The sequence below is a fragment of the Hylobates moloch genome, unplaced genomic scaffold (assembly GCF_009828535.3).
Source record: "Hylobates moloch isolate HMO894 unplaced genomic scaffold, HMol_V3 SCAFFOLD_3, whole genome shotgun sequence".
Lineage (NCBI taxonomy): Eukaryota > Metazoa > Chordata > Mammalia > Primates > Hylobatidae > Hylobates > Hylobates moloch.
Genome location: NW_026652278.1, coordinates 88,197,416 through 88,269,338, shown reverse-complemented (window position 1 = coordinate 88,269,338; position 71,923 = coordinate 88,197,416). Strand labels below are relative to the sequence as shown.

At 42.6% G+C, this 71,923-nt stretch overlaps 2 protein-coding genes and 1 long non-coding RNA gene across 9 annotated transcripts in view; 1 reads left to right on the top strand and 2 right to left on the bottom strand.

The window, feature by feature from the left end:
• LOC116461506 (zinc finger protein 33A) overlaps positions 1 to 558 on the bottom strand; it is a 61,786-nt gene extending 61,228 nt beyond the window's left edge. For both annotated transcript variants that reach the window (XM_058436527.1, XM_058436528.1), the window contains exon 1: positions 429 to 558. In XM_058436527.1, coding sequence (XP_058292510.1) covers positions 429 to 558 — 130 coding nt within the window. The remainder of the gene's footprint in view (positions 1 to 428) is intronic.
• A 6,027-nt stretch (positions 559 to 6,585) lies between these two features.
• On the bottom strand, positions 6,586 to 21,521 carry LOC131383098 (uncharacterized). The gene is made up of 3 exons (XR_009212857.1): positions 21,391 to 21,521; positions 7,365 to 7,428; positions 6,586 to 6,982 (listed from the first exon to the last, which is right to left on the bottom strand). It is a non-coding gene; the product is annotated as an uncharacterized LOC131383098 (long non-coding RNA).
• A 17,421-nt stretch (positions 21,522 to 38,942) lies between these two features.
• LOC116461479 (zinc finger protein 25) lies at positions 38,943 to 66,942 on the top strand. Of its 6 annotated transcripts, none has more exons than XM_032143256.2 (7): positions 38,943 to 39,086; positions 43,545 to 43,651; positions 43,759 to 43,858; positions 58,334 to 58,460; positions 58,765 to 58,860; positions 62,120 to 62,183; positions 62,680 to 66,942. In XM_032143256.2, exons 3-7 carry the CDS (start codon positions 43,844 to 43,846, stop codon positions 63,746 to 63,748), a joined length of 1,371 nt encoding a protein of 456 aa, XP_031999147.1. In that variant the 5' UTR covers positions 38,943 to 39,086; positions 43,545 to 43,651; positions 43,759 to 43,843; the 3' UTR covers positions 63,749 to 66,942. The 6 variants fall into 6 exon arrangements, with proteins under 6 accessions (XP_031999147.1, XP_031999138.1, XP_058292515.1 ...); XM_032143247.2 differs by having other exon boundaries at positions 38,943 to 39,498; XM_032754871.2 differs by lacking the exon at positions 38,943 to 39,086 and adding an exon at positions 39,107 to 39,498 and having other exon boundaries at positions 58,309 to 58,460.
• Positions 66,943 to 71,923: the final 4,981 nt, after the last annotated feature.

Sequence of the window (71,923 nt, the reverse complement as noted above, 5' to 3'; positions counted from 1 at the left end):
GTTCGGAACCTAAAGAGGATGAATGCAGAACGTGGAACGGAGTCTGTCGGTCTGGCGGGCGACTGCACCCGCCCTTCCCCGCCCAGGTACCGCGGCGCCCTAGCACACGCGCACATGCGCACACGCTAGACCAGAGAACTGCCCCTCCCGCAAGGCTCAGCGCGCGAACCGCGCAAGCGCACAAGCCCTCCTCCGCGACCCCCCCACAAACGGGGCGACACACGCGGCGTAGCCCGCTCCGTACAGAGGCTGCGCCTTTGAGGAACCGGCCTAGCGTTGTGGCCGACACGGTGCAGCCCCGCCGTCCCCGGCTTCCCCTGTGAGGTCCCGGGGCCTCCTCCCCACCACCTGGCACCGGCCCCCTGCCGCCCGCCCCAGGAGTCGCGCGGGGCTCCCTCTCCGTCCCTGCCCAACCCACCGGGGCTTACCGCATTCCCTTATCTGGTTGCATTCGCCATAGAAGAGCGCGTAGACCCTTGAAATCCCGGGATCGCCTCCCACGCAAAACCTGAGAAAAACGAAAGGGGGAAACGCAGAGGTAGCCGGCGGACGGGGCATGCGTAGAGCCCACGCGCACAGCCTGATGCTGTTGGCGCCCAACCTGAAAACTACCTTTCCCGTGAGGCCGCGGGAGCAGCCCTTCGGGATTGGCAGAGAGGTGCCCCGCTAGGCAGTGGGCAGATGCTGTCTGAGTTGGTGCCGGAACTGCCTGCAGCCCTGGCTCTCCTGGGGCGCCCCAAAGGGATATACTGCAGGGGAGGTCTGTGCGCAGCCAGTGTGCAGTTTAGACACAGACGCTCAAGGAAAGGACAGCTGCATGTCAGTTTCACTTTAAATGTTAGGAAATAGATCTCATCGATACAGTTTAAAAGACTTTGACACTATCAGCGATTCTTTGGGAGCGGGCAAAAAGGGGGAGGTGCGGCAGGAAAGCTACTTCATCAAAATGGTTAAAGCAATAAATGGAAATTGTAGCTCAGTCAGAAAATAGACATAATCCGAAAGAAGAAAATAAGTATCACTTATGATTTCCTCTGTGACATTAAAATTGCTTGACTAAACGGAAATACTTTTAGTCTATCTGTACCTTTCTTAGGAAGCCAAAATTCCTAAAAGAATATCAACAAATTTTTGTATTTTTGTTTTTCTCTTTGATCTTTAGTGTATTGTGTACTTCACAAAAGCATTCTCAACTTTATCTGGAATAAGTAAAAACCCAAATGAACAGCCAGTATACATTTTAAAAGGCAGGAAAAAAATGCCTAAGGAATATCTGTATCTATATCTATCTATCTATATAATATTTATCTATTCAAAGTAGTTTGGTACCTGCTCCTTAGAAATAAGCATGATTAAGTGTATTCTTTAATGTGTAGTAAATACAGCATTTAAAAGCAGTGAGAGAAAGAATGGAGTGTTCCAAAGAGCATGTCATTCCGAGCAATTTGGAATATAGAGGTATACATAGATCACACATGATAAAATCTCACATGTATACAATACTTAAACATTTAAACCACTAAACGAGTATAAATTTTTGAAAATTGACAAGTGGACCAGGCACAGTGGCCCACACCTGTAATCCCAGCACTTTGGGAGGTGGAGGCGGGAGGACCACTTGATCCTTGGAGTTCAAGACCAGTCTGGGCACTATGGTGGGACCCCCATCTCTACAAAAAATTAAAAATAACAATTAGCCGGTCATGTAGGCAGGCACCTGTGATCCCAGCTACTCAGGAGGCTGAGGTTGGAGGATCACTTGAGCCCCGGGCTGCAGTAAGCCATCATGGCACCACTGCACTCCAACCTGGGTGACAAAGTGAGACCTTGTCTCAAAAAAAACAGATGTGATGCCAAAGACAGAAACTATAAATTTAATATCAGTTACATTTTATAATAGAGTAAAATACGCAACTCCATTCCAGCAAAACTTTTTAAGTCCATTATGAGAATTGAAAGTAATGCAAATATGGCCAGGCGTGGTGGCTCACGCCTGTAATCCCAGCACTTTGGGAGGCTGAGGCGGGCAGATCATGAGGTCAAGAGATCGAGACTATCCTGCCCAACATGGTGAAACCCTTTCTGTACTAAAAATACAAAAATTAGGTGGGGCATTGTGGTGAGCACCTGTAGTCTCGGCTACTCCGGAGGCTGAGGCAGGAGAATCACTTGAACCCAGGACGGGGAGGTTGCAGTGAGCCAAGATTGCGCTACTGCACTCCAGCCTGGTGACAGAGTGAGACTGCGTCTCAAAAAAAAAAAGAAAGAAAGAAATGCAAATATTTGAGTAAAAATATGTGAACCATTTATTGAAATTTACATTTTTAAATTTACGCTTTATATACTGAAAAGTTCTTTATTTGGTGCATAATTTTATGAGTTTTAAAAAATGCATAGATTTGTGTAACCACCACCACAAGCAAGATACAAAATTGTTTCATCTCTGTCAATAAAATTCCTCCATGCTACCTTTTTAAAGTGAGATTCTCTCACCACTCTCAGCCTCTTGCAACCACTATCTATTCTTTGGGCCTATATGTTTGCCTTTTTTAGAATATTATATAAATGGAATCATACAGTATGTAGTCATTGAATCTGGTATCTCTTAACACGATGCAATTGAGATCCTTCTGTGTTGTTTTGTGTACCAATACCTCTGTTTGCTTTTCCTGCTGTTAGAAACGAGTGCCCGGTGCCACAGAGAAAACCAACGCATAGGCAGAAAATTCCTCAGCAAGACAAATTTACTTCTGCAGAAGGGTGTAGCTTGTGCCAGTCACAATCGCAAGAGTACACTGAGAGGGGTAGGGCAGGGGATTTTATCCCTGATACAGTTCCTAGCATTTCTGTGTCCCTTCCCCATTGGCTGGGGTTGGACCTCACGATCTAAGCTAACTTTATTGGCTAAGGTTTAAAATTGAATAGGGTCTATTAGGTGGGAAGGAAGGAGGACTGTCCATTACTAGGCGGGAAGGCATATCTGGACTTGTTTAGGCACAGCAAAGGTGGGAAGGTTGTTTACAGAACAGGTAGCTAGGAGACAAGGAAGTACAAGGAAGTTGGTCTTAACCAACAAAGAACAGGGAACTTAAGCTTTTTGCAGAGGAGTTTATCATCTCTGACATTGCTGACTCCTATTTCTTGGTATGGATTTACCAGTTTCCTTATCCATTCCCCAGTCCAGGGATATGCTGGTTGTTTCCAATTGGGGGAAATCACAAATAAATAAAATATTTTTAAGTTTAAGATTTGAAAAGATTGAAGAAAACACTAATATACACCTATGGTATGGGCTTGGGGAAATGTTTATTCCCAGTGTTATTAGTCATGATTCTCAAGAGAAACAGAACCAGTAGGAGGGAGTAAGGGAGAAAGAGACATTGGTGGTGAGAAATTGGTTCACATGATTATGGAGGCTAAGAAGTCCCACAATCTGTGATTTGCAAGCTAGAGATCCAGGAATACTGGTGGTATAATTCTGGTATGAGTCCAAAGGCCTGAGAACCAGGGAAGCCAATGGTGTAAATCCCAGTCCAAGGACAGGAGAGGATGAGACGAAATGTCCCAACTCAACGAGGCAGAAAATATGGGTGAATTCCTCCTTCCTCTGCCTTGTGTTCTATCCAGGCCCTCAGTGGATTGAATGATGTCCATACACATGAGGAGGGCAATCTGCTTTACTGAGTCCACTGATTCAAATGCTAATCTAATCTGTAAACATCCTCATAGACGCACCCATAATTAATGTTTAATCTGGACACCCTGTGACCAAGTCAAGTTTACCATCACAGCTATTCTTTTTTTTTTTTTTTTTTTTTTTGACAGAGTTTCACTCTTGTTGCCCAGGCTGGAGTGCAACGGCATGGTCTTGGCTCACTGCAACCTCTGCCTCCCGGGTTCAAGTGAGTCTCCAGCCTCCACCTCCTGAGTAGCTGGGATTACAGGCATGCACTACCATGCCCAGCTGATTTTTTTGTATTTTTACTAGAGATGGGGTTTCTCCATGTTGTTCATGCTGGTCTCGAACTCCCGACCTCAGGTGACCCACCAGCCTCTGCTTCCCAAAGTGCTGGGATTACAGGCATGAGCCACCACACCCGGCCACAGCTATTCATTTTTACTGTGAATTTGATTAACTCTGTCTGATTTTTTGCCTCTCATTTTTTCTGTTTTTGTACCTTTTTCCTTTTATATTTAGTTGACACCTAATAATTGTGCATATTTAGGGGATATAGACTGATATTACAGCCAATCATGTTTACTCTACAGGGCTGTGGAACAACAGAGCTCATTTCTTCTATCTAGCTGTAATTTTGTGTTCATATACCAAACTTTCCCCATCCTTCCCTCCCCACTACCCCCTCACCCTCTAATGCCCATAATTCTACTCACTACTTCTATGAGCCCCAATTTTTTAGCTCCCAAATATAAGTGAAAATGTGCAGTAATTATCTTTCTGTGTCTGACTTATTTCACTTAATGACTTCCAGGCCCATCCATGTTGTTGCAAATGACAGGATTTCATTTTATAGCAAAATAATATTCCACTGTGTTTATATACCAGATTTTCTTTTTCCATTCATCTGTTGGTGGACATTTAGGTTGATATTATATCTTGGCTATTGTGAATAGTGCTGCTATAAACACAGGAGTGCAGGTATCCCTTTGAAATATGGATTTCCCTTCCTTTGCATATGTGCCCAGCAGACTGATTGTTGGATTGTATGGTAGTTCTATTTTATTTTTTGAGAAACCTCCACACTGTTTTCTATAATCGTTGTACTAATTTACATTCCCACCAATAGTGTCTAAGAGTTCCCTTGTCTATGCATCCTTACCAGCACTTATTTTTTGTATTTTTTATGGTAGACATTCTAACAAGGGTGAGATGATGCCTCATTGTGATTTTGATTGGCATTTCCCTGATGATTAGTGATGTTGGACATTTTTCATATATTTGTTAGCCATTTGTATATGTTCTTTTAAGAAATATCTATTCAGATCCTTTGCTCACATTTTAATCAGATTACTTGTTTTTGTTTTTGTTTTTGCTGTTGAGTTTTTTGAGTTGTTTGTATATTCTGGATATTAGTCCCTTTTGGATAAATAGTTTGCAAGTATTCTCTACTGTTCTACAGGTTGTCTCTTCACTCTCATAATTGTTTCATTTGTTGTGCAGCTTTTTAGTTTAATACAGTCACATTTCTTTTTGTTGTTGTTGTCTGTGCTTTTATTTATTTGTTTGTTTATTTATTTTGAGACATGCTCTCACCTTGTTGCACAGGCTGGAGTGCAGTGGTGTGATTATAGCTCACTAAAGCCTCTACCTTCTGGGCTCAAGTGATCCTCCTGCCTCAGCCTCCCGAGCAGCTGGGATTACAGGTGCCCACCACCATGCCTGGCTAAACTTTGTATTTTTAGTAGAGATGGGGTTTCACCATGTTGCCCCAGCTGGTCTCGAACTCCTGTGCTCAAGAATCTGCCCACCTCACCCTCCCAAAGTGCTAGGATTACAGGTGTATGCCACTGTGCCGGGCCTTTCTGTGCTTTTTTTTTTTTTTTTTTTTTTTTGAGAGATGGAATTTTGCTCTGTTGCCAGGCTGGAGTGCATTGGCACAAACTTGGCTCACTGCAATCTCCACCTCCCAGGTTCAAGCAATTCTCCTGCCTCAGCCTCCCGAGTAGCTGGAATTACAGGTGTGTACCACCACACCCAGCTAATTTGTGTGTGTGTGTGTGTGTGTGTATTTTTAGTAGAGATGGGGTTTCACCATGTTGGCCTCAATCTCCTGACCTCGTGATCCACCCACCTCAGCCTCCCAAAGTGCTGGGAGTGAGTCACCATGCCTGGCCCTGTCTGTGCTTTTTTTTTTTTTTTTTTTTTTTGAGATGGAGTCTCGCTCAGCTGCCCAGGCTGAGTACAGTGGCCCAGTCTCAGCTCACTGCAAGCTCCACCTCCTGGGTTCATGTCATTCTCCTGCATCAGCCTCCCAAGTAGCGGGGAATACAGGCACCCACCACTACGCCCAGCTGATTTTTTTGTATTTTTAGTAGAGACAGGGTTTCACCATGTCAGCCAGGATGGTCTCGATCTCTTGACCTTGTGATCCACCCGTCTCAGCCTCCCAAAGTGCTGGGATTACGGGCATGAGCCACCGCGCCTGGCCCCTGTCTGTGCTTTTTAAGTCTTAGTCATAAAATTTTTGCCTAGACCAATGCCCTGAAGAGTTTTCTGTAGGTTTTCTTCTAGTATTTTTACAATTTTGGTCTTATGTTTAAGTCTTTAATCCATTTTGAGTTGATTTTTGTACATGGTGATAGGTAGGGATCAAGTTTTGTTTTTCTGCATATGGATATGCAGTTTTCCCAACACAATTTATTGAACAGGGGGCCCTTTACACAATGTATGTTCTTGTCAAGAACCTCATTTTAATTAAACTTTAAAGGACTTATAATATTGTAATTCCACTTATATGACTTTATAATAATAAAATAAATTATGGTTGATATATGTGCAAGTATATTTACATCAATCAGGGTTCAAATGGTAAAAGAGAGATCACTCAAGTATTACAACTGAGAGAATTTGATGAAGATTATTTAAAACAGGTGTTTTAATGGTAAAAATGAACACTGAGCTAACACGGGATGACAACATCAGGTAGCAGCTACCTGTCTAGGGCTGGGAAACAATGGAAAAGATTAAGGTCCTCAGAACCTAGAAACTCACAAGAGTGGCCCCAGAGAGCTAGAATTAGACAGACAGCAGAGGGAGGGGCAGTGCCAGGATCATGCTGGTACCTCAGGTATTCAGAGAAGAGCTTTGCAGAACTGGAATTCAGGTGCTGACCAGTTCCTATCTGAACTTCCAGAAAGGTGTGTTGAGGCATATTGTGTTCACCTCTGAGAGTCATTACTGTCCAGCTAGTGCTGGTAGCCAGAGTGGGATCAATGTGGAGAGTTCTGGGAGAGCTAAAAGAAGCTGGAGGGTGATCAAAATGTTCTGGAATTAGATAGTGGTGATGGTTGTGCAACTTTGTGACTATAATTATTATTGAATTACACACTTTTAAGGGAGTAAATTTTGTACGTAAATTGTATCCCAAATTTACAAATACTTTTTTTTTTTTTTTGAGACGGAGTCTAGCTCTGTCACCAGGCTGGAGTATAGTAGCATGATCTCGACTCACTGCAACCTCCACTGAAGAAGGAATTCATGAATTTTACAAGTATAATCAAAGACCACCAAGAAATTTTTACTTTTTCCTTCAAAAGCTAAGTGTAGTATAGCCCCCACCCCCATAGTCTAAGTTAGAGAAGAATACTAACTGCCTGGTTTTCCTTCTGTGCTCAGCAAGCCTTACCTGTACTCACCAGTTTCACATTCCTTGAGGCTCAGTGAATTCCTGCTTCACCTCCCTAGTGCAGCTGTAAAGTTACAAGGTTGATAAGTATATGTTACAGAAACATAGTTTCCCAAGGATGTGGAACATGTAGTACGGATAAATGTAAAAGAATGATCAACTGCCTTTGTTCTCACTTCTGTAAGTACACTTCCTGCATCACATAGCTCCTGGCCACTGGAAGCTTAAAAGGAGGCTGCATTCTTTGTCCAGGGCTCAGACTTTCCTGGACGCTAGTCCTACTGAGCCAGGTGGTCACCTTAATAAAGGCTTTCCTGAACTCTGTTCGGTCTCTCCCATCTCTGATTGCCCTGTAATGTATCTGGGGTCCTGTCTGGGATTGGAGATGGCAGGTTTCTGTCTCCTTTGCCTGTGGGCTAGAGCCACAGGATGCAGGAGATTTGGGACCCTTGGTGCCACTGGGTAAGACTTAGCCCAGAAGGAGAATGGCTCTCCCGTGTATTGGAGCCTTCCCCTGACAGCGCAAATGGAACCGACTCGGGAGTTGCAGGACAGTCACAGGAGCAGCACAGAGGCAGACTACTGAACCGCGGTGAGGTTGGGCCCTGGAAAAGCCTGTCCCATAAGGACGGAAGGGGAGCTTGATCACCTTCCCGGGAATGACCACTTATCCAACCCAGAGTGGCTGGGGGCGGCAGGAGTGGCCTACCAATTTGGATGAACCTTGTGTCCCCACTAACAAGTGAAAGTAGTTCACTGGATCTGGAGACAGAAACTGGGAGTGTGTGGGTGCATGTGAACCTACCTGGAACACGAGAAAGGCTCATTTCATCTGATGAGGAGTCTTGGGGTATGAGTGGTCTGTGTATGTCTGTGAATGTGGAAGCCTAACTAGGCTCACCACCCAGGTCACAAAAGAGGCTCATTTCATCCGATGAGGAGTCCTGGGGCAGGGGAGGTGTGTGAAAGTGTGTGAAAGAGATGGTCTCAGGAGAGGCCAATGTGAGGAGTGACATGGGGAGGTGCAGAACTCTTAGTGCAGAGTGTGTCCTCCGAGGTGAGTGTGGGACAAGCCAGACCTAGGTCACTGCATAAGACTGACAAGATTAGCTTCATAGCTTCACAGCAGTAGTTGGCTGTGACCTGGCCAAGCAGCATCCAAACCTCCCATAATAGGACCCTGTCTGGTGAATCAAAGAGTGAAAGTGAGAGTGAAAGTTCAACATGAGGGAGGAAATAAGAAGAAAAGTGTCGAAGCCAACTCCATAAGAATGTATATTGAAGAACTTTAAGAAAGGCTTTGATGGTGATTATGGAATGAAGATAACTGCAGAGGCTAAGAACCCTTTGTGAAATTGACTGCCCCTCCTTTAATGTAGGGTGGCCAGCTGAAGGAACCATATATAGGAAAATAATTGGCCGAGTGTTTCGGGTGGTCACTGGGGTCGGAGAACAGCCTGGGCGCTCTAATCAGTTCCCATTCATAGACTCCTAGCTGAAGGTGATTCAAACCCATCCAAAATGGCTACAGGCCGTTTTGAAAATTATTGTAAGACTCTACTGGCTTGTACAAAACAAGGAACCACAGAAAAGGCCCACAAAGCATAGGTCCAGGAGAAAAAGCAGCAAGGAAAACAGGAAAAACCTGTCCCACAGGCCCCATAAAAAGAGCTAGAGACTCCACCCACTTATCCAATTTACCAGCCTCTGGCAAAGCTTAGGCAGGAAGTCACTCCAGCAGCTGCCTCCAGAGGGTCAGACTTGGAGGAGAGTACCCCCCAAACTTCACCATGTAGGGAAGAGCCAGGGCTACTGCCCAATAAATCAAAGGAGGAACTCCAAGATGAGGTTGGCCATCTCTAGTCAGGACATGCCTGAGCCATGCAGATGCCCCGCAGAGAAACTAGGGGATAGATCTATCTAGATGCACAAAATGAGGCTCAAGGAGGAGAATGGCTTTATGTTTATCAGCCCTTCTCTACTACAGACATTTTCAACTGGAAACAGCATACTCCCTCCTATACAGAAAAACCCTGGGCTCTTATCGACCTGATGCAGTCCATCTTCTTAACTCACAACCCAACCTGGGCTGACTGCAAGCGGCTCCTTCTGTCACTGTTCAATACAGAAGAATGCCACAGACTAATACAAGCAGCTCATCAGTGGCTAGAAAGCAACACTCCAGTAGGCACAGGAGATGTCAGACAGTATGCTCAGCAGGCTTTGCCAATAGAAACTGACCCAGGCTGGGACCCAAATCAGGCCCAAGGGCTGCTGAACTTGCTGAGATACTGAGAGGCTCTGATACCAGGAATAAACGCTGGTGGGGAAAAAGGCAACAAACAATGGAAATGTTTCAGAGGTCCATCAGAAACCAGATGAAAGCCCCAGTGAGTTCTATGAGAAGCTTTGTGAGGCTTACCAGCTCTACATACCTTTTGACCCAGAAGTGGCAGGGAATCAGTGCATGGTTAATGTGGCATTCGTGAGTCAGGCACAAAATGACGTTAAGTGACATTTGCAGAAGCTGGAGGGGTTTGAAGGTATGAACATTTCCCAGCTTATCCAGGTGGCAACCAAAGTGTTTGTAAATCGAGATGAAGAAGCAAAGTGGGAGGCCAAGTGTAGAGCAAAGGAAAAGGCAGAGTTATTGGCTGCAGCCCTGGTTGAAAGAGAGGCTCAATTTGCAAGAGGACATGGACGTGGTCATGGATGTGGTCCCAGTAAAGGACAAGCTAGGCCAGGTCAGGAGACCAGGACAGGTCAGGAAGGTTGGTCTAGACTAGAGAGAAATCAATGTGTGAGACACAGGCAAAGAGGGCATTGGAAAGATGAATGTCCAGAGAAAGAAAAGGATAAAGGCAACAGCCAGGGACAGACTGGCTGGACAAGGCCTCCTTCCACCACTAGGCAAGACATAGTAGGATCTGATGTGAATCTTAATTGGGCTGGCAGAAGCCAGTGACCACCTTGAAGACTGAGACAGATTGGGCTTCATCTCATTAGGCTCCGAGGAGCCCACAGTCTCAATGGTAGTAGGGAGCCTAAAAATAGACTTTATGGTAGACACAGGTGCTGAACACTCGGTTGTGACTCAAACAATTGGGCTGTTATCAAAACTCTATCCTAATATTATCAGGGCCACAGGTATCACAGAAGAAACACCTTTTTTCAAATCAAAGAGATGTATGATTGGAAACCGAGAAGTCCAACACAAGTTCTTATACTTGCCAAACTGCCCAGTGCCCTTGCTGGGGAGAGACTTGTTGCAGAAGCTGCAGGCTCAAATCTCCTTCACACTGAGTGGAGATATGACCTTGAGCCTAGGGCAAAAGAAGGCTATGATACTAACTCTTACAGTACCCAAGGCAGAGGAGTGGAGACTTTATGAAAGTAGTTGCCAGCAGTGTGGAAAGGAGTACAGCACAGCAGAGAAAGAAAAACTGTTCACAGACTTACTCCTTAAGTTACCAGGAGTCTGGGCAGAGGACAATCCCCCAGGGTTAGCAGTAAATCAAGCATCTGTCATAGTAGAGCTACTACAAGGAACCTACCCAGTGTGGATCCATCGGTATCCCATTCTCATAGAGGCTCACCAAGGGATTGCAAAACACTTAAAACAGCTCCTTGAGTTTGGAATAATAGAGAGATATGTCTCCTCATGGAATACTCCCCTATTGCCAGTGTTAAACCCTTCCGGCAACTACCAGCCTGTACAAGATTTAAGGGCAGTCAACAAGGTAGCTGCTACACTGCATGCTATTGTGCCTAACCCATACACTATGCTTGGACATATACCTGCTATTGCTGCTTGGTTCATATGCTTGGACATTAAAAATGCATTCTTCTACATCCGATAAGCCCCTGTAAGTTGAGACTTTTTTGCCTTTGAGTGGGGCCCATCTCAGTATACCTGGACTAGACTTCCCCAAGGATTTAAAAACTCCCCAACTATCTTTGGAGAAGCACTAGCCTCAGACTTAAAGGCTTTCACACCAACAAGTGATCGCTGTGTCTTACTGCAATATATAGATGATCTGCTGTTAGCCACACCCATAAGAAAAGAATGTATCCAAGAAACAGAGAGTCTCCTTCGAGTGCTGTGGGAAGCTGGCTATAAAGTGTCTAAGGAAAAGGCACAGATCTGTGGCCAAGGAGTTCGGTATCCTGGCTTTTACATCTCCCAAGGGCGGCAGGAGCAAAAAGAGACTCTTTGTAGCATTCCTCAGCCAGACACAAGGCAGCAAGTGTGGGAATTCCTGGGGCAACTGGTTTTTGCCACATGTGGATTCCTGACCACTCGCTCCTAGGAAAGCCTTTATATGAGGCAACCAAAGGAGGGGAAAAAGAGCCCCTCCTTTGGCGAAAATAACAGGACATGGCTTTCAAGGAAATCAAGAAAGCTTTAACCCAGGCCCCAGCAGTAGGACTGCCAGACATGACAAAGCCCTTTTATCTGTATCTTCATGAAAGAAAAGCAATGGCTACAGGAATCTAAGTGCCAATGCTAGGGTCATAGTATCAGCCTGGAGCATATTTGTCCAAGCAACTAGACTTGGTGGCTATGGGATGACCACCCTGTTTCAAGGCGCCGGCTGCCACTGCCTTGTTAGCCGAAGATGCTAACAAGCTCGCATTTGGGCAGAAGCTGATAGTTTGGGTGCCCCACATAGTTGTCACCTTGATGGAACAGAGAGGACTTCATTGGCTCTCTAACCCTAGGATGCTAAGATGCCAAGGACTCCCATGTGAGAATCCATACATCACCTTAGAGACTGTGAATACCCTAAATCTGGCCACACTGTTACCAATAGAATGTGCAGAACAAGGAAAGCCCTGTTATGTGCCCCAGGGTACCACTGCTGTGTAGAAACAGTGGATGAAGTCTTTTCAAGCTGGAAAGACATAAAGGATCAACCCTTAAAAAACCCAGATGTTGAATATTTTACTGATGGAAGCAGCTTCATATCTGAGGGTATCAGAAAGGCCAGATATGCCATAGTCACATTAAGCTTGGTGGCCGAAGCCTGCCCCCTACAGGTAGGAACCTTAGCGCAGAAGGTAGAACTAATAGCTCTCACAAGAGCACTACTTCTAGAGAAGGGAAAGTCAGTGAATATCTATACTGACTCAAGATATGCTTTTGCCACTTTGCATGATCATGGAGCCATTTACAATGAAATAGGACTGTTAACTGCTGAAGGAAAAGAAATAAGGAACAAAAAGGAAATAGAGCAGCTCCTAGAGGCTCTGTGGGCTCCAAAGGAAGTAGCAGTCATCCACTGTAAAGGACATGAAACAGGAGGAAGTGATAAGGCTACAGGAAACAGAAAAGCAGGCAAGGAAGCAAAAAAGCCTGCAATGACAGAAAACACAAAGAAAGAAGAGAATTATGCCATTCCCTTTTTAGAGCCTCCCCTTGCAGACACTCCTAACTACTCATCCAATGAGAAGGCGTCATTTGCACAGGAAAATGGGAGTTGTTGGAAAGAAGGCTGGTGGAAGTTTTCAGATGGGAGGATGCCATTCCAGAAGACATTGCCCCCTGATTTTAAAGCAGTTTCACCAAGGAACACACATGAGGAAGACAGCTTTAGAGATTCTCATAGGGCAGTATTTCTATGTGCCACACCTAACTGCCATCACTCGAGTCGTCTGCAAGCAGTGTGCTACTTGCACCCAGAATAACCCATGGCAAGGGCCTATTGGCCTCCAGGAATTCAGGAAACAGGAGCAGTGCCATGTGAAAACCTACTTGTAGACTTTACCAAACTGCCTCAGGCCAGAGGCTATCGGTACATATTAGTGTTTGTCTGCACCTTTTCAGGGCGGGTCGAGGCATTCCCCACCAGAGCAGAAAAAGCACAAGAAGTAACCAAGATATTATTAAAAGACATTATTCCTAGATTTAGACTGCCTCTAACCTTAGGCTCGGACAATGGACCAGCTTTTGTGGCAGAAGTAGTACAGCAACTAACTCAGATGTTAAAAATTAAATGGAAACTGCATACAGCCTATCGCCTACAAAGTTCTGGAAAGTTTGAAAGGATGTACCAGACACTGAAACAACTGTTGAAGATGTTTTGCCAGGAGACTCATTTAAGGTGGGACCAGGTATTGCCCATGGTCTTTCTCTGAGTCAGGTGTACCCCTACTAAATTAACTGGGTATTCACCCTATGAGATACTGTACGGCCCACCACCCCCACTTACATCTCAAGTAAAAGGAGATTTAAAGGAAATTGGAGAACTGACCCTAAGAAGACAAATGCAAGCATTAGGTGAGGTGATGCAAGAAGTACAAGGGTAGGTAAGAGAAAGAATACCTGTTAGCCTTACAGATGCAATACATCCCTTTCAACCTGGGGACTCTGTATGGGTTAAATGCTGGAATCCTACCACCCTCAGGCCCTTATGGGATGGCCCCCATATTTTGATCATGTCTACCCCTACTGCTGTTAAAGTTGCAGGTATTACACCTTGGATCCATCACAGCTGACTGAAACCTGCAGCCTCAGTTCAAGACCAGTGGACGAGTCAGCAAGATCTAGATCATCCAACTCAACTGATCTTGCAGAGGAACCAAGGCGCAGCAGGAAAAGACGACAGCCCTGCTCCGACCACACCAGAAGCTGGTCTGTCAATGCATGGTTGAAGCTTAAAGAAATGTCAAGCCCTGCTCTACTCACACAACCGGAAGGTGACTAGTCTAGGCATGGCTGAAGCTTAAGGAAAAGTCAAGCCCTGCTCTAGTCACACAACCAGAAGCTGACTAGTCTATGCACTGCCAAAGCCTGAGGAAGCCAGCATTAGATAAGTAAATGTAGATTGAATTTGCAAGTGTAGTTATACTATTGCTTATACTGATTGTCTTGCTGTCACAGTATCTTTGCAATTGCTATCAAATTTGTTGCACAGGAGGATGCCCGTGCATAGTATAAACTTAACTGCACTAATGACAATAATGTTAACAGGCACGGGAGGAAACCAGGATAATTCTCATCATTGTATGATAGAAGGTTGGTCTGGTAAAGGTACAACTAAAACCCTGTTATATCAAACTTATTATGAGTGTACAGGAACTCCCCTGGGGACATGTGTTTATAATCAAACCAGCTACTCTGTCTGTAACCCAGGAAATAGGCAACCTCAAGTATGTTATAATCCAGGCCTCCTACCCTATGACTTCTAGTTTGAAATTCAAATAGGGAACCCTTTATTACCCTCATATGCCAGTCCTAAAGACATTAGAACTGGGATACTCATAAGCAAAACACAGGTATTCCCTTATTCACATAAAGGATCTGTTTCTATATATTTTGATGCCTGTCAGGCTACACACCTCAGCAACCTAAACAATCTAGGAGTAGTCTGCAAGAACTTAGGACAAGAAAGAGTCAGCAGCAAGGCTGCTAAGATCATTACAGGAAAACCAGAAGAAGAATGTCCTGATTGTAATATTCAGTGGACCACACATGAGTTCAGCCAATACCTTTATGCAGGGAGAGTAGCTCTGCTAACCAGCCAAGAAGCAAAGATAACTTTACCATACCGGAATTTGTTATAAGCTTCAATTCAAACCCAGGTGTCTGGCTATTAAAAACCCCTATCATTGGAAGATACTACACAGCACAACGGGGAAAAGACTTTCAAACTCAAGTGGGAGATATGACTTGTTTAGGTCAGCAATATTTTGAAGAGTCTAAGAACAAGACATTGGAGAAGCTTTATAGACAATTCCTCTGTACCATATTTTAACCCTCTCTCTCAGTTTCCAGCACTAAATCAATTGTGGTATCAACTAAATGCTCCAAATGTTTGGAAAGCACCGGCAGGACTATATTGGATCTGTGGGACAAAAGCCTATCAACTATTGCCCAAGAAGTGGACCGGAGTCTGTGTTTTAGGGACAATAAGGCCATCTTTCTTCTTGCTCCCACTGAAACAAGGGAAAGATTTTAGTTACCCGGTCTATAATGAAGAAAGAAAAAAGACCAGAATAAATGTCTTTACTCAGAAACTGTAGAAAAGATAAACAAAAACATAAAGAAGGACACTGAGATAGGTAGCTGGAAAGATAAAGAATGGCCTCCTGAAAGAATTATCAAATACTATGGGCCAGCTACATGGGCACAAGATGGATCATGGTGCTACCGCACCCCTATTTACATGTTAAACTGAATTATAAGATTGCAAGCAGTACTAGAAATTGTAGTCAATGAAACAGCCTGAGCCTTGGATGTGTTAGCCATACAGGCCACTCAAATGAGAGATGCTATATACCAAAATAGGCTAGCATTAGACTACCTCCTAGACTCAGAAGGAGGAGTTTGTGGCAAGCTTAATTTGACCAACTGTTGCTTACAAATCGATGATAATGGAAGAGCTGTTATGGAAATTACTGCTAGAATGTGGAAGTTAGCCCATGTCCCAGTCCAGACTTTGTCCGGGTGGAGCCCAAACTAACTTTTTAGAGGATGGTTCTCATGGTTTGGAGGCTTTAAAACCTTGATAATTGATTTCATAGCTACAGTAGAAGGATGTCTAATAATGCCTTGTCTGGATGCTCCTTATCAGAAGCATCCAGTCTACTATTGAAGCAATAGTGGACCAAACAACTACCACCAAAATAATGGCATTACAAAAATACCAATCAGTCCCCCAGGAAGAATATGAGCCTACACAGGAAGAGACAAACAATTGTGGTGCTCTTTATTAATCTATATTTATGGTGAGCACCAATGGTGGGGGATAAAGAAGGATTTCATGAATTTTACAAGTATAATCAAAGACCACCAAGAAATTTTTACTTTTTCCTTCAAAAGCTAAGTGTAGTGTAGACCCCACACCCCCGTAGTCTAAGTTAAAGAATACTAACTGCCTGTTTTCCCTTTTTGCTCTGCGAGCCTTATCTGTACTCAGCAGTTTCACATTGCTTGAGGCTCAGCGAGTTCCTGCTTCACCTCCCTAAGGCAGCTGCAAAGTTACAAGGTTGATAAGCATATGTTACAGAAACATAGTTTCCCAAGGATGTGGAACATGTAGTATAAACAAATGTAAAAGACTGATCAACTGCCTTTGTTCTCACTTCTGTAAGTACACTTCCTACATCACATAGCTCCCGGCCACTGATTGCTTAAAAGGTGGCTGCTTTGTCTGGGGCTCAGACTTTCCTTGACAGTAGTCCTACTGAGCCAGGTGATTACCTTAATAAAGGCTTTCCTGAACTTTATTCGGTCTCTCCCATCTCTGATTGTCCCACAACACCACCTCCCAGGTTCAAGTGATTCCCCTGCCTCAGCCTCCCCAGTAGCAGGGATTATGGGCACGCACTGCCACGCTCAGCTAATTTTTGTATTTTTAGTAGAGACGGGGTTTCACCATGTTGGCCAGGATGGCCTCGATTTCCTGACCTCGTGATCCGCCCACCTTGGCCTACCAAAGTGCTGGGATTACAGGCATGAGCCACTGCACCCGGCCCAAATACTTTATTAAAAGAAGAAGCTGGAGACTAGAACTAATGGATAAAGTAAAGGGCTATTCCTGGGGTGAGATTAAACAAAAGCATACTGCAAACAGGAAGGAGGGAATTCTTTAATCTGTTATCCTTCCTACAGTTATCATTATAAAATTTAAAAAATTAGGCCAGCTGCGGTGGCTCACACCTGTAATCTCAACACTGTGGCGGGCCAAGGTGGGCAGATCACTTGGGGTCAGATGTTTGAGATAAGCCTGGCCAACATGGTGAAACCCCATCTCTAATAAAAATTCAAAAATTAACCAGGCATGCTGGCAGGTGCCTCTAATCCCAGCTACTCAGGCAGCTTAAGTGGGATAATTGCTTGAACCTGGGAGGCAGAGGGTGCAGTGAGCAGAGATTGCACCATTGCCCTCTAACCTGGGTGACACAGCAAAACTCTGCTTCAAAAAAATAAAAATTAGGCTGGGCATTGTGGCTCACACCTGTAATCCCAGCACTTTGGGAGGCCGAGGTGGGTGGATCACCTGAGGTTGGGAGTTTGAGACCAGCCTGAACAACATGGAGAAACCCCACCTCTTCTAAAAATACAAAATTAGCCAGGTGTAGTGGTGCATGCCTGTAATCCCAGCTACTTGGGAGGCTGAGGTAGGAGAATCACTTGAACCTGGGAGGCAGAGGTTGCAGTGAGCCGAGATCGCACCATTGTACTCCAGCCTAGGCAACAAGAGTGAAACTCCATCTCAAAAAAAAAAAAATTAGAATGATATTCAATGTTAAAAACACAATGCTTCATTAGCCCACACAAAAAAGATTCCAAAGCACATAAGACAAGCCTATGCTTTATTTGCAGGCCCTTGACATAAATGCAGTTAAGGGCACCACCACTTAGCTTTCACATAAACATGGGTCTCAAGCCACTGTTCACACTGTGAAGTTCTGTAATTCCTAAGACTCTTTCAAAAATTTTGAGGGAATTGAACTATTTCAACTTTTGAGCATAACATGAGACTTTATTTATAAACATGATTTAGAATTCCCTTAAAGTATGAAAATTTAAATTCTTATATGAGAGAATATATGTTTTCTATAGGCTCATGTATAATGGATAAAATACAAGGGAAAGGTTGAAAAGAGCCTCATGAAACTGATAGCAGTCATTACCTTTGTGGAAGAGGCTACACTGGGGACGCTGGTCAAAGGAGCTTTTATACTTACATGAAAAGGCAATGCATTTTACTATTACTTATGACCATGTAAATTAATAATTTTAAAGAATAGACACACAAACCTGATACATACACTCACATTTGGGATGGCAGGAGGGGGAAAACCTAACATGGCTCTTTCTGTATGGCATGGGAACTTCCTCTCTCTGGTTTTCACTTTTGCCATCTTCAAACTGGGTCAATCTACTCTACCACCCAGGGTTCCGAAAATAAAATGTGGGAGCCCCTAGTCCAAGGCCTACCTGGAATATTGTAATTCCTCATTAAATGTGCTTTAAGTATTATATCAGGGTTCTCCAGAGAAACTAAGTGTGTGTGTGCATGTGTGTGTGTTTGTATACTTACATATATACGTGTGTGTATATTTACACATGTATATATAAATGAGAGAGATTTATCATAAGGAATTGGCTTATGCAATCATGCAATTATGGAGGTTGACAACTCTCAAGATCTGAAGGATGATGAGTCCATGTTTGGAGACCCAGGAGAGCCAGTTGTGTAGTTCCAGGCTGAAGGCCTGCAGGCGTGAGACCCAGGAAGAGCAGATGTTTCAATTCAAGTCCTAAGGCAGGAAAAAGCTAATGTGTCAGTAAGAAGGCTTGTTTTATTCAATTCTTCAACTGACCAGATGAGGCCCACTCACATCAGGAAGACAGTCTACTCAGCCTACCAGTTATGTTTTCTCTTGTTTTAGTGGGGGCTTTTGCTGTTTTTCTTTGAGGGGGGGAGTTATTTTTAGCATAATTAAACTTTTTGTGTTTTTAACTTTGTTTGATTTTAGATTCAGGAGTACATGTGCATGTTTGCTACATGGGCATATTGTGAACCAGTGGGGATTGGACTTCTAGTGTACCCATTACCTAAATAGTCAACATTATCCAAATAGTGAGCCCTCACCCCCTTTCCACCCTCCCCACTTTTGGAGTCCACAGTTGTCTATTATTTCCATCTTTGTGTCAGTGTGTACCTATTGTTTAGCTCCCACTTATAAGTATGAATATGCAGTATTTGGTTTTCTGTTTCTGAGTTACTCTGCTTAGGATAATGGCCTCCAGCTCCATCCATATTGCTGCAAAGGACATGATTTCATTCTTTTTAAAGGCTGGGTAATATTCCATGGTGTATAGGTACCATATTTTATTTATTCAGTCAAATGTTGATGGACACTTAGCTTGGTTTCATAATTTTGATATCGTGAATAGTGCTGCTAGGAATATATAAATGCTGGGTTTTGTTGTTTGTTTGTTTTTGAGACAGGGTCTCACTCTGTCACCCAGGCTGGAGTGCAGTAATGCATTCCTGGCTCCCCGCAGCCTCAACCTCCTGGGCTCAAGGGATCCTTCTGCCTCAATCTACCAAGTAGCTGGGACTACAGGCACATGCCATCACACTTGGCTATTTTTTGTAGAGATAGGATTTTGCCATGTTACCCAGGCTGGTCGAGAACTGCTGGGCTCAACAGATCTACCCACCTCAGCCTCCCAAATTGCTAGGATAATAGGCATGAGCTACACGTTTTTGTTTTGTTTTGTTTTGTTTTGTTTTTTGAGATGGAGTCTTGCTCTGTCGCCCAGGCTGGAGTGCAGTGGCTTGATCTCAGCTCACTGCAACCTCTGCCTCCCGGGTTCAAGCACTTCTCCTGCCTCAGCCTCCCGAGTAGCTGGGACTACAGGCAACTGCCACCACACCCGGCTAATTTTTTATTTTTTTTTCAGTAGACACGTTAGTCAGGATGGTCTCAATCTCCTGACCTCGTGATCCATCTGCCTCGGCCTCCCAAAATGCTAGGATTACAGGCGTGAGAAACACTGCCCATCCTAATTTTTGTATTTTTTTGGTAGAGACAGGGTTTCACTATGTTGGCCAGGCTAGTCTCAAACTCTTGAATTTGTGATCCACCCGCCTTGGCCTCCAAAAGTGCTGGGATTACAGGCATGAGTCACCGCGCCCAGCCGTCTTTTTTATGTAATGTCTTCTTTTCCTTTAGGTAGATACCCAGTACTGGGATTGCTGGTTCTATTTTCAGTTCTTTGAGAAACCTCCACACTGTGTTCTGTAGAGGTTTATACTCCCACCAACAGGGTATAAGTGTTACCTTTTCTCTGCAACCATGCCAACATCCATTGTTTTTTACTTTTTTTTTTTTTTTAAGACTAGTCAAGTGCAGTAGTGAGAAGGGGAGAAAAAATAGAACCAGGAGTTGTCTATAACTGACTAGGAACAATCAATTGAGATAACTCAGTACCTTCAGACCAGCCTTGACTTTTTAGTAATAGCCATTCTGCCAGTCTACTGGTTTAAATGGTAATCTCATTCAGAAACTCCCTTACAGACACATCCAGAATATCTGGGCAACCCGTGACCAAGTTAACACATAAAATTAATCATCACAAATATTAACCATCATTGTTGTGCACAGGAGGAATCTGAGCCCAGAAAACCAAAGTGAGATCACAGAGCATTCACTGACAAACTGGAACTAGCACCCCAGTTCCCTAATGAGGCCCCTTTCATTGCACACAGGGACAACCTCCCAAGATGTGAAGGCTAATCCAAGTAGCCATGCAGAGACCTGGAATCCAATTTCCACAAACCCTGGCCCCACTCCCATCTGTGACTCCATTTGGGATCCTTAATTCATTGACCATCTTTTCTGTCACCTGGAGTATGTCCTAGAGCCATGTTGGTGCCAGCCATGTCTACATCAGTGTTTTGAGCTGGAACAACCTGAATATGTATCCTGAACCCTCTCCCTGCTGCTTGGAGATCTTGAATTCCTTGTAGGAGGAAAAAGGGATGACTTGGTGATGAAATTCTTAGAATATGCTTGAGGTTATAACCCCTCATCCAGCTGAGGGATGACTTTGAAAGGTGGGACGCTAAGAACAAAGGTGTTAATGACAGGTCCAGAGTCTGAAAGGTGGGTAGCAACCATTGCCTCCCAACTCCCTTAAATAAAAGAACTGTAGGCCTCATCCCCAGAGAGGCCTTTTACTTCCAGGAGAAGCAGCCCCTCTTACCAGGATCTCCTTCACACCTGTTCCCCCTGAGCAAAAGGGGCTTGCTGGCTGCTGCAATCTGCCTTACTCCCACAAACACAGTGGTAGAGCCCCCAGAGGACTTGCAGCCTCAGAAGAGGGACTGGAAAGATGAGGGGACTATGGCAGCCTCAGAACAGCCACAAAGACTCACTCCTGAACATGTCGGTGGTGGGAGCAACAGGTTCAGTGTGGACAGTGGTACAATACAGTAACATACAATGATCATGCCTTTGTTTCTCTTATTTTCTGGAATATATAAATGGCTATGGGACTTACGTTTTAGCCAAGATGGAGTAACAGGAACCAAATTTATCCTCCCATCTGAAAGAACTCGAACAGCAGACAAAATATTGGAAATGGTGGCGCACCAGACCATGGACATCAGGCAGTTGAAGGACAGCGTTCCTGAGAGACAGGGATCAAGTGAGGTGAGCCCTTGATTGTCCCAGCTTACAGCCTGAGACATTCTAGGCAGTGGCATGGGGAGGGGAGCCCCAGGCAGAGCCCAGAGCACTCCCTGGTTAAAGGAAATGAAGCTGGGGCCAGGTGCAATGGCTCACACCTATAATCCCAATATTTTGGGAGGCCGAGGGGGGTTGGATCACTTGAGGTCAGGCATTCAAGACCAGCCTGGCCAAAATGCTGAAACCCTATCTCTACTAAAACTACAAAAATTAGCCAGGCGGTAGCGGCATGTGCCTGTAATCCCAGCTACTGGGGAGGCTGAGCAAGAGAATTACTTGAGCCTGGGAGGCACAGGTTGCAGTGAGCCAAGATTACACCACTGCACTCCAGCCTGGGTGGCAGAGCAAGACTCTGTCTCAAAATATAAAATAAAAATAAAAATAAAGGAAATGGAGCTGGCATTTGCAGGACTGAGTCTGCAAGGGAGGGAGCTGCACCAAGAGGAAGCTCCAGAGATGATAAGCAGAGGAAAAAACCAACCAGAAGAACGTAAGAGAACAGTGTCCAGCTTTAAACTCTAGCTTTTTAAATATACTTCCCCCCATCATTCTGTCCTTTCCAGTTGGGCTCACTTAGCACTTCCAAGTTCCCAGGAAATTTCTGGAGTGGGTGTGGCACTGGAACTTGCCAAATACAAGTTATCTTTCTGTGATTTGCTCCCTTCAGAACCCTGGCACATACGCCTTAGTCCAGTGCCCTTCTCTGTGCTGGGAGAGAAGGGTCTGTCACTCTGTGCCAAGGAAGTCCCCAGGCAAGCAGGCAGATTCCCTTGGACTTCCCTCTGGAAGCCACCACACAGTCATGGCTCTGATGACACCCAACGGTGCATAGAGCACAGGACTCCAGCTGGAGCTCTGAGAGGAAATCTACCCTCTTTCAAAATCATGGAAGTGAGGTTTGTGGATAGGTCAGAATTTGAATCTCCTTTGGAAAGTGACTCTTTTGGGGAAAGGGGGCACAAATTAAGAATCTGATGTGTGCTATGAGCTGTCTCTTCAGAAACATGAAATTACTCAAGCAGCAACACAATTTTGCTCATTCAGTGAAGTTCATTAACTTCCTGCATCTCCTTAGCAGGCACCAGCTCAACAACTGCTGGAGACAAAAACGTCAGTTTCCTGCTTATCTGCAGATGGAATCTGTGACTGTTCTTCCAAGTGGGGACTTGAGGAGCCTGAGCTTGATAAAGAGAGCCAGCTGGTCACCCCGGGCCATTTCCTTCCATCTGGGTTAGGTGCATATGGCCTCCTGCCAGCCATTCTGATCCTGAGGCCAGAGAAAGGGTCAATGGTAGTCATTTAGCCACTTAGTTATGCAGGTGCTCAGTGAAGCCTGTACGTGGTCTAGATTTTGAGGCTTTGTTGGTTAGAGCCAGGCAAGCAAGAGGGGTTTGGCAAGGATCAAATCATCAAGCCAGAGTTTCCCACATGCAGCAGTGTGATAACCTCTGTGCACAGATCCACTCCCTTTGTGATGGGCTGAACTGCATCTCCTTTAAAATTCCCATGTTGAAGTCCTAACGCCAAGTACTTCAGAATCTGACATTTTGAGACAAGATCTTGGAAGACGTAATTAAGTTAAAAGGGGATCATAATCCAATATGACTGGTGTCTTTATAAAAAAAGAGATTAGAACACAGACACACACACTGGGATGACCATGAGACAGACACGGGGAAAAGATGGCTATCTACAAACCAAGGAGAGGCCTCAGGAGAAACCAACCTGCTCCTTGATCTTGGCCTTCCAGCCCCCACACAGTAAGACCATAGATTTCCATTGTCTTTGCTGCCCAGGCTGCAGTGCTTTGTTACGGCAGCCACAGCCACGCTACCACCCTGCCACCCTGCCACAGCGCACTGAAGATGCTTTAGCATGGGTGTCCAAGGGAGAAAATACAGTCATGGGTTCTTAGTTTCTGTTTCTGGTTGGGCCAGCAAAGCCCATTCCTCATTCTTCTTTTCCACTTATCACTAGAGACAGAAACTAAAAACCATGGCTTCAGGCTGCTAAAATCCTGAAACAAAACAAAACAGGACAACAACAACAAATAGGGTGGGTTAGACAAGTTTGGGAGAGTAGACAGGAAGTCTGACTCCTCTTGGAAGTCCAAATGAGACTTCTGTTTATTGAATGAAAGACAGAGACTTGGCTAGGTACAGTGGCTCATGCCTGTAATCCCAGCACTTTGGGAGACTGAGGAAGGAGGATCACTTGAGCCCAGGACTTCAAGACAAGCCTGGGTAACATAGTGAGACCCAGTCTCCACTAAATATTAAAAAAACAAATTGGCCAGGCACGGTGGCTCACACCTGTAATCCCAGCACTTTGGGAGGCTGAGGCAGGAGGATCACTTGAGGTCAGGTGCTCAAGACCAGCCTGGCCAACATGGTAAAACCTGGTCTCTACCAAATAATACAAAAATTAGCCAGGCATAATGGCACATGCCTGTAACTACTCAGGAGGCTGAGCTGGGAGAATCACTTGAACCTGGGCGGGGGGGCTTGCAGTGAGCTGAGATCAGGTCACTGCACTCCAGCCTGGATGAGAGAGAGACCGTGTCTCAAAAAAAAAAAAAAAAAAAAAAAATTACGCATGATGGTGCATGCCTGTAGTCCCAGCTACTCAGGAGGCTGAGGTGGGCAGATCGCTTGAGGCCCAGAGGCAAAGGCTGCAGTGAGCCAAGATTGTGCCACTGCCTGAGTGACAGAGCGAGACACTTGTCTCAAAAAAAAAAAAAAAAAAAAGGCAGCGACTTGATAAGGAGGAGGAAGGAGGGAAGGAGACCCAGGCAGGGAAAGATGGCACTTATGACCATGGCCCAGAGAGCCTTCTTCAGAAGACGGTGTGGGGTGGGGCGTGAACAGTGGGAGAGAGGAAATGGGGAAGGGCAATTGCAGCTCAAGGCCCTAGCCACTGGCTCTGTCTCCTTCATGGAATGGCTCTAGCAAGCTGGTTCTATCCAGTTGAATGAAAATTGAATCCAAATCTTAAAAATTCCATCCCTGAAAGAAGAGGTGGGTGTCAAATAGATTCTAAGAATTCTAATACTTTCTACAATATATTAAAAAATATTAAAGTCAGCCAGGTGCAGTGGCTCACACCTGTAATCCCAGCACATTGGGAGGCTGAGTGGGTGGATCACATGAGGCCAGGGGTTCGAGACCAGCCTGACCAACATGGTGAAACCCCATCTCTACTAAAAATACAAAATTAGCTGGGCGTGGTGGTGCATGCCTGTAATCCCAGCTACTCAGGAGGCTGAGGCAGGTTAATCGCTTGAACCCCGGAGGCGGAGGTTGCAGTGAGCCAACATGGCACCATTACACTCCAGGTTGGACAACAAGACTGAAACTCCATCTCAAAAAATATAAATAAATAAATAAAGTCATAGTAATTAAAATATGTTTAGCACAGTATCAATGAATAATTGATTGCAGCAGCACTCAGAACAGATGATGGTACATGGACAATAATGATATGTATGTATGTATTAAGTATTTAGAGACAGGGTCCTGCTCTGTGACCCAGGCTGGACTGCAGTGGTGCGATCACAGCTCACTGTAACCTTGAACATGTGGACTCAAGCAACCTGCCACCTTAATCTCACAAACAGCTGGGATGACAGATGAACATCACCCCACACAGCTAATTTTCTTTTATTTTTTTCAGTGATGGGGTCTCATTATGTTGCCCAGGTTGGTCTCCAACACCTGGCTTCAAGCAATCCTCCCAAAGCACTGGGATTTGAAGGTGTGAGCCACACATGCACAGCCAGATATTGGTATTTATTGGCTTCATGATGAAGCCACAGCAGAGGTATGGTGTGGGTCTTTGAGTTGTAGTATCAGCAGCTCAAACGCTGCTTGAGCCTGTTCACCATCATGCTTCTCTTTGCTTTCCTACACTTCCACACATTTTTTCTCTTACTGAAAATGCATTCCAGTCACCAAGTAATTGGAACATAAACACCTCCAGTTATGAAAATCTTAGGATAAGCTCTCAGTGGTTCAACTTAATCAAAAACTCATCAATGAAATCTTCAATGTGATACTAGGAGGGTGAGGTCCTGTGACTGGCCCATCTGGGTTAAGCACCAGCAGTAGAAAACTGTGAAAAGTAATGCAGAGCCTACAAATGCAATAGCCACTCCGAAGGATAATTTTGCTTTTTTCTGTTTTTTTGTTTTTTAGACGGAGTCTCGCTCTGTCACCCAGGCTGGAGTGCAGTGGCACAATCTTGGCTCACTGCAAGCTCTGCCTCCCAGGTTCACGCCATTCTCCTGCCTCAGCCTCTCCAAGTATCTGGGACTACAGGTGCCTGCCACCAAGCCCGGCTAATTTTTTGTATTTTTAGTAGAGATGGGGTTTCACCGTGGTCTCGATCTCCTGACCTCATGATCCGCCCACCTCGGCCTTCCAAAGTGCTGGGATTACAAGCGTGAGCCACCGCGCCCGGCCCCAAAGGATAATTTTGTATACAATAAAAAAGAAATTTCAAATCCATGAAATAATAGTGAACGAATTTAACAGTGAAAGATCAATTGGCTATTCATTTAGAAGAAAACAAAGTCAGCTTCTTAGTTCACACCATATTTAACAAAGTAATAACAGACAGGGCTCAAGAGAGTATTCTATTTTTAAAAAAAGAGAGAGTATTCTATTTAAATTAAACACAGTTGTTTCATATGTTTTAAACAGAAGGAAAACCTGAAAACAAATGCAAATTCTAACAAGAATCTCGGCCAGGCACAGTGGCTTATGCCTGTAATCCCAGCACTTTGGGAGGCTGAGGTAGGTGAATCACTTGAAGTCAGGAGTTCAAGACCAGCCTAGCCAACATGGTGAAACCCCTTCTCTACTAAAAATACAAAACTTAGTGGGGTGTGGTGGTGTGTGCCTATAGTCCCAACTATTTGGGAGGCTGAGGCAGGAGAATCACTTGAACCTGGGAGGTGGAGGTTGCAGTGAGCTGAGATCACACCACTGCACTCCAACCTGGGCAACTAAGTGAGACTCCATCTCAAATAAATAAACAAAATAAAAAACATAAATAAAAAGAATCTCATATTAACAAAGAAGAAGAAACTTCTTTCATATAATGGAATGACCACCAATTTTATTTCTAATCTTTAGCTTCTGAACTTAAATGCCTTTAATAAACAATTAGGTGCCTGATATTTGCACATTTAAGTAAATTCTGGTTTTATTAAACATTGGCTTATCTGACGAAAGGAGAGTTCTGTAACAATGTCTGTACACATTAATATATAATAGGAAAGAGAAGATATCACATATGACACATGGTACTTTGTATGTTCAAATGTTTCTTTCTTTTTTTTTTTTTTTTTTGAGATGGAGTTTCACTCTCGTTGCCTAGGCTGGAGTGCAGTGGCATGATCTCGGCTCACTACAACATCCACCTCCTGGGTTCAAGCAATTCTTCTCTCTCAGCCTCCCAAGTAGCTGGGATTACAGGCACGCGTCATCACGCCCAGCTAATTTTTGTATTTTTAGTAGAGACAGGGTTTCACCATGTTGGCCAGGTTGGTCTCAAACTCCCGACCTCAGGTGATCCGCCCACCTTGGCCTCTCGAAATGCTGGGATTATAGGCAGGAGCCACCGTGCCCGGCCAAAAATGTGTACTTTAAAATAAATATTTGAGGCCGGGCACAGTGGCTCATGCCTGTATTCCCAGCACTTTGGAAGGCCGAGGGGGGCAGATCACCTGAGGTCAGGAGCTCAAGACCAGCCTGACCAACGTGGAGAAACCCCGTTTCTACTAAAAATACAAAACTAGCCAGGCGTGGTGGCTTGTGCCTGTAATCCCAGCTACTCGGGAGGCTGAGACAGGAGAATCACTTGAATACCGGAGGTGGACGTTGCAGTGAGCCGAGATCATGCCACTGCATTCCAGCCCGGGCAACAAGAGCAAAACTCCGTCTCAAACAAACAAGAACAACAACAACAAACAACTTCCAAAAACATTAAGTGGTCCTTTAAAAAAAAATTCACCAAGTAAAATTGTTTCACTAGAGAGAAGGTTCCCAGAAATCATTTTGCCATTCCAGAAGTCAACTACTTTATTTTTATTTTTATTTTTGACACAGTCTCCCTCTGTTGGCCAGGCTGGAGTGCAGTTGCATGATTTTGGTGATCTCCACTCACTGCAACTTCTGCCTCCCAGGTTCAAGCAATTCTCCTGCCTCAGCCTCCCAAGTAACTGGGATTACAGGCAGGCACCACCACACCTGACTATTAGTGGAGATGGGGTTTTGCCATGTTGGCCAGGCTGGTCTCAAATTCCGGAAATCAGGTGATCTGCCCGCCTTGGCCTCCTAAAGTGCTCGGATTACAGGCGTCAGCCATCGCGCCGGCCAACTACTTTATTTCTTTTCTTCTTCTTCTTTTTTTTTTTTTTTTTTTGAGACAGAATCTTGCTCTGTCGCCCAGGCCGGAGTGCAATGGTACGATCTCGGCTCACTGCAACCTCTGCCTCCCGGGTTCAAGTGATTCTCCTGCCTCAGCCTCCTGAGTAGCTGGGACTACAGGTGTGTGCAACCACACCCAGCTAATTTTTGTATTTTTAGTAGAGACGGGGTTTCACTGTGTTGGTCAGGCTGGTCTCAAAATCCTGACCTTGTGATCCGCCTGCCTCAGCCACCCAAAGTGCTGGGATTACAGGCATGAGTCACTGCACTTGGCCTACTCTATTTATCTTGCCTGAATATACTAGCAGATCCTCCAGAACAATGAACAATGTAGTACAGATGTGGTGTGAGTGGAAATCCTTGCCTTGTTCCCAATCTTGGAGAGATTTTTGTATTTTTAGTAGAGACGGGGTTTCATCATGTTGGCCAGACTAGTCTCAAACTCCTGACCTCAGGTCATCCACCCACCTCAGCCTACCAAAGTGCTGGGATTATAGGCATGAGCCACGGCACCCAGCTCCTTGCTTAATTTTAAGGTCTGTAGAATCTGTACTCTTTTTTTTTTTGAGACAGAGTCTGGCTGTATCACTCAGGCTGGAGTGTAATGGCATGATCTTGCTTCACTGCAACCTCCACCTCCTCGGTTCAAGCAATTCTCCTGCCTCAGCCTCCTGAGTAGCTGGGATTACAGGTGCGAGCCACCACCCCCAGCTAATTTGTGTATTTTTAGTAGAGATGGGGTTTCACCATGTTTGTCAGGCTGGTCTTGAACTCCTGACCTCATGATCTGCCCGCCTCAGCCTTCCAAAGTGTTGGGATTACAGGCATGAGCCATTGTGCCCCTCTTATTCCTGATATTAATCATTTGTTTGTTCCCTCTTTTCCTAATCGCTCTGGCTGGAGGCTTGTCAATTTTATTTCTCTTCTCAAAGGACCAGCTTTTCAGTTCATTTATTTTCTCTATTTTTTTCTATTTCATTGATTTCCACTCTGATGCTTATTATTTACTTTCTCCTGCTTACTTTTAGCTATTTTTGCTCCTAAATGTTTCTGGCTTCTTAAGGTGGGAAGCTGAGGTCATTCATTAGAGACTTCTTTTTTTGAATGTTTAGTGCTATAAATTTTCTCCCAAGTGCAGTTTTAATTGTATCCCACAAATTTTGATGTTTTTATTTTCATGCAGTTCAAATTACCTTCTAATTTCCCCCCTTTAATTTTCAATTTGACCCATGTGTTATTTTTTATTTTTCGAGACGGAGTCTTGCTCTGTCACCCAGGCTGGAGTGCCATGGCACAATCTCAGCTCACTGCAACCTCCGCCCCCTGGGTTCAAGCAATTCTCCTGTCTCAGCCTCCTGATAGCTGGGAATACCGGCACACGCCACCACGCCTGGCTAATTTTTTGTATTTTAGTAGAGACAGGGTTTCACCATGTTGGCCAGGCTGGTCTCAAACTCCTGACCTCCTGATCCACCCGCCTCAGCCTCCTAAAGTGCTGGGATTACAGGTGTGAACCACCATGCTCGGCCTGACCCATGGGTTATTTAGAAGTATATTATTTAAGTTGGGTGCAGTGGGTCATGCCTCTAATCCCAGCATTTTAGAGGCCAAAGCAGGAGAACTGCTTGAGTCCAGGACTTTGAGACCAGCTTGGGCAACACAGTGAGACCTGGTCTCTACAAAAAATAAGCAAAACAGCTGGAGGCATGGTGGCACATGCCTATAGTCCTAGCTACTAGGGCAGCTGAGGCTGGAAGATCACCTCATCCTATGGAGGAGGCTGTAGTGAGCTATGATCACACCACTGCACTCCTATCTAGGCAACAAACAAGAAAAGAAAGAAGAATGAGGAGAAGGAAAACGAGGAAGAAGGAGAAGGAGAAAGAAGAAGAAGAGGAGAAGGAGGCAAAGGGGGAGGGGGAGGAGGAGGAGGAGGAGAGAAGAGGTAAAAGAAGAAGAGGAGGAGAAAGAAGAAGAAATGAGTTTGGTATTTAGTTTCCAAATATTTGATTATTATCCAAATATAATTAGGTATTAATTTACAGTTTAACTCCATTATGGCCAAAGAATATGTTTTCAATGACTTGAATTCTTTTAAATTTATGAGACATCTTTTATGGCCCAAATTATAGTCATTTTTGGTAAATATTCCATGTGTACTTGAAAAGAATGTATATTTTATTGTTGGAAAATAGAATTTTTTTTCTTTTTTTTTTTTTTTTTGAGACCAAGTTTCACTCTTGTTGCCCAGGCTGGAGTGCAGTGGCACGATCTTGGCTCACTGCAACCTCTGCCTCCTGGGTGCAAGCAGTTCTCTTGCCTCAGCCTCCTGAGTAGCTGGGATTACAGGCATGCACCACCACGTGCAGCTAATTTTGTATTTTTAGTAGAGATGGGGTTTCGTCATGTTGGACAGGCTTGTCTCGAAGTCCCAACCTCAGGTGATCCACCCACCTCAGCCTCCCAAAGTGCTGGGATTACAGGCATGAGCCACCATGCTCAGCTAGGAAAATGGAATTTTTTATAAATGTTAGGTCAATAACCTAACATGGTTGATAGCATTGTTTAGGTTTTTGATATCCTTGTTGATTTTCTATTCCACCCAATATTGAGAAGGAGTATGAGATCTCACACTATAATTGCAGATTGTAGTTTATCAAGCTTCCTGGTTCTCCCAACTACGGTTTTCATAAAATGTATAAAATGTCTGGCCATTAATGTTTCAAATAAAAATTTTACCATCCCCTTCTCCACCCTCTTCTTCTTGTGGATTTCAATTACATATACGTCAGACAGCTTAAAGTTGTCCCACAGCTCACTGATGCTTCTTTCTTATTTTTTATATTTTCTTATTGTTTCACTTCGAAGTTTCTACTGCTATCTTAAAATGTACCAATCTTCCCTTCAGTTTCTAATCTGCTATTAATCCCATTCAGTGTATTTTCATCACAGACATTGTAGGTTCCATCTCTACATGTTTTGTTTGATCTTTTAATAGCTTCCATGTTGGTTGTGCACGATGGCTCGCACTTGTAATCCCAGCACTTTTGGAGGCCGAGGTGGGCAGATCACTAGGTCAGGAGTTCAACACCAGCCTGGCAAACATGGTGAAACCACGTCTCTACTGAAAATACAAAAATTAGCTGCGCGTGGTGGCATGTGCCTGTAATCCCAGCTATTCGGGAGGCTGAGGCAGGAGAACCGCTTGAACCCAGGAGGCGGAGACTGCAGTGAGCTGAGATTGTGCCACTGCACTATAGCCTGTGTGACACAGCAAGACTCTGTCTCAAAAAAAAGAAAAAATATCTTCCATAAATATCTTCCATGTCTCTGCTTGTCTCTGAACATCTAGAACACAGTTATGGAAACTTGTTTAATGTCCTTGTCTGCTAAATCTGACATGTGCATCAGTTCTAGGTCAGTTTTGCCTAGTTGATTTTTCTCATCATAGTGAGTTATTATTTTTCTGTTTCTTTGCAAACCTGCTGATCTTTTTGAGATGGAGTCTCACTCTGTTGCCTAGGCTGGAGTGCGATGGCATGATCTCAACTCACTGCAACCTCCAACTCCCTGGTTCAAGCAGTTCTCCTGCCTCAGCCTCCCGAGTAGCTGAGACTACAGCTGCCCACCACCATGCCCAGCTAATTTTTGTATTTTTAGTAGAGAGAGGGTTTCACCATGCTGGCCAGGCTGACCTCCACCTCCTGACCTCAGGTGATCCACCCGCCTCAGCCTCCCAAAGTGCTGGGATTACAGGCATGAGCCACTCCTGGCCAAGCCTGCTAATCTTTGAATGAGATTAGCAGATATTAAAAATTTTATGATGCTTTTAGCCCCATAAAATGTTTTTGTATTTCTCTAAATATTCTTGAGGCTTCTTCTGGGGTGCAGTTAATGGATAGTGTTGGGTCTTGCTTTTAACATTTGTAGTGTTTATTATAGGGCTGATTATTCTTTGTTGCTGAGATGAAACCATTCTGAGTACTTTACCCAATGCTCATGAATCATGATTTTCTCATCCTGGCTGGTGACAGCAGGCACTTTTTAAAGCATCACTGGGCTCTATTCTCTTCAATCTTTTTGGATGATTCCCCAGCCTCAGGTGATTTCCTCATACGCATGTTCCAGACAGCACTCTGCTGAGTTATCTACGGGACCTTCTGAAGATCACCAGAGCTGTCTCTCTCTCTGCAGCTCTATTCCTTGGTAATTTGTCCTACAAACTCTAGCTGCCTTGGTGTCTCTGGACTCTCAGCTGCATCTCTTCAATTCAAGGAGTCTACAACGGTCAGCCTGGGATCCCCCTCCTTGTGCCACAGCCTGGAAACTCTTTTAAGGCAGTAAGTTGTGGCAAATGTAGAGCTTACTTATTTCATGTTTCATGGGTCACTGTGCTCACTGCCTGATATCCAGTGACTTGAAAACATTGTTTCATATATTTTATCTGGTTTCTTCAGTTGTTTTAGGCAGGAGGGTAAATCCAGTCCCTGTTACTCCACTTTGGCCAGAAACAGTTTTTGTTTTGGTTTGTTTGTTTAGACAGAGTCTCCCTCAATAGAGGGTGGCGTGAAGTGGCATGATCTCAGCTCATTGCAACCTCTGCCTCCTGGGTTCAAGTGATTCTTCCACCTCAGCCTTCTGAGTAGCTGGAACTACAGACACAGGCCACCACACCTGTGTTGTGGGAAGTCAGGGACCCTGAATGGAGGGACCGGCTGGAGCCGTGGCAGAGGAACATAAATTGTGAAGATTTCATGGACATTTACCAGTTCCCAAATAATACTTTCATAATTTCTTTCTCCTGTCTTACTTTAATTTCTTAATCCTATTATCTTCATAAGCTGAGGATGTATGTCACCTCAGGACCACTATTGTGTAAACTGTACAAATTGAATGTAAAATGTGTGTTTGAACAATATGAAATCAGTACACCTTGAAAAAGAATAGAATAACAGAAATTTTCAGGGAACAAGGGAAGACAACCATAAGGTCTGACTGCCTGTGGGGTTGGGCAAAATAGAGCCATATTTTTCTTCTTGCAGAGAGCCTATAAATGGATGTGCAAGTAGGGAAGGTATCGCTAAATTCTTTTCCTAGCAAGGATTGATACTCTGGGAAATGAATGCATTTCTGGGGGGAGGTCTATAAACGGCCTCTCTGGGAGTGTCTGTCTTACGTGGTTGAGATAAGCACTGAAATATGCCCTGGTCTCCTGCAGTACCCTCAGGCTTACTAGGGTGGGGAAAAACCCTGCCCCGCTAAATTTGAGGTCAGCCTGGTTCTCTGCTCTCTAACCCTGTTTTCTGTTGTTTAAGATGTTTATAAAGACAATACGTGCACCACTGAACATAGACCCTTATCAGTAATTCTGCTTTTGCCCTTTGCCTTGTGATCTTGTTTTTGCCCTTTGCTTTGTGATCTTTGCCTTTGTCCTTTGCCTTGTGATCTTTGTTGGACCCTTATCAGGAGTTTTTTATTTTTCCCTTAGACGCACGTGATCTTTGTGATCTACTCCCTGTTCTTGCACCCCCTCCCCTTTTGAAATCCTTAATAAAACTTGCTGGCTTTAAGGCTCAGGTGGGCATCACGGTCCTACTGATATGTGATGTTACCCCTAGAGGCCCAGCTGTAAAATTCCTCTCTTTGTACTCTTTCTCTTTATTTCTCAGCCGGCTGACACTTATGGAAAATAGAAAGAACCTACGTTGAAATATTGGGGGCAGGTTCCCCTGATATGCCCAGATAGTTTTTCTATCTTTTATAGAGATGGGGTTTCACCATGTTGGCCAGGCTGGTCTCAAACTCCTGACCTCAAGTGATCCACCCGCCTCAGCCTTCCAAAGTACTGGGATTACAGGCATGAGTCACCACATCCAGCCCAGAAACAGTTTTTGAATTGGATCTTGAATCAGAAAAACAATTACCTATAAAACTCTTAATTGAAGGCTGGGCATAGTGGCTCATGCCTGTAATCTCAGCACTTTAGGAGGATGAGATGGGCAGATCACGAAGTCAAGAGATTGAGACCATCCTGGATTACATGGTGAAATCCTGTCTCTACTTAAAAAAAAATACAAAAATACCCGGGCATGGTGGTGCATGCCGGTAGTCCCAGCTACTCAGGAGGCTGATGCAGGACAATCACTTGAACCCGAGAAGGGGAGATTGTAGTGAGCCAAGATTGTGCCACAGCACTGCAGCCTGGGTGACAGAGTAAGACTACGTCTTAAGAAAAAAAAAAAAAAGACTTAATTGAGACAATCAGTGAAATTTGAACATGGACTGTACATTATAGATTAGATATTATATCTTTGTTAAATTTTTCTGATTTTGAGCACTATACCATGGTTATCTAAGAATTTTATCCTTGCTGATAGGAAATATACAGCTAAGAACTTAGGAGTAAAGTGGAATGACTCCTACAACTGACTCTCAAATGATTAAGAAAAATAAATACTTAATATACACAAATAGCAAAAATTATGAAGCAAATGTGCCAAAATATTAATGATGGAAATATCTTAGTAAAGGATATATGATAATTCAATTTTTTTTTTTCTGAGGTGGAGTTTCAGTCTGTCACCCAGGCTGGAGTACAATGGCATGATCTTGGCTCACTGCAACCTCCGCCTTCCAGGTTCAAGCAATTCTCCTGCCTCAGCCTCCTGAGTAGCTGAGATTACAGGTGTGCACCATCACACCCAGCTAATTTTTGTATTTTTAGCAGAGACAGGGTTTCACTATGTTCTCAAACTCCTGACCTCGTGATCCATCCACCTCGGCCTCTCAAAATGCTGGGATTACAGGTGTGAGCAACCATGCCCGGCCTATATGAGAATTCTTTATCCTACTTTTGCAATTTATTCATAAGTTAAAGATTACTTCAGGCCAGGCACAGTGGCTCATGTCTGTAATCCCAGCACTTTGGGAGGTGGAGGTGGACAGATCACTGGAAGTCAGGATTTCAAGACCAGCCTGGCCAACATGGTGAAACCCCAACTCTACTAAAAATAGAAACAATAGCCGGGTATGGTGGCAAACACTGTAATCCCAGCTACTTGGGAGGCTGAGGCACAAGAATAGCTTGAACCTGGGAGATGGAGGTTGCAGTGAGCTGAGATTGCACCACTGCACTCCAGCCTGGGTGACAGAGTGAGACTCTTATCTAAAAAAAAAATTAAAAATAAGATTACCTCAAAATAAATGAGTAAAAGAAATTGCAATAATAAATTGCAAAACTGGCCTTTATTGTTAGAAGTGAGGATGGGGGCTGGGCACAGTGGCTCACGCCTGTAATCTCAGCATTTTCAGAGGCCGAGGTGGGTGGATCATCTGAGGTCAGGAGTTCCAGACCAGCCTGGCCAACATGGTGAAACCCTGTCTCTACTAAAAATACAAAAAATTAGCCAGGCATGGTGGCACATGCCTGTAATCCCAGATACTCAGGAGGCTGAAGAAGAATTGCTTGAACCAAGGAGGCAGAGGTTGTGGTGAGCTGAGATCATGCCATTGCACTCCAGTCTGGGCAACAAGAGAAAAACTCCATCTCAAAAAAAAAAAACAGAAATCAAGATGGGGCTACTTTTGAGAAGGACAGTAATAATAGAGAATGGGTCATTCAGGGAGACTTCAGGCACTGGTAATATTGTCTTTGAACTCTTTGGTGTTTACGTGGTTGTGTTCACCTCTCATCATTCACTTATCAATTATACAGTGATACACATGCCATTGCATACTTTTGAATTTTTTTATACTTCAATAAAAAAATTTTTAAGTAAAATTAAATTATTCAGATATAACATCTTGAGGATTGCTTTCTTTCTGTGTCTTCTTTCCTGAATCCCTAGTGAAGTCCTCAGGTCAGGGTGATAGTCTCCTAGGTGGTTCTCTTCTTCATTTCAAAAGAACGGTTTTATTCCTTATGCTGTGAAGAAACCAAATGTAAAAATTCACCTTGTGTGAAGCCTTCACCAGTGACTTCAAATTGCTACTTATCTTGGAACTTACTGACTTCTAAATATTAAGAGTGGACTTTCAGTAAATTTGAAATGAAACTTTTAACACATGGCACACCAAATATCCAGGACACCAAATCCCAGGAGCCCCACAGGGATAGTTTATAGCCACCCTCAGGAGAGAGAGACCTCAAGACCAAATTAGAAAGAAAAGAAAAAAAGGAATATATATATATACACATATATATATATATATATCTCCACACTATTTTGTTTTCAATGAAAATTTTAACATATACTAAATTATCATGTATATTTGGATCTTTCTGTGCTTTTTCGAAACTAGCATCAAACTTAAATTACTTTTTATTTCATTTATTTATTTTTTGAGACAGACTTACTGTGTCACCAGGCTGGAGTGCAGTGGCATGATCTTGGCCCACTGTAACCTCTGCCTCTCAGGTTCAAGTGATTCTTCTGCCTCAGCCTCCCGAGTAGCTGGGTCTGCAGGCACGCACCACCATGCCCAGCTAATTTTTGTATTTTTAGTAGAGACGGGGTTTCACCATGTTGGCCAGGATATTCTCGATCTCTTGACCTCGTGATCCTCCCACCTCGGCCTCCCAAAGTGCTGGGATTACAGGCATGAGCTACCACGCCCAGCCTTAAATTACTTTTTCAATTTGCATTTTCAAAGAAAGTTCTGTCAATGAAAAAAGTCAACTCTGTAAAATATTTAAAGAGATTTATTCTGAGCCAAATGTGAGTGATCATGGCCCTTGATAGAAATTTGGGTAAGGTAAAAAAAATCAAAGTTTAGTCTTCAGTTCCTTGCTATTCCCTGAGGTTGTTTCCTGAGGAAGTTAAAAATTATTTTATCAAGTAAAACAAAACTAAGCTCCCCATTAAGATTTTTTTATTTAAATTTTGATTTAAATTGTGTTAAATTTTATAGTTTTCTGTAAGGGTAAATATAAATATAAAAATTTGGGCTGGGCGCGGTGGCTCACGCCTGTAATCCCAGCACTTTGGGAGGCCGAGGCAGGTGGATCACGAAGTCAGGAGTTCAAGACCGCCTTGGCCAAGACGGTGAAATCCCGACTCTACTAAAAATACAAAAAAAAATAGCCAGGCGTGGTAGTGGGCGACTGTAATCCCAGCTACTCAAGACGCTGAGGCAGAGAATTGCTTGAACCTGGGAGGCAGAAGTTGCAGTGAGCCAAGATCACGCCACTGCATCTCAGTCTGGGCGACAAAGCCAGACTGTGTCTCAAAGAAAAAAAAAAACAACTGAATTTTCCTTCTTGCAAAAAGGGAAAAAGACCTTTCCTCCTCTCTTTTCTTACAGCATTTCCTTAAGAAAACTTGTAATTGTAAATCCCTTCTCTGTCCCTGTGAGATTTATCAAACCTTTTTAAAAAGTAAATAAGCTTCTTGCTAGTTTAACAACCCAGGAAAGTCTTTCTTAATGGCCTTGGGTCATGTCTTTGAAATGTAAGCATCAAGGAAGATTGCACCCCATCTCCCTGCCTCTGTGGTAAACTCCCAGGCTCCTGTGTACCTGCTGTTAACTACCTGCGTGTCATAGAGATACCGGAAACTTTACTTTTCATTTGCATAATGGCAATTAACTAACACTGATGGCTACCCTAATTATCAGGTGAATTTCAGATGAATTATGCATAGCAAATGTTGTTGTACAGTCGTCTTACTTGAGGACAAGTTATCTTTTACCTTGAGAAAATGGAATGCGTTGTACCAAACCGGCTAATACCAAAAATGATAGTTCTTCCTGTCTTCATAAACTCATTAGTGGGTTGCCTGTGACGCACATCGCAGTCTGGTTTAATGTTTATTCAATAATGTGACTGTTTTGTTCTTTTCTCCATCTGGTGAGAATTTTCTGGGTTGGCAAGAGGCTTTATTTCAAATTATTTCCCCAATACTTCCCATCCAGAAAGGTGGTGTGTGTTGTGTATTATGTGTGCATATTTTTATATGTATATATATGTGTGTTTATACACGACAGTATATACATTTTTTTCTAGATTATTCTACATGTTTTAATGTAATAAAGTTATTGCCCAGGAAATATATAATTTGTTTTACATATACAGCCAAGTCCTCTCTCTGTATCTACGGGGGATTAGTTCCAGGACCTCCCTGGATTACTCAAATCCAGGGATGTTCAAGTCTCTGGTAGAAAATAACCTGGTATTTGCATAACCTACACACCTCCCCCCATATACTTTAAATTATGTCTAGATTAATTGTAAACCTAACACAATGTAAATACTATGTAAATAATTTTATTGTATTGTTTAGGGTATAATGACAAGGGGGAAAGTTTGTACATGCTCAGTAAGATAGAATTTTTAAGTATTTTCATTCCGAGCTTAGTTGAATCCATAGATATGCACCTCCAGGATAAGGAGGGATGACTATATATACTCCTTAGTGAAAAGATAGTCATAATATTCTATACCATTAGGTTAAAATTTGTGTAAATTCATGAGAAGGATGTATACCTAACATTAAGCGCTTTTGCTTTGGGAAGTGGTATACTCGTTTTCTGTTTTAGCTTATACATATTTTGTAGTTTATTACGTTTCGCGTACCGTTTGCACAATTGTGAAAGCTAGCATTCCTAAGACGAGGCAGTTACAGGGCATTATCCTTCATTACTCCACGTACTCATGTACCCACCGAGTTCAATCACTTTAACAAAACTGTCCATCAGTGTTCCTTGGAGCACCTCACGGTGGCCTTCTGTCTTCAAGCCCAGACGTGCGGGGTGCAGCTCTCCGGCCATCACTGAGCCAGGTCAGCGCCCGCTCCAGGAAACGGCAACAACCACTCAGGCCGCTGGAGGCGGCCGCGCCTCACGACGTTATCCAAGATGGAGTCGCAGCCGGGCCTTCTGGGAAGCGTAGTTCTGGAGTAGGGCTCGGGAAACGTTCTGCGCATGTGCAGTGTCTTCTCCTTTCTGGCGTTGGCGGTTTTGTCTTACGCCCTAGGGTGGGGAGAGGACGCCGGTGCCTCCTGGTCTCGGCTGGGCCGCAAAGGGCGGGGCCTGGGCCTGGGCCCGGCGCGGGCCGGGAGCAAAGGCCGAGACCCTGCAGGTGTGTCGAAGGCTTTTGCGGGCGGGCAGCGCCTGGGAGGCGGGGTCTCGAGCCTGGAAGCCGCCTCCTGGCCCCGGAGCGGCCTCCGCTGAGGGCCCGGGGTGGGAGCAGCCTGGCGGGGAGGTTGGCTATTTGCGCTGGCGCTCCTGCCGGGAAAGGCGTTTGCGCGACCTGCTTGAGGGGCGGCCAGAGGAGGCCTGCGGTGGCTGGGCTGCGGGCGCCGGGAGCAGCCGCATTGTGTGACCTGACTAGATCCGCCACGTCAGGCGCTCGAAAGCCGCAGGGACGTGGGCTCCGGTCCAGCGTCTGTAGGTGGTCCCAGTGCGGCTTGACGCCCATCTGGCAAATGATGGGGGCCTTTGGGTACTAAATAGGGTAGTAGATGTAAAGTATGATACAGGACTCAATAAAGGTGAGCTGCTTCTATTATTACAAAACATGCTGTTTTCATTATTGGCTCATTTAATCATCGTAACCATCCTTTCGACTTAACCATCTCCATTTAAATAAATATGACTACTAAAGATTCAGAGAGATAAATCCGTTTACTCACAGTATTAGCAGGTGGGATGTAAATCCTCTTTTTCCTCTAAGTTAATGCGCCTTCCCACACTAAAATCCAGTCTTGGCTTGTGTTTAGCACAGCATTTGTCCGTTGAGCACCACCAGAACGTAGCTGTGTAGTGTACTTGACCCCCGTCTCAACCACGTAGTGTTCTGTTTCCAAAAATGCTTGGGGAAGCTTCAGAGCGCTTGAGTCAAAAGGTGAATTATTTAAGGCCTTCCTGCATCCTCCAACCTTAGTCTCTTCTCAGAGGACTGTAAAACGTGTAAATTGAAACCGCAATTTGAGCCCTCAATTTTGCATTTTACAGGAGAAGCTGGGAATCCCATCCAGCCCAGAGGCTAGTTTCTAAAGACAGGAAATGGGACAAAAAATTTTTTTAAAGATGAAAACTGCAGTTCATCAGTTCCACCATTTTATGGTGGTGATATTATAATGCCTCTCATTGGCTAATAACTGAGCTTAGGCATTTTGTTAAGCACCATGCTAGCTGGAAGTGGTTTTTGCTGCTTATTTTAGTTTTTTCTTGGTTCATAATGTACATATTTGTGGGGTACATGTGATATTTTGATATATGCATACAATGTGTCATGATCAAATCAGGGTAATTACAATATCCACCACCTCATTTATCATTTCTTTGTGTTGTGAATATTCCAAATCTTCTAGCTATTCTGATAGCTAATAAATTATTGCTAACACTTGTAACCATACTGGGCTATTGAACACTAGGATTTATTCCTTCTACCTAACTGTATTTTTGTACCCATTAACCAACCTCTCTTCATTCCTCACTCCCTGCTTCCCTTCGCAGCCTCTGGTAACCATCATTCTACTTCCTACCTTCATGAGATCAACTATTTTAGCTCTTGCGTATGAGTGAGAACATGATATTTGTCTTTCTGTGCCTGGCTTATTTCATGTAACATAATGTCCTCCAGTTCCATCTTTGTTGCTGCAGTGACAAAATTTCATTCTTTTTATGTCTGAATAATATTCCATTGTGTATATATACCACAGTTTTCATTATCTATTCATGCATTGATGGGTACTTAGTTTGATTCTGTATCTAGACTATCGTGAATAGTGCTGCAATAAAAATGGGAGTGCAGAGATCTCTTCAGTATACGGATTTCCTTTCTTTTGGATATATACATAGCAGTGAGATTGCTAGATCATATGGTAATTCTGTTTTCAATTTTTTGAGGAACCTCCATACTGTTTTCCACAGTGGCTATACTAGTTTACATTGCCACCAAGAGTGTATGAGGGTTCTCCTTTCTCCATATCCCAGCATTTTTTATTTTTTTGCCTTTTTAAAATAGCTGTTTTAAGGGCTAAAATGATATCCTATTATGATTTTGATTTGCATTTGTCTGATGATTAATGATGTTGAACATTTTATCATATACCTATTGGCCATTTGTATGTCTTCTATCGTGAAATGTCTGTTAAGATCATTTGCTCAATTTTTTTAAATCAAATTTTTTGTTTTCTGGCTGTTGAGTTCCTTGTATATTCTGGTTATTAATTCCTTGTCAGATGGGTAGTTTGCAAATATTTTCTCCTATTCTTTAGGTGTCTTTTCACTGTTATTGCTTACTTTGCTGTGCCAAAGCTTTTTAGTTTGATGTAATCCCATTCATCTATTTTTGCCTTTGTTGCTTGTGCTTTTGAGGTCTTACCAAAAAAATTTTGCTGAGAACAATGTTCTGAAGCATTCAGATGTTTTCTTCAAGTAGTTTCATAGTTTCAGGTCATACATTTAAGTCTTTAATCCACTATCATTTGATTTTTGCATATGATGAGAGACGGGTCTGGTTTCATTCTTCTGCATATGGATATCCAGTTTTCTCAGCACCATTTATTGGAGAAACTGTCATTTCTCCAATGTATGTTCTTAGTGCCTTTGTCAAAAATGAAATTGGCTATAAATGCATGTATTTATTTCCCAATTCTCTTTTCCATTGGTCTATGTGTCTCTTTGTATGCCAGTAACCTACTGTTTTGTTTACTATAGCTTTATAGTATATTTTGAAGTCTGGTAGTGCAATGCCTCCACCTTTGTTCTTTTTGCACAAAATTGCTTTGGCTACTCGGGGTCTTTGGTGGTTCCATATAAATTTTAGGATTTTTTTTTCCTATTTCTGTGAAGAATGTCATTGGTATTTGGATATGGATTGCATTGAATCTGTAGACTGCTTTTAGTACTATGGACATTTTAACAATATTAATTCTGCCAGTCCATGAACATGGGATATCTTTCCATTTTAATATCATTCATCAGTGTTTTATACTCTTTTTTTTTTTTTTGAGACAGGGGCTCAGTTATGGTGCAATCTTGGCTCACTGCAATCTCTGCCTCCCAGGGTCAAGTGATTCTCCTGCCTCAACCTCCTAAGTAGCTGGGATTACAGGAGTGCACCACCACACCTGTCTAATTTTTTTTGTATTTTTAGTGGAGACAGGGTTTTGCCATGTTGGCCAGTCTGATTTTGAACTCCTGACCTCAGGTGATCCACCTGCCTCCACCTCCCAAAGTGATGGGATTGCAGGTGTGAGCCACAGTGCCCAGCCTGTTTTATACTTTTAATCGTAGGATCTTTTACATTTTTGGTTACATTTATTCCTAGGTGTTGGGGTTTTTTTGGTAGCTGTTGTAAATGGGATTGCTTTCTTGATTTCTTTTTCAGATTGTTCACTGTTGGTATATGGAAATGCTACTGATTTTTTTTTTTTTTTTTTGAGATGGAGTTTTACTCTTGTTGCCTAGGCTGGAGTGCAATGGCATGATCTTGGCTCACTGCAACCTCCGCCTCATGGGTTCAAGCAATTCTCCTGCCTCAGCCTCCCGAGTAGCTGGGATTACAGGCATGCGCCACCATGCCTGGCTAATTTTGTACTTTTAGTAATGACTGGTTTTCTCCTTGTTGGTCAGGCTGGTCTTGAACTCCCGACCTCAGGTGATTCACCCACCTTGGCTTCCCAAAATGCTGGGATTACAGGCGTGAGCCACCGTGCCTGGCCTGCTACTGGTTTTTTAATGTCGATTTTGTATCCTGCAGCTTTACTGAGTTCATGTATCAGTTCTACCAGTTTTTTCGGTGGAGTCTTTATGTTTTTCTAAATATAGGATCATGTCATCTGTGAACAAAGATAATTTGATTTTTCCTTTCCAATTTGGATGCCCTGCATGGTTTCTGCTGCTTATGAAAAGGACCTTAGTATTATGACATGTGGTTGCCTTTTGCTACATATATGAAGTGCTTGTTTGAGAATTATGATGATTAACTGTTATTTTAGAAGGTAGATTTGTGTCACTGTCAGCAGATTAGATTCTCAAGTCAGAGTTCATCAGGGCCTAATTAAATTTTACCTTAGGCCCAGCCCAAGTTTTGAGGGGACAGTGCATTGCAGGTACTGTCTGTATTGGTGATCCTGGGTGAAGACTTACAGAAGCAGAATGGTACATGAAGTGTTGTTCAAGATTATCTAATTCCTACTCATTTTAAGGACAAAAGCATTGAAACTAAGACAATCACTAAGTTTATTAATAACAGAGCCTAGGGTAGAACTGAGTCTTTAAGTTCATTGTATCATCTTTACATCAAAAGAAGGTTCTTGGAGAAATGGTTTCTGAGAAACTGCAATTTAGGGAGAAGAAATGTCTTATTTTTGAGAACTTTGAAAATTCAGACTTTCTAACCTTGGGTTTATAATAGAAAAAAATGGTTATGATATGTAACTTAATTACCTTTTATGTGCCAATAAATATATCTCTTCAACATCATTTCTAGTGTCAGCAAAGGGCTCCATACTTTGGATATATTATACATGTTATTTAATCAGTCATTATTGGATATTTAAGTTTTCGATTCTTTTGTGTTATTCAGAAAACAGAAACATAATTTTCAAAACAGCCAATAGGAAAGAAATGTGTAGATTCAATAAAAAATGTCCCAGGCTCATCAAGATGAATATCAGAGTCAGAAGTGGACAGGTGGGTGCTACTTCATCATGGTCCTTACTATGCTTTCTAATGGGTCAAAAGGACATTTTCTCAAAGGTATATATTTTACTAAAATGTTGTATGGAAATTTCTCACAGGTGATTCCTGGGGCTGCCAGCTAAGGTCCCTTATGATTTCTGCTCTGGCTTTGCAGTTTTCAGCCTTTCCCAAGAGCAGCAGAAAATGAACAAGTTCCAGGTGAGTCATTTATTTAACCCTTAGTTTGTTTCACTGTGTGTGTGTGTGTGTGTATGTGTGTGTGTGTGTGTGTGTGTGTGTTTAATGAGTTTTATGAACGAGAGCCCATATACTAAATTAGAAACGTAGAAATAGTTAAAAATCACCTACAGGCAAAATACCATTTGAATAAAACAGCAATTCTCAAAATGTGGTCTGCAGATCCCTGGGAGCTCCAAGACCCTCTCAACGGGTCTATGAGGTTGAGACTCAGAGTGCTAAGATGTAGATTGCCTTTTACGCTGTTGATACTTGCACTGATGGCATGAAAACCATGCTAAATAGGTTACTGCCTGTTTGGCATAAAGTAGACAATGACATTGATACTAACAAATGTGATTCTTTTTTTTTGAGATGGAGTCTTGCTCTGTTGCCCAAGCTGGAGTGCAATGGCATAATCTTGGCTCACTGCAGCCTCTGTCTCCCAGGTTCAAGTGATTCTCCTGCCTCAGCCTCACGAGTAGCTGGGATTACAGGCACCTGCCACGACGCCCAGCTAATTTTTTGTATTTTTAGTAGGGTTTCCCCATGTTGGCCAGGCTGGTTTCAAATTCCTGACCTCAAATGATCCTCCCGCCTTAGCCTCCCAAATGCTGGGATTACAGGCATGAGCTACCGTGCCAGGCCACAAATGTGATTTTAAAAATATATTTTATAACAATATGTCAACATTCGAGTAATATTTCTGAGGTGTATGTTTGGAGACAATGAGTTTGTCTCATTTAGGAGGACATTTAGGAGGACAAAGTGATACAGAGAAGTGAGGAACGAGTTATAGGTTGATTAGGACAATGCTACCCTGAAAGATAATGTTTGAGGAAAGTCCTGAATTAAATGAGAGACAGAGCCAAGTAGAAATCTGAGGGAGCAGCATTGTGGGTAGGAAAAACAGCAATACAGACACCCCAAAGCATGTTCCAGAAACAGTATGTAGGATATTGAAGCTAGAGAGATATGACTTAGGGAAAGAATGGTAAGAGGTAACATCAAAAAGGTAGAGGAGGGCCGGGCGCGGTGGCTCACGCTTGTAATCCCAGCACTTTGGGAGGCTGAGGCGGGCGGATCACGAGGTCAGGAGATCGAGACCATGGTGAAACCCCGTCTCTACTAAAAATACAAAAAATTAGCCAGGCGTGGTGGCGGGCGCCTGTAGTCCCAGCTACTCGGAGAGGCTGAGGCAGGAGAATGGCGTGAACCCAGGAGGCGGAGCTTGCAGTTTCCCGAGATTGCGCCACTGCACTCCAGCCTGGGCGACAGAGTGAGACGCCGTCTCAAAAAAAAAAAAAAAAAAAAAAAAAGGGTAGAGGAAGCTAGAATGTGTATGGCCCTTGTAGGCTGTAGAAAACATTGAATTTTGTTTTGTTTTGTTTTGTTTTTGCTCATTTAAAAAATCATCCTTTACATAATCAAAGCAATGTACACAATGAAACCTGACCTTACGGGGGTAAGAATTTAGCCATTCAATAATAAGGATGGTATAAACTATGGATTTTATATAAATGCCTTTTATCAGATGAAGGAAGTTCCCTTCTTTTCCTAGTTTGTTCAGAGTTTTTATCATGAATGGATCTTGAATTTTGTCAAATGTTCTTCTGCTTTTTTTGGGATAATCATGTTGTTTTTCTTTTTTAGTTTGTCAGCATAGTGAACTACACTGATTGATGTTAAAATGTGGAATCAACCTTGCATTGCCAGGATAAATTGGTCACAATGTGTATATTTTTATATATTGCTGAATTAGATTTGCTAACATTTTGTTGATGATTTTTGCATCTATCACCATGAGGAATATTGATCAGTGATCAATATACTAGTAAATGTTTAATAATCAGATTTTAGGGGTTGGGAAAGAAATCTGGTTTATACTGTTTACCAATTTCTGTGGTATAAATACTCCGACCATGGTAAATTTCAAACTACAACATGCCAGCCAGTTTCTGAAAACTTAACCATCAGCTCTTCTGAGCTGATACAAACTGGTGCCAGCAACCACTGTAGTTGTCATTTCTGGTAATGTTTTTGTTAGATTTGGGTTTCAGGGTCATGTGAGCCTTATAAAGCGAGTTGAGAATGGCTATTTTTTCTTGGTTTTATGGAAGAAATTACATATAATTGGTATTGTTTCTGCCTTATTGTTTGATTGAATTCACCAATGAAACCACTTAGGCCTGAAGTTGTCTTTGTTCAAAGGTTTTGTTTACTTGTTTTAATTGAAGTGAAATTCACATACTATTCATCATTTAAAAGTATACAATTGTGAGGTATTAATATTTAGTACATTCACAGTGTTGTGTAACACCACCTCTACATAGTTTCAAAACATTTTCACCATTCCAAAAGAAAACTCCATACCCATTAAGCAGTCATTCCTTGTTCTCTCTCCCTCTTTCCCCCGGCAACCACTAATGTTTTCTGTCTGTATGGAGCTACCTAGTCTAGATATTTCATGTAAGTGAGATCATACATTAGGTGACCTTTGGTGTCTGCCTTTCACTTAGCATGTTTTCCAGGTTCATCCACCTTGAAGCATGTATCAGTACATCATTCCTTTTTATGGCTAAAATGCCATTGTGTATATACACCATAATTTGTTTGTCCATTCATCCACTGACAGACATTTGGGTGGTTTCCACTTTTTGGTTATTATGAATAGTGCTGTTATGCAAATTCATCTGTAAGTATTTGATACCTATTTTCAATTCTTTTGGGTATATACCTAAAAATGGAATTGCCGGGATGTATGGCAATTCTATGTTTAACTTTTTGAGGAACTGCCAAACTTCCACAGCAGCTGCACCATTTTACATTCCCATTAGCAATGTACAAGGGTTGCAGTTTCTCCATATACCCCCGACACCTGCCATTTTAAAAATTATGCCCATTATAATTGGGGTGGGGAGGGTGAAGTGGTATTGCTGTGGTTTTGCATTGCATTTCTTTAGAGATGAATGATGTTGAACATCTTCTAGTGTGCTTTTTTCTTCTATTTTTTTCTAGTGTGCTTTTTAGCCATTTGTATATACTGTCATCATTTGGTATATGCAGGTGATTGGTTCCAGGACCCCTGCATGTACTTAAATCCATACATACTCAAGTCCTGCAGTCAGCCCTTCAGAAACCATGTGTGCAAAAAATTGGCCCTCCATATATGTGGGTTTCCAATCTTGCAAATACATTTTCAATCTATCTTAGGTTGAAAATAATCTGCATCCAAGCCTGTGTTGTTCAAGGGTGAGTTGTGTTATTTGGAGAAATGTATACTCAAGTTCTTTGCCCATTTCCTACCTGAGCTGTTTATCTTTTAGTTGTTGAATTATAAGAACATTTTATGGCCAGACATAGTGGCTCATGCCTGTAATCCCAGCATTTTGGGAGGCCAGGCTGGGTGAATCACTCAAGGTCAGGAGTTCAGACCAGCCTGGTCAACATGGTGAAACCCTGTCTCTACTAAAAATACAAAAATTAGCTGGGCTTGGTGGTGCATGCCTGTAGTCCCAGCTACTTGGGAGGCTGAGGCAGGAGAATCACTTGAACCCAGGAGGTGGAGGTTGCAGTGAGTCCAGATGGCGCCACTGCACTCCAGCCTGGGTGACAGGGCAAGACTCTGTCTTAAAAAAAAAAAAAATTGGCCGGGTGCAGTGGCTCACACCTGTAATCCCAACACTTTGGGAGGCCGAGGCAGGCGGATCACAAGGTCAGGAGTTTGAGACAGGCCTGGCCAATATGGTGAAACCCCATGTCTATTAAAAATACAAAAATTAGTTAGGCATGATGGCATGTGCCTGTAGTCCCAGCTACTTGGAAGGCTGAAGCAGGAGAATTGCTTGAACCTGGGAGGCAGAGGTTGTGGTGAGCTGAGATGGCGCCACTGCACTCCAGCCTGGGCAACAGAGGGAGACTCTGTCTCAGATGATTTGCAAATATTTTCCAGACTGTGTGTTGTCTTCTCCATTGTGACAGTGTTCTGTAATGCACAAACATTTCAAATTATGATGAAGTAAGATTTATTTTTCTTTTGTTTGTGCTTTTGGTGTCATATAGAAGAATCCATTGCCAAATTCAAGGTAGGCTATGTTTTCTTCTAAGAGTTCTACATATTTAACTCATATATTTAGGTCATTGATCCGTTTTGAATTGATTTTTGCATATGATTGAGGTAGAGGTCCCATTTAACTCATGCATGTGGGTATTGAGTTTTCCCAGTATTATTTGGTGAAGAGACTATTCTTTTCCCACTGAATGGTCTTGACAGCCTTGTTGAAAATCAGCTGGGGCTAGACGTGGTGGCTCATGCCTGTAATCCTAACACTTTAGGTGGCCAAAGTGAGCAGTTCTCTTGAGCCCAGGAATTTGAAACCATCCTGGGCAACATGACAAGACCCTGTCTCTACAAAATACAAAAATTTGCCAGGTGGGTGGTGTGCACTTTTAGTCCCAGATACTTGGGAGACTGAGGTGGGGAAATCACCTGAGCCTGGGGAGGTCCAGGCTGCGGGAAGCCATGATTGCACCATTGCACTCCAGCCAGTGAGACCCTGTCTCAGAAAAAAAAAAAAAAAAAGAAAAAGAAAAAATCATGTGGTCGTGGATATATGGGTTTATTTCTGAACTCAGTTCTATCCCATTAGATTGTATGTCCGTCCTTATGCCAGTACCTCACTGTTTTGATAACTGTAGCTTTTCAGTAAGTTTTGAAATTGTGAAGTGTGAGTCCTCTGACTTTATTCTTCTTTCCCAGTGTTGTTTTGGCTATTGGGGACCCCTTGCAATTCCGTATGAATTGGAGGATAATCTTTTCCACTTCTGTGCAAAAGCCATTGGGAGTTTGATAGGGACTGGTTTGAATCTGTAGATTTCTTTGGGTAGTATTGTCATTTGAACCATATTAAGTCTCCCAGGCCATGAATATAGGATGCCATCTCATTTATTTAGGTCTCATCTTAGTATAGCCAGGCAGCTCTCTTTTGATTACTACTATTTTCATGAAATGCCTTTTTCCATCCTTTCTTTTCAGCCTACTTGTGTCTTTGGATCTAAATTTAATTTTAGAAGGCATATATTTGAATCATGTTTTTAATATCCATTCAGTCAATCTCTGCCTTTAACTGGTGAGTCTAATCTATTTAAAGTGATGTTTGATAAAGACTTACTTCTGCAACTTGGCATTTTTCTTCGACATACTTTATATCTTTTCCTTTAATTCCTCTGTGATATGGTTTGGCTCTGTGTCCCCACCCAAATCTCATGTCAAATTGTAACCCTCAATGTTGGAGGAGGAGCCTGGTGGGAGGTGATTGGATCATGGGGGCAGACTTCCCCCTTGCTGTTCTTGAGAGTGAGTTCTGAAAAGATCTGGTTAAAAGTGAGTAGCACTTCCCCCTTTGCCCTCTATCTCCTGCTCTGCCATGTGAAGATGTGCCAACTTCTCCTTCACCTTCTGCTATGACTGTAAGCTTCCTGAGGCCTCCACAGCCATGCTTCCTGCACAGCCTGTGGAACCATAAGCCAATTAAACCTCTTTTCTTTGTAAATTACCCAGTCTCAAGTAGTTCTTTTTTTTTTTTTTTTTTAATTGAGATGGAGTCCTGCTCTGTCACCCAGGCTGGAGTGCAGTGGTGCAATCTCGGCTCACTGCAACCTCCGCCTCCCAGGTTCAAGAGATTCTCCTGGTTCAGCCTCCCAAGTAGCTGGGATTACAGGTGCATGCCACCACGCCTGGCTAATTTTTTTATTTTTAGTAGAGACGGGGTTTTGCCATGTTGGCCATGTTGAACTCCTGACCTCAAGTGATGTGCTCACCTCAGCCTCCTAAAGTTCTGGGATTACAGGAGTGAGCCACCGCACCAAGCCTTAGGTAGTTCTTTATAGCAATGTCATAACACACTAATACCCTCCAATACTGCCTTCTTTTTAATTTTTTTCTAATGTACCATTTTGCTTTCCTCTTTATTTCCTTTTGTGAATGTTTTAAGGTGTTTTTAATGGTTACTCTTAGTATTACAGTTAACTTTTCCAATTTTTAACAATCTAGTTTGAATTGATACCAACTTAGCTTCAGTAGTGTATACAAATTGCTGATATATAGCTCTGTTTCTCCCCCCTTTATGTTGTTACTGTCACAAATTATATTTTTGTATGTTGTATGACCATTAACATATATTTATAGTTACTATTTTATGCATTTGTCTTTTAAATCCTGTAGGAAGCAAACAGAGGAGACATAATTTAAAAAATACCACAATACCAGGTTTCTATGTACCTATATAGTTACCTTTACCTGCGTTCTTTATAGCTTCAAATGGCCCTGAATTGCTGTCCAGTGTCCTTTCATTTCAGACTGAAGGACTCCTTGTAGCATTTCTTATAAGACAGGTCTACTAGAAACAGAGTCCTTTAGCTTTTGTTTATCTTGTAATGCCTTAATTTCTTCTGCATTATTGATGGATAGTCTTGATGGAAAAGAGTTCTTGAAATAGAATTCTTTTCTTTCAGCTCAGCACTTTAATGTGTCATCACACTGCCTTTTGGCTTTCGTAGTTTCTGTTAAGAAATCTGCTTTAATTTTAATGGATTAGTGGATTAATCTTAATGGCTGGAGTTGACTGCTTTCAGCTTTTCCATGCTGAGGTTGCAAGTGGCTAGTGGCTCTAGCATTCCAAAGTATGGAGCGCAGTGGCCCCCTTCCCACAGCTCCATTAGGCAGTACCCTGGTGGGGGCTCTGTGTGGAGGCTCCAACCCCACATTTCCCCTCAACATTGCCCTAGTAGTTTCTCTGTGGGGGCTCCATCTCTGTGGCAGACTTCTGCCTGGACACCCAGGCTTTCCGTTACATCCTCTGAAATCTAGGGGGAAGCTGCCAAACCTCCTTCATGCTTGCATTCTGAGCATCTGCAGACTTAATGCTAGATGGAAACCATGAAGGATTACAGATTGTGCCCTCCTGAGCTGTGGCTCAAACTGTACCTGCACGCCCTTGAGCTGAAGCTGGAACCAGAGCAGCTGAGATGTGGGGAACAGTGTCACAAGGCTGCACAGAGCTGCATTGCCCTAGGCCTGGCCCCTGAAACCATTCATTCCTCCTAGGCCTCTGGGCCTGTGATGGAAGGCACAGTCCCGAAGGTCTCTGAAATGCCTTTAAGGCCTTTTCCCCATTGTCTTGGATTGTTACTTGGCTCCATTTGAGTCATGCTAATCTCTCTAGCAAGTGGTTGCTCCACAGCCTGCTTGGTCTTGGATTCTTTCTGCACCACAGGACCAGGCTGCAAACTTTCCCGACTTTATGCTTTGATTCCCTTTTAAATATCAGTTCCAACTTTAAGTCATTTCTTTGCTCCTATATTTGATCATAGGCTGTTAGGAGCAGTCAGGCCACATCTTGAATGCTTTGCTGCTTAGAAATTTCTTCTGCCAGATACCCTAGGTCATCATTCTTAAGTTCAGTCTTCCACAGATCCCTAGGACATGCAGCCAAGCTCTGTGCCAGGACAAAACATGGGTGACCTATACTCCAGTTTCCAATAAATTCCTCATTTTCCTCTGACACCTCATCAGCTTGTCCTTCACTGTCCATATCACTATCAGCATTTTGGTCACAAGCATTTAACCCGTCTCTTAGAAGTTTCAAACTTTCCCTCATCTTAATGTCTTCTTCTGAGCCCTCCAAATTCTTCCAACCTCTGCTTGTTACTCAGTTCCAAAGCTGCTTCTATATCTTCAGGTATCTTTATGGCAATGCTCTACTCCTCAGTACCTATTTTGTGTTAGTTGTTTTTTGCATTGATACATAGAAATACCTGAGGCTGGGTCATTTATAAAGAAAAGAGGTTTAATTGGCTCATGATTATGCAGGCTGTACAGGAAGCATGGCACTGGCATCTGCTCAGCTTCTGGTGAGGCCTCAGGGAGCTTTTACTCATGGCAGAAAGTGAAGCAAGAGCCAGTATATCACATAGTGGCAGTGCGAGCAAGAGAGGGAGATAAGGGGTAGGTCCTAGACTCTTTATTTATTTGTTTATTTTTTGAGGTACAGTCTCACTCTGTTACCCAGGCTGGAGTGCAGTGATCTTGGCTCATGGCAACCTCTGCCTCCCAGGTTCAAGCGATTCTCCTCCCTCAGCTTCCCGAGTAGTTGAGACTACAGGTGTGGACCACCACACCCACCTGATTTTTGTATTTTTAGTAGAGACAGGGTTTCGTTGTGTTGGCCAGGCTGGTCTCAAACTCCTGACCTCAGGTTATCCACCTGCTTTGGCCTCCCAAAGTGCTGGGATTACAAGTGTGAGCCACCATGCCTGGTGCCAGACTCTTTTAAACAACCAGATCTCATGTGAACCAAATGAGAACTCACTCATTATCAAGGGAATGGTGCTAAATCCATTAGAGATACACCCCCATGACCCAAATACCTTCCACCAGTCCCCAGCTCCCACACTGGGGATTATATTTCAACATGAAATTTGGAGGGGACACACATCCTAACTATATCAGTAGGCCAGTAAGAAAAAAGTGCCACACATTTTCTCCCCAAAATTTAGCAGCCTCTTTCTTTATTAAGTACTCCACTGAGGCTGGGCACAGTGGCTCATGCCTATAATTCCAGCACTTTGGGAGGTTGAGGCGGGTGGATCACCTAAGGTCAGGAGTTCTAGACTAGCCTGGCCAACATGTGAAATCCCATCTCTACTAAAAATACAAAAATTAGCTGGGCGTGGTGGTGGGCACCTGTAATCCCAGCTACTTGGGAGGCTCAGGCGGGAGAAGTGCTTGAACCCAGGAGGCAGAGGTTGCAGTTCCAGTGAGCTGAGATCACGCAGTTGCACTCCAGCCTGGGTGACAGAGCGAGACTCTGTCTCAAAAAATAAATAAATAAATAAAAAGAAAGAGAAGAAAAGAAAAAAAAAGCACTCCACTGGTTGATGGTTTAAAAAAAAAAGATTCTAGAGTTCCAAAAAGTTTGATTCTGTCAGTTTTTGTCAGCTATAATGGTTGCCTCAGTGGAGGGACCAATTCTTAGAGCTCCTTAAGTCACCATTTCTCATGAAGTCACTCATGTTGAAAGGTTTTTAACTACAGATTCAGTTTATCTAATATAATTGATACTAGATAATATTATTTATCTTAGTTATTTCTTCCTGAGTGAGTTTTGGTAATTATCCTCTTTCAAAGAATTAATCCATTTCATCTAAGTTGTAAAATTTATGCACATAGACTGGTTCTTAGTATTCTCTTATTATCCTTTTACTGTTTGTAGGGCCTATAGTAACTATTCCCCTTTTCATTTTTGATATTGTTAACATATATTTTTTATCTTGGTCATTCTGGATATAGGTTTATCAGCTTTCTTAGTTTTTTCAGAGAACCAAATTCGAATGTTATTTTCCAATAACATTAAACAAAGTACTCACCTATTATTTTCAAGTATTTGATGACATTCCGGATAAGTTTCTGTTACTGATTCTAGTTTAAGTCTACTGTGTTCAGAGAATGTATTTGGTAACTTTCAATTCTTTAAGATATTTTTCTGGCCCAGAAAATGGTCTTTCAGTGAATATTTAATGAAAAGATGTGAGCACTTTGTTAACATATTTAGAAGTATCTTTGAAGGACAGTTTAGTATACAAAATAGTCTTTTCCTTCTCACTTCTTCTGTAAGCAGTCCATTTTAAACTTTATAGTTTCCTGTTAAGGCTGTATGAGAATTAAGTTCTTATTCTTATATAACCGTTAGCTTTTTTTTTTTTTAGATGGAAGTCTTGCTCTCTCGCCCAGGCTGGAGTGCAGTGGCACAATCTTGGCTCACTGCAACCTCTGCCTCCTGGGTTCAAGCAGTTCTCTGCCTCAGCCTCCCAAGTAGCTGGGATAAAAAGCACCTGCCACCACGCCCGGCCAATTTTTTGTATTTTTAGTAGAGATGGGGTTTCACCATCTTGGCCAGGCTGGTCTTGAACTCCTGACCTCATGATCCACCTGCCTCAGCCTCCCAAAGTTCTGGGATTACAGGCATGAGCCATTGCACCTGACCATCTGTTAGCATTTTTTTTTTTTTTTTTTTTGTGATGACATTTCAATCTTTGTTGCCCAGGCTGGAGTGCAGTGCCATGATCTCAGCTCACCACAATGTCTGCATCCCAGGTTCAAGCAATTCTCCTGCCTCAGCCTCCCAAGTAGCTGGGATTACAGGCATGAGCCACCACGCCTGGCTAATTTTGTATTTTTAATAGAGACAGGGTTTTTCCATGTTGGTCAGGCTGGTCTCAAACTCCCGACCTCAGGTGATCCACCCGCCTCGGCCCCCCAAAGTGCTGGGATTACAGGCATGAGCCACCGCGCCCGGCCCTATTAGCTTTTGTATCTGATTTGCCATGTGATTTTTTTTTGTAGTTTCTTTTAAGTATATTCTAGAATGCCTTGCAAGTATGGTGCATCGTTTGTATGCTTTTAACATCTTTGTATTTATGAAAACATCTTTTTTTATTATCCTTCAATGAAAAATTTGGCAGGGCATGGAATTCTAGGTTCAAAACCTTTATCCTTTGTGGGCATTTTTTCTTCGTCTTTTAGCATGTGGTTCTACATATGAGAAGTCATATGTCAGTTTTGTCCTTATCCTCTTAGGTAACCTCTTAATTGCTGAAATAGAATTGCTGTCATTTAAGAAACTAGTACTTGTGTGTTTTCACAGAAATAGAAGTGTTGCTTTAAAAAAATACAGGTGTATTTCAATAGAATAAAATGTCCGTGTGTGTATATAACACAATTTTGTGTTTCTCTTTTTGTCTGTATTGTGCTCATATTTAGGGACCCTGGTGAAGTAATCATGTTGCCCAGTTGACCCTGGTATCATTATGTGGTGGGGTGTTTTCATCAGCCCTTGCTTTATACTGGATGCTCTTTGGTTTTTGTTGTTGTTGTTTTTTAAGTGAGGAGTCTTTAATTAATTTTCATATCAGTCATCCTTCTGTCCTTGCCAAACCCCAGCCCTTTGACTCTGAGCATAGAAGTTTACTTGAGCTCTTTGTTAGGATGTGTGTCCAAGAGCTGGATTCTCTTATCTGATCTTAGGCATTCTAGATATTTCCAAAATTTCTCAAAAGGCCTGCTTACTTATTACAGTTTTCACTCCTTTGCTGTGCTGGTGTGTGGTTATGCTAATTTGGACTCTTATTTGGATTTTGAACTACAACTGTCCCTTATTTGTAAGCCTGCCTTTCTTTGGTTTCCTAGATACTCCTCCTGGCTTACTCTTATGTTTAGAGACGTTCTCTCAGGCTCCATGGTCTGGGCCTAGTCTCCTGCCATTATCTCAGATACTGGTGTTCCCACAGCTCTTTCTTTTTTTTTTTTTTTTTTTTGAGATGGAGTCCCGCTCGGTTGCCCAGGCAGGAGTGCAGTGGTGCGATCTCGGCTCACTCCAACCTCCGCCTCCCGGGTTCACGCCATTCTCCTGCCTCAGCCTCCCGAGTAGCTGGGACTACAGGCGCCCGCCACCACACCCGGCTAATTATTATTTTTTTTTTTTGTATTTTTAGTAGAGACGGGGTTTCACCGTGTTAGCCAGGATGGTCTCGATCTCCTGACCTCGTGATCTGCCCGCCTCAGCCTCCCAAAGTGCTGGGATTACAGGCGTGAGTCACTGCGCCCGGCCCCCACAGCTTCCTTTTTGGGATCTTCTAGAACTCTATTTTTTATATATTTGAAAATTCTGTTTGTGGAAACTTACTCATGTATGTATCTGCCAAAATGGACAATTCCAGCTTTATGTTCCACAGTCACTTTAAGCCCAGAATGAACAGAATTCAACTCTTTAACTCCTGCTCAACTTATCCTTTTCCTTGTATTCCTGTTTTCATTTACAGACTTCCTGGTTGCCACACAATAATGTTAGTTTGTAAAAAATTAGCCGGGCATGGTGGCGAGTGCCTATACTCCCAGCTACTCGGGAGGCTGAGGCAGGAGAATGGTGTGAACCTGGGAGATGGAGCTTGCAGTGAACCAAGATCGCGCCCCTGCACTCCAGCCTGGGTGACAGAGCGAGACTCTGTGTCAAAAAAAAAAAAAAAAAAAAAAAACGAACCGGCTGGGCATGGTGGCTCCGGCCAGTAATCCCAGCACTTTGGGAGGCCAAGGCAGGCAGATCACCTGAGGTCAGGAGTTCGAGACCAGCCTGGCCAACATGCTGAAACCCTGTCTCTACTAAAAATACAAAAATTAGCCGGGCATGGTGGCATATGCCTATAGTCCCAGCTACTTGGGAGGGTGAGGCAGGAGAATGGCATGTACCTGGGAGGTGGAGGTTTTAATGAGCCAAGATTGCACCATTGCACTCCAGCCTGGGAGACAGAGCCAGACTTCATCTCAAAAGAAAAAAAAAAAAATGAACCAAGAATTTATATCCAGCCAAGATGTTCTACAAGTAAAAATACTGCCTTTCAGGTTTCATGGAATATAAATAAAGCAATGATTAGAGGACATTTCATAGCCTTAAACAGTTCTACCAATAAAAGTGAAGGAATGAAAATAATTGGCACTATGACTGTACCCATGAGCGAGACATACAGACACTATGAGAGCTGCCCTCCCCCTTTATCCCAGTGGTTATTAACTAATTTCCAATTAATTACAAAGTTGTGTTATACTTCTTTCCCCCACTGCTGTTGCTTTCATGTAAATGTTTTTCTGATTTTTCTAATGTGCCATTTGCCACTTCTACCTTTAAGTTTTCTCCCAAACCACTCATTTACCCCCATAACTCCAGTGCTTACTTGACACGTCTCTTCAGTGGCTCCTGGTGTCTGTATTTTCATCTACACAGTGAATGGTGAGCATCCCAGAGATATATAAGACATTTCACATAGTATGAAATGACAGAATATCTATTTATGTTTTGTCTTATGTAAAGAAAAACAAACTTGTTAAATTTATTATTATTTTTGAGATGGAGTTTCACTCTGTCACCCAAGCTGGAGTTCAGTGGCACGATCTTGGCTCACTGCAACCTCTGCCTCCCAGGTTCAAGCCATTCTCTTGGCTCAGCCTCCTGAGTATCTGGGACTATGGGTGTGTGCCACCACGCCCGGCTAATTTTTGTATTTTTTTGTAGAGATGGGGTTTTGCCATGTTGGCCAGGCTGGTCTCAAACTCCTGCCTTCAGGTTATGCGCCTGCTTCGGCCTCCGAAAGTGGTGGGATTACAGGCATGGGCCACTGTGCCCAGCCTAATCTTTTTTTTTTTTTTAGATAGAGTCTCGCTGTGACTCACTGCAGCCTTGACTTCCCAGGTTCATGCGATTCTCTCATATCACCCTCTCAAGTAGCTGGTGTTACAGGCCTGAGCCACCACACCCACCTCCTTAATTCTTAATAAACATTAATACATGCAAATGTATGTATTATATTAATAAGCAGAGATTTATTTGTTAAGTGTGTATGCAAAATATATTTTACTGGTCCAAAAGACAGATTCAGAATTTCTTCATGTAGTGTCCCTTGACTTTTCACTGTAACCTTCTAACTAATCTTGGTCCTATGCCCTACCATAAGTATATACCTACCAACCTATGGTATATACCTACCATTGGTATCATACCACAATAGGTATCATACCTACCAAGTTATATGTGGTTTCCTAAACTTGCCATTTCTCATGCATCCATGCCTTTGCCAATTGTGTTTTCTTTATTCCTAAAGTTAGTTTGACCACTTAATAAAATCTAACATGATAATATGAAATGCAAATAATTACCCCCATTTGTGACCATCCGTATTGTCTACATGTTTCTGTCATGGCACCTGCTTCACATACTGTATTTTAGCATTTTCACCTTTGTCTCCCTGGCAAAATATAAGCTCCTCGATAACAGGAATAGAGTCACGTGTCACTTAGTGACGGGGATATGTTCTGAGAAACGTATCATTAGGTGACTTCATCGTGCAAACATCGTAGAGTGTCCTTACACAGGCCTAGATGGTACAGCTGACAGCACACCTAGGCTATATGGTGTAGCCCATTGCTCCTAGGCTACAAACCTGTACAGTATGTTACTGTACTGAACACTGTAGCCAACTTGTAACACAATGGTAAGAATTTGTGTATCTAAACATAGAAAACAGACAATAAAAATACTCTATTTTCTTATAGGATCGTCATCATATATGGAATCTGTCATTAACTGAAATGTCATTATGCAGCACATGACACTCATTTTTTTTCTTCATCTTTGTATCTTCAGCAGAGTTCCAGGCATGGAGTGGGAGCTCAGTAAATATGTAATGAACAAATATTCCTTCTATGAATAAAGCAGGGTACAGCATGGCACATATCCTAACTCTCCAGAGTGAACTTTGCTGTTTGTACACTAAGAGTTAGCTCACATGTCTTTTCAATGATATGCTATCTATTCTGGTTACTTCAGATTGAACTGAAGTATGTTATTCCAGGGACCTGTGACATTAAAGGATGTTATTGTGGAATTCACCAAGGAGGAATGGAAGTTACTGACCCCTGCTCAGAGGACTCTGTATAAGGATGTGATGCTGGAAAACTATAGTCACCTGGTCTCAGTGGGTGAGGAAAACTTCCCGAGGTGTAAATCCCAGTAGTTTGCATCTACCTTCTTGATTACTGGAGTATAAAATGTCCCTATAGGGTTGAATGATTGACATTATCTATGATTCAGAGGTCGAAGTTAATAAATCCATTTTGGGTACTAGAAAAAATATTCGTGTCCCTCTCTCCCCACTGAAAGAATCTAAATTTGCCAAGCCTAACTGGAACCTTCATCATTATCCTGAAACTCCACTTCCTCATCTTTCCCAGTCCCTAAATTCCAAGCAATTTGTATCATTTCCTTGATATTTTCCATTCATAGGTTACCATGTGAATAAGCCAAATGCGGTATTCAAGTTGAAGCAAGGAAAAGAGCCGTGGATATTAGAAGTAGAATTTCCACATCGGGGCTTCCCTGGTGAGTTAGAAGAAATTATATCCCATGTTACTGGTGAGTGGTTGGTGCCTCTTGCCTTCTGAAATATTTTTCGGTAATCTCTCACTTTTTTTTTTTTTTTTTTTTGAAACGAGTTTCACTCTTGTTGTCCAGGCTGGAGTCCAATGTTGCCATCTCAGCTCACCGTAACCTCCACCTCCCAGGTTCAAGCAATTCTCCAGCCTCAGCCTCCTGAGTAGCTGGAATTACAGGCATGTACCATGCCTGGCTAATTTGGTACTTTTAGTAGAGATGGGGTTTCTCCATGTTGGTCAGGCTGGTCTTGAACTCCCGACCTCAGGTGATCTGCCCACCTCGGCCTCCCAAAGTGCTGGGATTACAGGTGTGAGTCACCGCACCTGGCCTTGGCAGTCTCTTTATAAATGCCCTGTAGTTTTGGAAGCGATTAAAGACACTTTATTTGCATGTTTAAAAAAACCTAATACACACCTCCAATTTTCGTTCTGTCCACTTAAATTCTCTCTTTTGCTAGACATCTTTTAAATAGATTTACTTCTCTTTCCTGGATACAAACTCTTACCCTTTCTTACCCTTGTAAGACTTTGTCTTTTTCTCTAGAATCGCCAGTTACTCCCTGCCATTAGAGTATGCAACTATAAAGTGTTTGTAAATCTGACATAACTTTTTTAAATGGCATCTCCCTCCTTTTATTAACAACAAAATACCTCAGTTATTTTGGCACCAATTTTAACTTCCCATTTTTTCTTTAAACTCTGAGCTCAGATTAAACATCGCTATGCCGCTCATCAATTCTTTCATTTGAGTTGCTACTTCCTGCTATACAGTGTTTATCCTTCCCACAAAGCACTGCCTATCCTCCCTAAACTTATTTGGATAACACTAAGACAATCTCATCCTGCCTTCTTAAATGTTTGTCACGTATTTTCTAACTTGTGCACAGATGTGTTGCTAGTATCAGGAACAAAGCCTAGTACATATTAGTTGCATACTAGATATTTGTTGAGAGAATGAATATTAATTAACAAGAGACTGGCTGGGCGTGGCGGCTCACGCCTGTAATCCCAGCACTTTGGGAGGCCAAAGTGGTTGGATCACTTGAGGCCACAAGTTCGAGACCAGCCTGGCCAACATGGTGAAACCCTGTCTCTACTAAAAATACAAAAATTAGCCGGGCTTGGTAGTGCACACCTGTAGTCCCAGCTATTCAGGAGGCTGAGGCTTAGGCATGAGAATCACTTAAACCCAGGAAGTGGTGGTTACAGTGAGCCAAGATCGCCCCACTGCACTCCAGCCTGGGCAACAGTGAGACTCATGTCCATGAAAAAAAGAAATGAAAAATATATAAAATAATTAACAACAGACACTTTCTGCTTTCTGTTCTGTGCTCTTTTTATTAACTCCTATAGGAGCTCATCCATTCTTAAAGCCAATGCATTGGTTTTTATGATAAGGATTCCTAAAATTGACCTCTGCAGCATCTTTGCCCTATTTATATTCTGATCCCATATTTTTACGTTCTTGTAAGATAGTTCTGCTTTTTCTACTTCCTTCCTTGTTAGGGTCAAAACAAAAATTGTTGATTTAAATTCCCACAGTAGTTGTGTAATGCAGCAGATGTACATTGCCAGAAGCCTGCATGGTATACTTAATACTGACTCAGTATTAAGTCATTTAGACAAAATAAAAATCTTACAAGGGTAAGGAGGTATTAGTAATATTCATTTAAATGAATTTTCTGTCAAGAACTAGTCTGGCCCTCTCTTGCCTATGCAACTTATTTCTCCCTGTGGCCCCCAAACACCTGTTAATCTCCATTTTACTATGCTCTTAAATGTTTTCCAAACATAAGATTTTTTTTTTTTATATATGGAGTCTCACTCTATTGCTGAGGCTGGCATGCAGTAGTGCAATCTCGGCTCACTGCAACCTCCACCTCCCCGGTTCAAGTGATTCTCCTGCCTCAGCCTCTTGAGTAACTGGGATTACACGTGCCACAACCAGACCCAGCTAATTTTTGTATTTTTAGTAGAGGTGGGGTTTCACCATGTTGGTCAGGCTGGTCTCGAACTCCTGACCTGAGGTGATCCACCCACCTCAGCCTCTCAAAGTGCCGGGATTACAGGCATGAGCCACCGTTCCTGGCCCATACATATGATCTTATTTCATATGTACCTGAGTTAATGCTGCATAAGTCCCTATCAAGTGGCTTTTCTTATGTATTCCCCACCACTGCTATGAAATTCCAACCCCAAGCATCTGCTGATAATCTTTCACTTGCTTTCATGCATTTAAAGATGCATAAATATGAAGGTCACTAAAGATTATGGAATGATGTTCAATAATTGAACCTTTAAAGATCCTGTAGTAAATTGGAAGCAGAGATGGAGGAAGCAAGATATGAAAACGAAATTCAAGACTAGTATTGAGTCGTGAGTAACAAGTGCTTTAGAAGTGCAGGATTTGGTGGTCAGGATATGTTCAGGATTGAAAATCTCTGGTGGTACAACTAGGAATTCATCCTTGTATAGATGGCTTATCCCGATGCTTTTAAGAAAATCCTTCCTTTTGGATATATGTGGTCCTCCATCTTCCTGTCCTGAAAATAAAGCCAACTAGATGGAGAGTGAAAGCCCAAGCTACAGGACTCTTCTCTAAGCATGAGGAAACTGATGTTCTGAGAAAGTCACTTTAGTATTGACACCTAGACTGCTGTGGATGGATGAAGGGGAAATAAAGTAGAAGTTTGTCTGCTAAATACTAGGAATCCTGGCACAGTAATCTAGATTTGAGGGAATAAAGACCTATACTTCAGCTCCTTCTTTCAGTTTAATCTTTTCCATGTAATTCCAGTGAACACTGTTGTCCAGTAGTTTTTCTTAACCTGCTTACTGTTCATGGTCCTTAAGGGGCTCACAGCATTCTCTATACTTCCCACACTCCCGTTCAGCAACACTTCAAATGTCCTGTGTTCTCCTCTCCTAGTTCTTTTTTTTTTCTTTTTAACTTTCGCCTACAAGCTCTTAAGATCATATTTGTAAAAATGTCAGAGTACGTGGGTCTACAAGTAGGTTCTTTCTTCTGTGTGTGACAGCAGTTTTCAGTGTTTGTTTTAGGTTTTTTTCCCAAAACAATGGGCTAGAGGAAATTTGCATTTGAGGTTCCTTCATTATGAGAAATTGGCCTGAAGCCTAAGAATCAATGCTATGACAATATTAATGTGTAATATTTATAAAGTATTACATTTTTGATTCCCTTGTAGAAGACCTATGGAGCATTCATGATCTAGAAGCAAGATACCAGGAAAGCCAACCTGGAAATTCAAGGCAAGTTCAAGAATTAATGTTTAAGATAGAAGATTTGTAAGCAAGAGTCTTGAAGGAGTTACTAGAAATGGGAGGGCACTAGTTAATACTAAACATGAGAAAACCACTGCAGAGCAAATCCCGAGGAATATAATCCAAATTGGAATGCCCTTTTCATAGAGACCTTGTGCAGGATCAGGAGATTGAAACTTTGAAGTGGTCTTTTTACTCTTCTGAATTAAATAATAAAGGGAGTCTTTATTACACAAAATAGAATGCAGGCAATTGAGAGACCCTGTGAATAGAATGCAAATGCAGATTCACCTTACCAAATGTTAAACTACAGTGCAGGTCAGAGAGTGCTCACAGTGGAGAAACCCTATGGATCCAGTAAATATGGGAACATCTCTAGAAATCGGTCCTCAGAGGTACTTGGAAAATATGCCCAGTGGAGGAGGTGGGGGACAAAAAGCCTTAAAATTCTTACACATTAATGAATGTGGAACTTTCTGTCTAGGAATGGAGAACTCACAAAACATCAGAAAACTTGTACCACAGAGAAAGCCTATGGATGTAAGGAATGTGGGAAGTACTTCTGCCAGAAGTCTGCCCTCATAGTACATCAGCATACTCACTCAAAGGGCAAATCCTATGACTGTGATAAATGTGGGAAATCTTTCTCTAAAAATGAAGACCTCATAAGACATCAGAAAATTCACACGAGAGATAAAACCTATGAGTGTAAAGAATGTAAGAAAATATTTTACCACCTATCATCTCTCAGTAGACATCTGAGAACCCATGCAGGAGAGAAACCCTACGAATGTAATCAGTGTGAGAAATCCTTCTACCAGAAACCACATCTCATAGAACATCAGAAAACACACACAGGGGAGAAACCTTTCGAATGTACTGAATGTGGGAAGTTCTTCTATGTGAAGGCATACCTCATGGTACACCAGAAAACACACACAGGGGAGAAACCCTATGAGTGTAAGGAGTGTGGGAAAGCCTTTTCACAGAAGTCACACCTCACAGTACATCAGAGAACACACACAGGGGAGAAACCCTATAAATGTAAGGAATGTGGGAAATTCTTCTCTAGGAATTCACACCTCAAAACTCATCAGAGAACTCACACGGGAGAGAAACCCTACGAATGTAAGGAATGTAGGAAATGCTTCTACCAGAAGTCAGCCCTCACAGTACATCAGCGAACTCACACAGGGGAGAAACCCTTTGAATGTAATAAATGTGGTAAAACCTTTTACTATAAATCAGACCTCACTAAACATCAGAGAAAACACACAGGGGAGAAGCCCTATGAATGCACAGAATGTGGCAAATCTTTCGCTGTGAATTCAGTCCTCAGATTACATCAAAGGACTCACACAGGAGAAAAGCCCTATGCATGCAAGGAATGTGGGAAGTCCTTTTCTCAGAAGTCACATTTTATTATACATCAGAGAAAACACACAGGGGAGAAGCCCTATGAGTGTCAGGAGTGTGGGGAAACCTTTATCCAGAAGTCACAACTCACTGCACATCAGAAGACACACACAAAGAAGAGGAAGGCTGAGAAGTAAGATGAGTTGGGAAATTCTCTTGACTGAATTCATCCTTCAAAACAATCAGATAATTCACACAAGAGGTACACCTTATGAATCGCATCAATAGAGGGAAATTTTCAGCTACAATCTTTGCTCTCTCTGTGTATCAGCAAATACATAGATTCTGTACATTTATTTGGGAGAAAATTTTATCATATTGTAGGCTTTTCTAAATATTAGATACTATAGATGGCAGAAGTCATGCAAATTGTAAAACAGGAAAGAAACCTTTCAGAAGTCATACTTTTGTTTTGCAACATAGCAATCACACAGGAGAAAAATCCTGTAAGTAAAATGAATGTCAAGACATTTTCTGTCAGGGCAGCCAGCTGTAGACATCCAAAAGCTCACGAGTGAGAAGCTCCTTGAGTATCCAGAAATCTCTTTACACAATTGGAGCTCATATACTAGAGAATTCAAAGGGATAACTGCAAAGACAGTGGTAGATATAGAAGCCTTTATTAAGAATTGATGTTTCATTCAATGTCAGATCACTGGTACTTGGGTAGATATTTTAAATATTTGGAAGGTATTCAACAAAAATTCAAATAATTTGTACTGAGGGAAACAGTTATACTAGAAATCATGTTGCAGATCTGATGCCAAGATTGTTCTATTTTAAAAGGAAACCTGCAAATGTCTACATATATGAAGCTTTTAAAAAGCACAAATTATCAGGCAACATCATTAAACATACATTAAATGTCTGTTAGTATATAGGATTTTGTGTGTATGTGAGTGTGCTATGGCATGTAACTTGTGGATGTTCAATGTGCATGTGGAATCCATCCATAATTGTACATAGCGAAATAATGTAATCTTAGTTCAGTAACTATTATGTGTATGAAGATGTTGCACATTAAGCCTCAGTAGTGACTCTTGTTAATATTTGTAAGTGTAATATTCCTTTTAAATTATAAGGCACCTTTTTATCCTTTTTTTGTGTTTGTAAAGGGATATAGACAGTGGTACTAAACTCATCCTTCAAAAATAAGTTAAAATGTTTTTGTAAAATTTTCAAATGTCAGCCAAGTTTTGCATTAGGGACACATTTATATATAGCAAAAGCCTGAGCTGTTTTTAAACAGCTAAAAACAGTAATATTTATTACAATCTACACAATGAAAACAAATAGTGCAATGTAAGAAATATTATGTATCTTACTGTTGATGTGTGAGCAGGGAGCAGAGCTATCTGCGTTTATATTTTGTGTGAGAGTCCTAAATGTTCTTCACCAACTTTTTCTTCCTCATAGAAGCAACATGACATAGTTAAGGGTGTGGACTCTGGGCTCCTGCTGCCTGGGCCCTGATTCCGACATGGGGCATGCTACTTAATATCTCTGTGCCTCAGTTCCCATCCCATAAAAGAGTAGTGATAGTGACAACATCTTAGGATTGCTTTGAGGTCTAAATAAGTTAACATTTTCAAAGCACTTAGAATAGTGTCTGAGACACACGAGCTGTATGTTAGAGGTTATCATCATTATTTGTATTTTGTGAATTATACTGCAAAAAAAAAAAATGTTGACTACCCAACATTCATCCCCCACGTTCTTGCTGCCAGTGCCTTGATTTGGTTGTTTGTTGTTTGTTTTCCTGCAAGTGATTTAGGGGCAGATCCTGACTACACTAAGTCAGGGTTTGACAAATGACAGTCCATCAGACAGATATGGCCCACTACACATTTTTGTTTCCTGCAAGCTAAGAATGGTTTTATATTTCTAAATGGTTGAAAAAAAATCTAAGAATATTGTGACACATGAAAATTACATGATATTCAAATTTCAGTGTCTATAAATAAAGTTTTGAAAACATGAATACAAACAAAAAACATCCATTTATGTTTGACCTGTGGCTGTCTTTGCACTACCCCAGCAGGGCTGAGTAGTTGTAGCAGACACCATATGCCCTTGAGCCTAAGATCTAGCACTTTACAAAGTAAGTTTTTCTGTTACTTGGAGCTGAAAATAAAAGCAATGTAGAATTACGCTTTTATAAATATTTCATGTTTCAGAAATGATGCATACAGCAATTTGTAGGTGGGTGGTTTTTTGCAGTATATTTATTTTGTGCATTATATTTATATGTTAAGAGCCTGAGCTTAGAAGTATTTTTTCAAAGAAATGTGTTTTTTACTTGCTAAATTGTCATAACATCAAAACAAGAAATTTCTTGATGGAATGCAGCAGTAAACATATGAAATAAACATTGTTTAAATTAAATCGAATTATTCATTGATCCCTCCCCACAGTATTCCTTTATTTTCTCCCAAATCAATGGCCAGTTTTCCCGGTATCGTTTTATAATTTTCTCTCTACCCCATAAGATGCCATTGGTAAGTTACACTTAGCTAATGTTAACCCAATAACAAAAAACTTACAATACCCAATTCCATCAGCTACATTAGTAGTAATCTATAAGATTATTGCCTGCACTGCATGTAATTTTCATATGCTGCTACAATCTAAACCTGCCAGCATCTTACTTCCCCTTCCTAATATAGACTTTCATTGATGTTCAGCTTCTTTTTGTGTGTGTGGCAGGGTCTTGCTCTGTCACCCAGGCTGGAACACAGTGATGTGATCTCAGCTCACTACAACTTCCGCTTCCCAGGCCCAAGCAATTCTCCCACCTCAGCCTGCCGAGTAACTGGGACTACAGGCACTCACCACCACACCCCGGCTAATTTTTGCCTTTTTTTTTTTTTTTTTTTGTAGAGATGGGGTCTCCCCATGTTGCCCAAGCTGGTCTTGAACTCCTGGGCTCAAGCAATCTGCCTGCTTTGGCCTCCCAAAGTGCTGGGATTATAAGCATGAGCCACCACACCCATCTAATATTAAGCTTCTTAATCATGCCTCGTTGCGACATTCTGACCTGTCTGATGTTTAGCATTTATGAACCCCTAATATGATATTTACTGATTACTTGTATCTCAAGAAGGTATACTTTGTACTTACATGTTATAACTTCTGAATATTTTATGGGAAAATATTTTTACCAATATTTCATTCTACTCAGCATTGCCGCGAGCATGCCATCTTGATGGAGGTTTGAGGTAACATCTGTCTATAGATAACCCTTTAGGGTGGTTCTTTATTTTAACTTACTGTGAAAGAAAATACACTTTCTAAATTCCTCAGGCGTCTCGATAAAAAATTAAATAAAAATGAATACTTTCTGGGGAGAGTCCAATAACTGTGACAAATCTGTTATCAAGAATAAAGCCAGTTGGGTGCCGTGGCTCATGCTGGTAATCCCAGTATTTTGGGAGGCTGAGGCAGGCGGTTCACTTGAGGTCAGGAGTTTGAGACCAGCCTGGCCAACATGGCAAAACCCCATCTCTACTAAAAATACAGAATTAGCTGGGTGTGGTAGAACCAGCTACACAGGAGGCCATGGCAGGAGAATTACTTGAGCCTGGGAGACAGAGGTTACAGTGAGCCAAGATCATGCCACTGCACTCCAGTCTAGGTGCCAGAAAAAATAAATAAATACATACATAAATAGAGCCTGTACTAACAAGAACACTTTAATACTCTTAATGATGAGAATACTCATGTTCTCCATATTCAAGCCTGAGACAGTTTCTTGGCCATAGGCTCAAGCCATGAATGGGTAACCACAGAAATTGATAGGAGACAAGTAATCAGACATTGAAAGCAATTAGTCAGACAATCTCTCCTCAGTACCCATGCTTATAAAAGTCACCCAATCTGACAGCTATGCATTTCTGAAAGCCAGTCAGCACCAGCTTTCACTCTGACCATGCTTTGGAAAGTTAGCTTTTGGCTCAGGCCGGTGACCGTGCTTTTACCACCAAAAGAAAGCTCTTGCTTTCAAATGCTGGCCAATTCCTGAATCCCATGTTTCCTAAAGCTCTGTATCGTCTTATACTTTGGCTGTGATTTACAAGTACAGAGTTCCTTTGGTTAGTGAAGGCCACAGATACACTATCAATTCCTTCCTGCCTGCCACTCTGGTCACAAGAGGGAGATTCTTTTCCCCATCTTTGAATCTGGACTGGCCTGGGACTTGCTTTAGCCTAGTACAAGAGGGAGATTCTTTTCCCCATTTTTGAATCTGGGCTGGCGTAGGACTTGCTTTAGCCTAGTACAACATGGAGAAGTTCCAGGCCTACCCTTTAGGAAGTGTGGCAGCTTGAAGCTAACCATCATGCAAAAAGTTGGACTAGTTCGAGGCTATGTCATGAAGAAACCCAAGCAGCCCATGGTGAAGCCCCTGGTATCAAGCATGCCTGTGGAGCTCCCTTAGCTCCTCCAGCCCAGCCCCTCCACTGCTGAATGTACCAGTGACCTGAGTGAGACACCAGCCACAGCTAACTGAAGCAGAATTCCCAGTACACGCAGAAAAGTAATACATCAGTCATTGTTTTAAGTCATCATTTTAGGTATTTCAGAGTGAAACAGAGAGTAAGCAACAAATCAAAGCTTTTTGTTTAAGAAATTGAATGGCTAGTTTATTGCACAACAAGAGTTATGCCACCTAAGTGGCTCTTAGAAGTTTGCCAGTATTTGCAATGACAGTTGTTTAATCTGATTTCTAAAAAGGACTTACCCAGGCTGAGCATGGTGGCTCACGCCTATAATCTCAGCACTTTGGGAGGCTGAGGCAGGTGGATCACTTGAGGTCAGGAGTTCGAGACCAGCCTGGCCAACATGGTGAAACCCTGTCTCTACTAAAAGTACAAAAATTAGCTGGCCGGGCACGGTGGCTCACATCTGTAATCCCAGCACTTTGGGAGTCCGAGGCGGGTAGATCATGAGGTCAGGATTTCAAGACCTACCTGGCCAACATAGTGAAACCCTGTCTCTATTAAAAAAATACAAAAAATTAGCTGGTGTGGTGGCAGGTGCCTGTAATCCCAGCTACTCTGGAGGCTGAGGCAGGAGAATCACTTGAACCTGGGAGGCAGAGGTTGCAGTGAGCCGAGGTCACGCCATTGAACTCCAGCCCAGGTGACAGTGCGAGACTCTGTCTCAAAAAAAAAAAATTAACTGGGCATGGTGGCGGATGCCTGTAATCCCAGCTACTCAGGTGGCCGAGTCAGGAGAATTGCTTGAACCCAGGAGGTGGAGGTTGAAGTGAGCCGAGACTGCACCATTGCACTCCAGCCTGGGGGACAAGAGCAAAACTCCATCTCAAAAAATAAATAAAATAAAAAATAGAAAGGACTTACCCAAATATAACAATCTGTCCCCATGAAAGAGAGGTAGTGTTGGCTAAATTGGACTGTCTTATACTGCAAGTTGTCACCCAAAACTATATCCAGTTCTTGAAACTTACATAACAAAGAAGAAACCCTAATAACAGGAAAAACTTGTCCATTTTTTTAAATGAAGACTTTATACAAGATATTTAACAGGCCACCAAATCTTGCCTCATCCATAAAGTTTACAGATGGCTTCAGACACTCATAGAACATTTAGATATTTACAAGTGAGTTCATTCAGCTACTTGAAAGCATTAATCCTCTTTAAATAGTTCATATAAATTGAATTTTGATTATACTTTCCCTTGTGAAATAACTAATATTTTGATTCAAAAGCTTTTTTGTTTTTTTGTTTTGTTTTTTGAGATGGAGTCTCACTCTGTCACCAGGCTGGAGTACAGTGGTGCGATCTCGGCTCACTGCAACCTCTGCCTCCCCGGTTCAAGCGATTTTCCTGCCTCAGCCTCCCAAGTAGCTGGGATTACAGGCATGCACCACCACACCCCGCTAATTTTTGTATTTTTAGTAGAGACCGGATATCACCATGTTGGCCAGGATAGTCTCGATCTCCTGACCTCATGATCCACCCACCTCAGCCTCTCAGAGAGCTGGGATTACAGATGTGAGCCACCATGCCTGGGATTTTTTTTTTTTTTTTGAGATGGAGTCTTGCTCTGTTGCCCAGGCTGGAGTGCAGTGGTGCGATCTTGGCTCTCTGCAACCTCTGCCTCCCAGGTTCAAGCAATTCTCCTGCCTCAGCCTCCTGAGTAGCTGGGATTACAAGCATGCACAACTACGCCCAGCTAATTTTCGTATTTTTTTAGTAGAGACGGGGTTTTGCCATGCTTGTCAGGCTGGTCTCGAACTCCTGACCTTGTGATCTGCCCACCTCGGCCTCCCAAAGTGCTGGGATTACAGGAGTGAGCCACAAGCCTGGCCCAAGAGTTTTTTAAATTTTGTTTCCAACCTTGAGAATCCATTTCCCAGTGAAACACTTAAACTATATGGTAGTCTCATTAAAAACAAATTCCATCACCTACATTGTCCTAAAAGCTCTGGGACGATAAAACAAGTGAATTGCTTCAGATTCAAAACTTTTGGACAGGCGCGGTAGCTCAGGCCAGGCGCGATGGCCCACGCCTGTAACCCCAGCACTTTGGGAGGTCGAGGTGGGTAGATCATTTAAGGTCAGGCTTTCAAGACCAGCTTGGCCAATATGGTGAAACCCCATCTCTACTAAAAATACAAAAATTAGTCGGGCATGATGGTGGACACCTATAATCCCAGCTACTTGAGAGGCTGAGGCAGGAGAATCACGTTGAACCTGGGAGGCAGAGGTTGCAATAAGCCGAGGTCATGCCACTGCACTTCCGCCTGGGGTGACACAGCAAGACTGTCTAAAAAAAAAAAAAAAAAAACTTTCTCTGTGTTCTAAGAATGTAAATGTTGGACATAGTGTGGGAAGGCTTGTGCAGCTACAGGAGCAAATGAGAACAAGACTTGGAAGTAAGAGTTTCTTACACTCACAGGTCCCAGACAGGGGTCACTGTGTGCCACACAGGGCTGTGGAGCACCAGTGTCTGTCAGGAGGCAGAAGCAAGATCCAGGGGAATGCCTAGGCTACAGCCTTTATTGGGTTTCTGAGGGAAGAGCAAGGCAGGGCAGGGTGAACAGTTTAGGATGGGCTAGTCTGAATAACGCCAGCGGGCTCTAGGTGTGGTCTCTAGTCATCTGGCACCTGACCCTGGGATGATCTAGGGTAGGAGAAAACTGGCTTGGAGAATTAAAGAGATGATTGAGCCTGCAACTGTAGGTTTGCAAATCAAAGACCTGCTCCAGGCTGAGCCCTTTGCTGTCTGTAGGAACTGGCTAATCCTGGGAGGGGCAGTCTCTCCCAAGCCAGCAAGATGTCAAAACATCGTAGACAGAAAAACTTTTAAAACATAATTAATACACAATGCTTTTAAAAAAACCTTCATATTTCTTAGCCTATAGTTCTACAGCTATCCCTAAGGATGACGACAATGTGATCTAAACCTTAAAATACCTGTAAACTCATCATATGAAATTGTTACTGAATAGGCTGGGTACTATGGCTCACATCTGTAATCCCAGCACTTTCGGAGGCTGAGGTGGGCAGATCACCTGAGGCCAGGAGTTGCAGACCAGCCTGGCCAACATAGTGAAACCCCATCTCTACTAAAAATACAAAAATTAGCCAGCTGTGGTGGCACACACATGTAATCCCAGCTACTTGGGAGGCTGAGGGAAGAGAATTGCTTGAACCCAGGAGGTGGAGGTTGCAGTGAGCTGAGATCGCACCACGGCAGTTCAGCCTGGGCAACAGAGTGAGACTCCATCTCAAAAAAAAAAAAAATGTTACTGAACAACCTGGAGCTTGGCTTGAATTTTCCCCTCACAGATTCTAAATCGAGATTACCAGATATTTCATGTCAGATACACAGTCATATGCTCAACAGGTAAACACTGCGTTTCCAAAGAGAAAGTCACCAGAAACATCTGTACATATTACATAATCAGAAGACTAAGTACATACAGAGACATAAATGAGTGTCAGCCTTCAAATCACATGGAAGATTGTTGTAACCGAGCAAGTTGTAGAGAAACGCCACACTCTGAGACTAATTCAGGAGTCCTTTATTGCCAGCGACCGAGAGACAGCTAGCACTCAAAACTCTCTCGGCCCCGAAGAAGGGTCTAGATTTCTTTTTATACCTTGGTCTAAATAGGGGAGGGGGAGTTTAGCTGAAGCAATTTTTACAGAAGCAGAATAGGCAAAAAGTCAAAAAATTAATGGTTACAGAGATAGTTGCAGAAACATAAACAGTTCCAGATGCAGGGGCTTAAACTATCACAAAGAGATAATGCAGGGGCTTTGGGTACCATCCAACAAGCACG

What these genes read in the sequence shown, in the direction of transcription:
- LOC116461479 (XM_058436532.1), top strand. An exon ending in TCCACATCGGGGCTTCCCTG is followed by an intron (nt 58,861 to 62,119) that starts GTGAGTTAGAAG and finishes ATTCCCTTGTAG; the next exon opens with AAGACCTATGGAGCATTCAT. An exon ending in AGCCAACCTGGAAATTCAAG is followed by an intron (nt 62,184 to 62,679) that starts GCAAGTTCAAGA and finishes CTTTCTGTCTAG; the next exon opens with GAATGGAGAACTCACAAAAC.